Genomic DNA, 70,006 nt, shown 5'->3' on the forward strand with positions numbered 1-70,006 from the left:
AGAGACATGTGACGTGGGATTTATTATCTCCGCCAAGAGAGGCCAAGTTGCTGAGGCTAAATTTCCTCATCTGTAAAATGGGAATAATAAGAAGCCGAAACCGGCTTGGCTCAGTGGATAGAGCTTCAGCCTGCGGACTGAAAGGTCCCGGGTTCAATTCCTGTCAAGGGCATGTACCTTGGTTGCGGGCACATCCCCAGTAGGGGGTGTGCAGGAGGCAGCTGATTGATGTTTCTAACTATCTCCCTTTCTCTCTGTAAAAAAATCAATACTATATATATTTTTTTAAATGGTACTAATACTATATACTTATTTTTAAATGGGGCCTGGTTGCTCTGGGGATTCCACGTGACGTTTGTGAAGCGCTTCCTTAGAACCGGCCCGGGCACATAGTAGGTGCCCAGGACACGTTCTTTATTGGTGAGGGGCGGGGCAGTTTGGCCCGAGTCTGGGGTCCTACTGTAGCCTGGGGGAGCGGGGTCCCTCTGGCAGCTGGGCGGGAGGGGCGTGGCCAACACTCAGGGGCGTGGCCTAGGCTTCAAGGGCAGGCCAATGGGGCGCCGAGGGGCGTGGCCCTGACCGGCATGGGCGTGGCCTTGCGTGGGTGGGCGGGGCCAGGCCGCGGTGGGAGCCTCCGGGAAAGAAGATGCTCGGTCCAGCAGCCGCCGCCAGCCCTGCCGCCGCCGCTGCCACCCGTGCCCGCCGACCCCCGCGTCCCCACTAGCGGCTGCCTCCGCCTCCCAGCTCCGGCCCCCCGCCCCGAGCAGGGCCTGGGGGGCTCGGCCCTCCTCCCGGGGTAGCAAAGAGAAGGCAGTCCCATCCCTCCAGTGGCGCTGCCGGTCCCCGGGCTGGCTCCCTGATTTCGAGAGAGACACCCCACCACCCCTGAGTTCTCTCCGGACCTCATCCCGAGGACCCCCCTCGGCCCTTCTCATACTGCTCACACCCGTTCTTCTCGTCTCTGTCAGCCCCCCCACCCCTGCCCCCCAGAACCAGCTCCCTCCCTCCTTCCCTCGCTGGGGTTCCCCCTCCCCCACCCCGCCGCCGCCGCCCCCTCCTCCTCCCACATCCCCTTCCCTCCCCCTCCCCTCCTCTCCCCTCTGCCCCCCCCCCCACCATGAGGATGATGGCCGCCGGCGCGGTGCACGGCCTCTTCACGGCCTCCGCGGCCCCGCAGCCGCCGCCGCCCCCGCCGCCGCCGCCGCAGCCCCAGCCTCCCCAGCAGCCGTCGCCGCCGCCACAGCAGCCGCCGCCGCCGCCGCCGCCGCAGCCGCAGCCGCAGCAGCAGCCGCCGCCCCAGGCCCCCCCCATGGAGCCCGAGGCCCCGGATTCCCGCAAGAGGCCCCTCGAAACGCCCCCCGAGGTGGTCTGCACCAAGCGCAGCAACACGGGAGGTGAGAGGGGGCCGCGCTGGGGCCGGGGGTGGGGAGCGCGCCGCCGGGGCCTCGCCTGTCTCCATCCTCCTCTCTCTCCCCGGCTGGCAGGTGCAAGGGCTCCGGGGAGGGGAGAGGCGCCCCTCCCTTGGACCCGGAACCGAGAGGGGAGCTGGGGAGAGTCCGGACCCCCTCCCTTTCTGGCCGCGGCCCGGGGCCGGGAGCTTTGTCTGCGCGACCAGAGGAGTTGGGGGGGGGGGGGAGGGAAAGGGGATGGCAAGTGTCCTTGGGGGCGGGGGCGCCGAGGATGGGGGCGCGGGTCCCTCCGAGCCGGCGCCCGTGTCCTTGAGGGGTGTGCGATGTGACCCTGCGGGGCAGGGGTGCTCCCGGCCGGCGCGGAGGGGGAGGGGAAGGAGGCCAGGAGGCCTGTGGGCTCGGAGCTTTCCCGTCTCCTCCCCGGGGATGTCCTGAGCCGGGGCTGTCCTGGAGGGAGGAGGCATGTGCGGGCCAGGGCGGCGGGGCCGTGTGTGGGCACCGCCGGGTGGGTGTGTTGGTGAGAGGGAGGCACAAGGGTGGGTGTGTAGAGCTGGGTGGGTGGGGGAATGCGTTGTGGCTGGGACAGGTGTGCGTGTGTGTGTTCATGTGTGCGTGTGGGCCCTGTCAGGCCTGACTGTGGCCTTAGAGATCACGGATGAGGCAGGAGGAAGAGGGTGTGTGTGTGTGTGTGTGTGTGTGTGTGTGTGTGTGTAAGAGAGAGGGCGGACGAGAGGGGCCGGGATCCATGTTCGAGACCCTGGTGTGTGCAGCAAGGAAAAGTGTGTGCATGTCGCCCCAAAAGTGGCAGTGGCACAGGCATGAGGGTGTGTGTGTGTGTGTGTGTGTGTGTGACAGGCCAGCGGGTGTGTGGGGGACGCTGAATGGGCCGGCCCTGGGTGCGAGCCAGGAGAGGCCGTGTGTGCGGAGCAGGGGGAGGCAGTTGAGTGTGTGACACGGGCGTGCCCGGGGTGGGGTGGGCCCCGGAGAAGCTGGTGAGGGTGTGTGACAAGGAAACGGTGTGGGTGTGACTCCGGAGAGGCCGCGGCTGGGTGTGAGGCGTGGAGGTGTGCAACCATGACATCAGAGGGGGGGTGTGCCACGAGCGGAGGTGGGTGCCTGACGAGGCGGAGGCTGGGGCTCCGTGGGTGAGCCGGGAGCAGGGAGCGTGTGCATAGGACACCCAAGGGGGATGGGGAGGGGAGGGTGTGTGGGGGACACCGGCGTGTGTATATCTGTCACCAGAGGAGAGGGGGGTGTGTGTGTGTGTGTGACACCGGGGAGGTGGGGATGAGGGTGTGTGGCTGTCACGGGAGTGCGTGTGTGACACCACAGACGAGGGGCCGTCCCAGCGTGCGACCTGAGGAGGGATGTGTACGGGAGCATAAAAGACAGACACGCTGGGAGCGCTAGGTGTGTGTGTCTCAGGAGCAGGCGGTTTGTTGGGGGTCCCCTGAGCCCAGCCCGTTAGCCCCGGAAGGAGGGAGACCCCAGAGCAGACAGGCCCCTCCTGGCGGTCACCTTGGCCAAAATCTCTGCTTCCTCCAGACGGGAGCGGGATGGCCTCGGGCAGAGCATCCGCGGGCCAGGCGACCTCCGGCGTCCTCCCCCCAGACTGACACACTGAGCCTCTTCCTTCTATCCCTGCGCTCCCCCCGCCCTGTCCAGGTGGGACAGGCATCGGGACCCCCTGGCCGCCCGTGAGGGCGTCCAGCAGGAATTGGAGGAAAGGGAAGTGGGGGAGGGGTTGGGAGTGAGTTTCCTGTCCTTCTTCCTGCTCCCCCACCCCCAGCACACACATGAATGCGGCCCCTCCGACTTCCTTCCCTCCTTCCTGTCCCATGGCCATTCCCCGTGGCTGGGAGGGTCAGGGACCCAGGTGGCCCCGGAGCCCAGCCCCGCCCCCGCCGATGGGGAGGGGGAATCCCATTCTCCTCTTAAAGGGGCTGAGATGCTCTAAGCTAGCGCCTTCCTCCGAGGAGCACAACCTCTCCGCCAGAGCCGGCCAGGCCCAAGCCCTTGGCACCCTGCTCTGAGTCAGACTCTGAGACGGGGATTAATCTCCCAGCGAATTCCTCCAGGGAGGTGATCTGAGCGGCTCTTTCGGATGAGGAGCAATGAGGCGTGGGATAACGAAGCCACGGCTCTGTCCCGCAGCATCCGTGGTGGAGCAGGGGTCTGCTCAGCCCCGGGGCCGGGGCCCAGAGCTCACGTGCTTACGCTCGGCAGCAGGGAAACTAGGGTGAGCCCTCAGGGACCGCCGCTCCAGGCTCTCGCCTCTCCTCCCCTCCCACGGGCCCAGGGGGAAACTGAGGCCCAGCCATGCACAGGGGCAGCCCCTCCATTGAGAGAAGCGCTCGGGGGGGCAGGGATGGGCAGGGGTCCGAGACTTCCATCTCAGAAGGGAGGGCTCTTTCTGATACTTTCATGACCGTGGGGCGTTGGTCAACATCCCTTTTCGGAGCCTTGGTGCTTGCTACCACCATCTGCCAAATCGGGAATAACCGTGACCACAACGATAATACTAATAAAAGCTGCCAGTGTAATTTCGTAATGCCTTACATGCAGCATTTCATTCATTTCATTCTTCCAGTGTCTAGAATGTAACATTAATAATAATAATAATAATAATAATAATAAATTACAATGATGGCTAGCGCTGATGGTGTACAGTGTGCCAAGAATAACTATGGAAAGCATTTGGTGCCGACCAGTCACTGGTTATTCTATTATGTTATCCATTCTGTTATGTTATCCGTCTTACAAAGTGCGGCCCAGAGAGGTTAGGTCACTTGCCCGAGGTCAGTCAGCTGATCGGAGGCAGAGCCGTGATTCGAACTCAGGGAGCTGCCTCCGTGGTGTGGGTGGACCCTGTAGGGAACCTGGTCTTCGGGTGAGGATTGGGGGGGGGCACGGCAAGTTGTGGCCGCCCGGGCAGACCGAGTTCCTGCCCACCGCACCTGCCCGGTTCTCGGGGGCTGGTAGAGGAGATGGTGGCTGTTACACTGGCTTCTGGCAGAGGCAATGGGAGGGAGATGAAGCTCTAAGGACAGGAGGCATTCGGTGAAAAGGAGGATGGGAACTCCAGTGAGGGGGGGGGGTGTGGAAATGACCCCAGTCTGAGGGCCAGTAACAAAGAGCGCCCCCCTTGAGTACAGACGATAACTCTGAAGGTCCCATAGAATGGCCCCCGTACTTCTGGCTGTGTCCCCACCTCTGTCACCCCCACGTATGAACAGAAACGCACACCTCCCCACTCCCCCCAAATGTAGCTTACTCCACCCCTTACTCTTGCTCCCAGCATTCCTCGCTCTTTAACGCAAAGACCGTGGCGCCAGGGTTAAGGGCACTCGAGCAGCACGTTGTTTTGCTGCCCTGAGTCTCAGTCTCCTCATCTGGAAAGCGGGAACTGTCAGTCCTCCCTCTGCCTCTCCAGGCTGCTGTGTGGGTCACATGAAGTTGCGTGTGTAAAGCACATAGCACAAGGCCTGGCAGATGGCAAGCACGCAATAAGCAATAGCTCTCATTTATCATTTTTTTAATATATATATTTTATTGATTTTGTACAGAGAGGAAGGGAGAGGGATAGAGAGCTAGAAACATTGATGAGAGAGAGTCATTGATCAGCTGCCTCTTGCGCACCCCCTACTGGGGATGTGCCCGCACCCAATGTACATGCCCTTGACCGGAATCGAACCCGGGTCCCTTCAGCCCCCAAGCCAATGCTCTATCCATTGAGCCAAACCGGTTTCGGCTCTCATTTATTATTATTATTATTATTATTGCTATTGCTATTATTGTTGTTGTTGTCATGAGAACGTCAGAGTCCTGTTTCGCCCCTCCGCGGTGAATCCCCCCCCAGGGAGCCACACACACACACACACACACACACACACCCGCTCTCACTCAGAGACCGTGTCACCGCACACAGTCAGCATCACGCTCCCGCGTGCAGCCCTCCCGAGGCATGCGCCAGGAGTGTTACACTTCTCACACGAGCGGGCCACACCGTCATTCACAGAGAGGCCTCCCAGGCCTCCCCCCGCCCCCCCAGTCCCTCCCCCCGGCCTCAGCGGCCCCCTCCGGCATCCTCACACGCCCCTCTGACAAGGTCAGCATCACAGGTCCGCCCGCCTCCGCATTCCTCCACGGACAGGGGCACCCCAGGCAGGAGCGGGTGCGTGAGAGCAGCGCCCGCCGTGGCTTCCCCAGACACCTGTCCCAGGAAGCGGCGCCACCACAGCATGCACCCCTCAGCCCCGCCTTGGCATGGTGGCCTCCCCTTCAGATCAGACCCACCTTTGAGGGTCCGCTCTCTGACAGTGCTCCGTCCCAGCACCCCAGCTCTTTGGGGCAGGTAAACATTATTGCTCTTTTCTTTTTTAATATATTTTATTGATTGGTTTTTATTTTATTTTATTTTATTTTTTTTTACAGAGAGGTAGGGAGAGGGATAGAGAGCTAGAAACATCGGTGAGAGAGAAACTTCGATCAGCTGCCTCCTGCACACCCCCTACTGGGGATGTGCCCGCAACCAAGGTACATGCCCTTGACCGGAATCAAACCCGGGACCCTTCAGTCCGCAGGCCTGACGCTCTGTCCACTGAGCCAAACCGGCTAGAGCGGCAAACATTATTTAGAGGGGCAGAGGGGTTTGGCTGCTCTTTTCAGAAACACTCCTGGAAGAGAGGGAGGCACTGAGGAGGGGCGGAGACCAGAGACTCATAAAGACTGGGAGAGGAGCACTCACAGGTTTGGCTCAGTGGATAGAGCATCGGCCTGCGGACTGAAAGGTCCCAGGTTCCATTCCGGTCAAGGGCATGTACCTTGGTTGCGGGCACATCCCCAGTGGGGGGGGGGGGGTGCAGGAGACAGCTGGTCGATGTGTCTCTCTCATCGATGTTTCTCTCTATCCTTCTCCCTTCCTCTCTGTAAAAAAATCAATAAAATATATATTAAAAAAAAAAAAAAAAAAAAAAAGACTAGGAGAGGAAAGACAGCCCCTTCCCAAGGTGGAAATTCTTGCACCTGTAGCCGGAGGACACAGATTAATCAGGAGTGCCAAAGCTGGCATCGCGTCAGTCCCTGGCATGAGCAGAAGGAGCTACCTGAACCCAAGGAAAGACCTGAGAGGGGGGTGGAAAGTTCTGGGCTCTTGATTCGGCTTCGGTAGAAGGAAGAGCTTTTTTCACAGGCAGCGTCCCGAGCATTCAAAGAGGCTGGGATGTGTGAGGCTTGGGGGCTCCCGGTTCAGCAGAGGTCACGTGCCCCTCGCCTTGCTGCAAGGCAGGCTGGGAAATAGAGGCCTGGCTTCTTCCCAGGGGAAGTGGGACTCGCCCATGCAGACTCAGAGAGGACCCGCCTGGTGGCCAGGATGGGGACGCTGGGACCCAGAGTTCTGAGCCTGAACAGGCGGGAGGTCTCCGCTGCTGAGACTGGCTGGGGAGGGGGCTCCAAATTCCCGCTAGTCGGATACAGCAACCACACAGTACCCCAAGATGGTTTAAGGGGTCCCGGGAGAGACTTTTTTTTTTTTTTACACCATTGTATGCTTATATGAATGCACTTTGTGGGGGAGACACAACATACATGGTAAAAGTGATTGGATGTAAAGTAAAAGGGCTGCTTGTCTTGTTTCATGCTATATCCTAAAACAAGGCCTGGCCCCGGCCGGGTGGCTCAGTGGGTTGGGCGTTGTCCCATGCACCAAAGGGTTGTGGGTTCGATTCCCGGTCAGAGCACATATTTAGGTTATGGGCTTGATCCTCGCATAGGGGAGGCAGCCAATTGATGTTTCTCTCTCACATCGATGTTTCTCTCTCTCTCTCTCTCCTTCTCTCCCTTCTTCTCTCTCTGAAGATCAATAGGAACATATATTCAGGTGAGGATTTAGAGGGGGGGAAAACACACCATTGTGCAATAAGGCCTGGCACACGTGGGTGCCCAGGAAGGATTTGTTGGCGGAAGCGAGGGGAGAGGGCGAGAAGGAGGAGGGACATGGTGGTGCAGGGGGTGGCAGAAGGCCACACTGAGAAGGTGGCATGAGGGCGGAGAGGGTTTCAGAGGGCTGAGGGGGGAGTGGGAGCAGGGTCTCGGTCTGCCCGTGAGAAGACATTTCTCCTCCAGGAAGCAGGAAAAGCCAGGGCAGCCCCTAGGGTAGGGGTGTCGAACTCAATCAGAGAAGGGGCCAAAATCTAAAATCCAGCCTAAGTCGCGGGCCGAATGGTTTACTGAACAGTCATAAACTGTCATTGTGATGGAAACGCAGCGGAGTGCAGTGATGACAGCGCGGTGCGGGCCACATTGCAAGGCCTGGCGGGACGGATTTGGCCCGCAGGCCTTGTGTTTGACACATGTGCCCTAGGGGGTAAGTGATGGAGGAAGAGGGGTCTCCCCGCCTTTTCATATTTCCCAACAAAACCCCAAATCTTACAGGCTCATCTCCCCACTTAGAGAACACACTTCCATGTGTCAGACACTGGGGTAAGAACTTACCCTCATGGAGCAGGTAATAATAATAATAATAATAATAGAAATTATTGCCCTGGCTGGGTGGCTCAGTGCGTTGGAGCCTCACCCATACACCCAAAAGGTTGCGGGTTCGATTCCCAGTCGGGGCACCTACAGGGAGCAACCAATAGATGGTCCTCTCTCACCTCGATGTTTCTCTCTTTCTCTCTCCACTCTCTCTAAAAATCAATAAGAATATATCCTCAGGTGAGGATTACAAAAACCGTATAATGATGACGACCGCTAACATTTTTCAAGGGCTCCATGTGCCTGAAACCATCCTCAGTACTTCACAGTTTACCATGTTCTCACGGACAACGGCCCTGCGAGGTAGCGCTATCATGTCCCCATTTCACAGATGAGAAAACTGAGGGCCCCAGGGCACACGGGCCAGCAGTGACAACCTTCACGCTTCGCCTGGGGCTGTCTCCGCCGTTTCCCATGGGAATTCCCACAAAACCTGGGAAGTGTGAGAAAGGGCACCGGGAAGTGTGAGAAAGGGCACCGGAAATGGGGCGGGGACCAGTTCTCTTCAGAGCAGATGATTATCTTCTCTCTTCACGAGGGACGCTGGCTGGAGGGCAGGTGGGGAATGGGAGTCAGAGAACTGAGGCCTAGTGAGAGGGGCAGGGTCTCCCAGTCACGGAACCCTCTTGCTGAGCCGTCCAGGAGACAGAGCACCAGCCCCCACTCTCTGAGCCAGGTGTAGGGGCGGGGCCACCTCTGGAGCCCAGGGAAGAAAGTGAATGGGGGAGAGGGAAGGGCCAAGGTGATTGATGGGAAGGCCCCCTGGGGGGGGCTAATTACATAATAGGCTTAATGGTCTGATCGGGCACATGTAAGAGGATTGCCTTGGGCTCAGGGAAACCCCTTCATTCTGGACGCCCTCCCCGGGCAGGCACAGCCACAGTCAGCCCCTCCCCTCAGACCCCCACCGTAGCACATCGGGGGACCCAGAACCTCCCATCTTAGGGGACCAGGTCCAGACCTTACTCCCAGTAGCTGAGGAGGGGGCTTCACATTTCTGATCGTCCCTAGATGCTTTAGATAGTTTAAGGGGTCCTGGGAGAGTTGTCTGTTTGTTTCTTTGTTTTGGGGTTTGTGTGTGTGTGTGTGTGTGTCTGTGTGTGTGTGTGTGTTTTAACCATTGTATGCTTCTATGAATGCGCTTTGTGGGGAAGACACAACATACATGTTAAAAGTGACTGGATGTAAAGTAAAGGGACTGCTTGTCTTGTTTCATGCTCTATCCCCAGGACCTAAAACAAGGCCTGGGCCTGGCCGGGTGGCTCAGTGGGTTGGGCGTTGTTGTCCCATGCACCGAAGGGCTGTGGGTTCTCCTTATCTGCTCTGAACGTTGGGATGTTGGAGTTTCATGGGAGAACATGGACGATAGGTTTCCTTTGCTTTAACAGAAACAGTTGAAAACCACTGGGAGGTGTTTTACAGCCTTAAGCTCTGGAGGCAGAAACGCCCCCACCCCCCGTCGCTGCCCCCAGTGTTTATTGCATGCCCACTGCTGCTGGGCACCGGTGTGTCCCTGGCACATGGCCCCGTGGGCTTCTGGGACACATCGCTCCGAATACATCCCCTCCGCAGCCTGTAAGGAAAGCTTCCAAGGACAAGAGGCACTTGCGTGGGGATCCGAAGGACCGAAGGCATTCACGGGGGCAGGGGACTGGCAGGCAGAGAGGATGTGCAAAGGCCCTGAGGCGGGGCGGAGGAAGACATGCTGGAGGAACTCAGAAAGGAAAGTGTGCCTCGTGCCCACAGAGAGAGACCGGGACCTTAAGCTGGCAGGGTGGGCGAGCCCCATCGCCAAGGGACTTGGGTGGAGGAGGCTCCAGCATGCGTACCCCGGGGGCTGAGGGGCCACCATTGGGTTAGAAGGTAGCGAGGCGAGCCACCTGCCGTGAGGCAGCGTGAACCGAATGCTTTACCCGTGACCACGAAGGAGGGCACAGACGCCCTCGGCTCCGCCTTGGCACCTTGGGTCTGAGACCGACTGTCCTTGATCGCCTTGGCCTTTGGCCACGGGCAGTGGAGGGTGTCAAACGAGGGAGGGCCCGGGACGAAGCGGAGTCGCATTTGAATCTCAGCCCAGCAGCTCGCTGCCTCGGCGCCCTTGGGCTGGTGACCCGGAGCGGGCGCCTTTCCCTGTCCGAGTCCCCCTGTGCCTCAGTTTCCTCTTCTGTAAAAACGGAGCTCGTCCGCCCGCCTCCCTGGCAGGCTGCGAGGAACGGACCAGATCCCTCAGCACGGTTCCAGGGCCACAGGGAGTGCGGAGAGCAGCTCTGGATCCACCTCCTCCCTCCGCCTCCCGCTGCTCCCCCCAGTCAGACTGCCATCGCCTCCGCCCAGACCTTCGCAGTCCCCGCTCACTGGGCTCCCCGCTCTCCACCCTGGCTTCTCTCAGTCTGCTCCCCTCCTGGGGATCTTGCAACCTAAGTCAGACCGCATCCCCCCTCTGCTCAGAGCCCTCCGGGGCTGCCACCTTCTTTGGAGTAAACACCAAAGACCTCACTGGGGGCTATGAGCCTGAGCACCCCACCCCCACCCCTCCGAGCCCTCATGTCCTCCCACTCTGCTCTCTCCCTCAGCCCAGCCACCGGCCACCGCACCCCCTGAAGCACCCCAGGCACAGCCCCACTCCGGGGCCTTGGTACCTGCTGTCTCTCAATAGCCACAGGCTGGGGACAGGATGGTTGGTTCAGAGCAAGGACCCTGGGGCCAGCCTGGCTTCCAATCCCAGCCCTGCCACCTGTGCCAACTGGGCGCTTCCTTTACCTCTGTTTCTCATCTGTAGAATGGGTGTGTGTGTGTGTGTGTGTGTGCACACGCGTGTGTGTGTTATGTGTGTTATGTGTGTGTGTTATGTGTGTGTGTTATGTGTGTGTTATATGTGTTATGTGTGTGTGTGTTATATGTGCGTATGTGTGGTGTGTGTGTGTGTGTGTTATGGGGGGGGTGTTGTCAGTCCTCACCAGAGGGTATTTTATCATTGACTTTTAGAGAGAGTGGAAGAGTGGGAGGGAGGGGGGAGAGAGAGAGACATCAATTGGTTGCCTCCCACACACACCCCGACTGACCAACGGGGCTGGGATCAGGGATCAAACCTGCAACCCCGATGCTTGCCCTGGACTGGGAATCGAACCCGCAACCCTTCAGCACGTGGGCCAACGCTCTAACCCAGTGGTTCCCAACCTTTCTCATGCCGGGACCCTTTCATTCAGTTCCTCATGTTGTGAGTCGAGACCCACAGGTTGAGAACCGCTGCTGTAGAGCCTGAGACCGTCGGAAAACACAGATATTTACACGACGGTTCATTGACAGTAGCAAAATTACAGTTATGAAGTAGCAACGAAAACAATGTTATGGCCGAAACCGGTTTGGCTCAGTGGATAGAGCGTCTGCCTGCGAACTGAAAGGTCCCAGGTTCGATTCCAGTCAAGGGCATGAACACTGGTTGTGGGCACATCCCCAGTGGGGAGGGTGCAGGAGGCAGCTGGTCGATGTTTCTCTCTCATCAACGTTTCTAGCTCTCTGTCCCTTTCCCTTCCTCTCTGTGGAAAATCAATAAAATATATTTTAAAAAGAAAATAATGTCATGGTTGGGGGTCACCACAACATGAGGAACTGTATGAAAGGGTCGCGGCGTTAGGAAGGTTGAGAACCACTGCTCTAACCACTTAGCAACACTGGCCAAAACGAGAATGGCCTGAGAACAAGATGTGAGGGATAGCCAGCAGAGCCAGGGAGACGGAGAGGGGTTACAAGCACAAGTTCCTTTACTTTTCACACTGATGCGGTGGGACAGTACTTGTGAAAAGTAAAGGAACTTGTGCTTGTAAGTACTTGGGAGAGAGTCTAGCCCATAGTAGGTGCTGCGGAGTGTTCGATAGAGAAAGCCACATTCTCGGGAGGGCTTTCCTGGCTAGCGGATCTGACAGTGCGGCCCCTACATGCCCCGTTCTTTTCTTGCCTCTTTAAAAAAAAACAAAGAAAAAAAAAATATATATATATATAATTGATTTTTTACAGAGAGGAAGAGAGAGGGACAGAGAGTTAGAAACATCGATGAGAATCATTGATCAGCTGCCTCTTGCTCATCCCCTACTGGGGATGTGCTCGCAACCAAGGTACATGCCCTTGACCGGAATCGAACCCGGGACCCTTCAGTCCCCAGGCCGACGCTCTATCCACTGAGCCAAACCGGCTTCGGCTTCTTGCCTCCTTTTGTTTTCCCAGCACCTAGCACAGTCTGACAGCCATGCTGTCTGTCCCCACTCTAGATCAATGTAGCTGTGCGTGCTCTTGGCTTAACCACTAGAACTCCTTCGGCCCCGTTTTCCGCGCGAAATCAGGGAGTTGGCTTTTTTCATGGCTGTTTCGCCAGCACCGTGCTAAGCACATAGCAGGTGCCCAGTAACTATTGGTGAGTGAGTGAATGAATGAGTGAATGAGTGAATGACCATTATTACCGCTTTCCTGTCTGCTGTTCTCATGGCCATTGCTCCTGGCGATCCCAGGGGTTCCCTAGCCCCCACCCCATGCTGGCACCGGAAGAAGGGGGTCCCCTCTCCAGGGGAAGACCCCTCCGCCACTCCCCTCCCCCCTGACTCTCCTCCCGCCTGTGCCCCTGCAGAGGAGGGTGAATACTTCCTGAAGGTGCTGATCCCTAGCTACGCGGCGGGCTCCATCATTGGAAAGGGCGGGCAAACCATCGTGCAGCTACAGAAGGAGACGGGAGCCACCATCAAGCTCTCCAAGTCCAAAGACTTCTACCCCGGTAAGCCCCTGCCTGCCAGGACCCTGCCCCGCGCCCCCTGTCCCTCCCACCTGGGCCCCATGAGGGCGACCAGCTGCCCCAGGGACTGTGAGAGTGGTGGGGGACCTCCCCTCCCCCTAAGTGTGTGTGGGGGGTGGGAAGGGGGGGGGGGCGGTACAGGACAGAGCCTCTCTCAGCCCCTGGGGCCAGGCCCAGAGCAGATGGGGGTGGGGGCAGGGCAAGACAATGGGCCTGCTGCATATTCATGAGTTCATTTGCATGATGTGCCCCGGCAGATGTGCCCCTTCCCACACACCTGCCCCTCTGGGTCAGTTGGAGGCACTTGTGAGGAGGGGCAGGGAGGCAGGTGTTAGGGTGCTCCTTGGGGCTTGTGGGCCAGCCATCCTTGTCACACACACACACACACACTCTGTGTCCCCTGCTCTTTCTCTTCGCATTTCTCGGTCACCCCATCCTGCCCGGATATTTTTTCACTGATTTTTAGAGAGAGCGGCACAGTGGGAGTCTCCCTGGTTTTCTGCCTGCTATGTCTCTTTGCCATCCTTTCTCCGACTTGCCCACCTTCTGTTCCCTTAGGCTCCCGTCCCACCGGCCCCTCTCCGTCTCCCTGGCTCTGCTGGCTATCCCTCACATCTTGTTCTCAGTCCCTCATCCGGTCTGTCTGTGGTCCGTCTCTGCTTCTCCCTCTCCCTCCCTCTCTCTCTTCCCATCACTTCTCCCCGTCTTTTCCTCTCCCTCCACCTCGCATGTTCTCTGCCTGTTCTTTCTCCTGCTCTCCCAACTCTGTCTGTTCAATCACCCATTCAACCAGCGTTGCATAGCACCCCTCCATGGGGTCACCCCTCCTCCTGCTCGCCCACCTCTGTCTTCATGTTTCGCTCCTTTCCCTGTGCCCCGGCTCCCTCCTGGGTGGCTCCGTTCTCGTCCTTCCCTCTCTCCAAACCCCAGGCTTCTTTCTGTCTCTCCCTCAGGTCTGTCTGCTTTCCCACAACCGCACATTTTCAACGCCCCGCCACTCTCTCTAACCCCCCTCTGTCCCTCTCTCACCCTGCACGTCTCCCTCCCAAGACCGATGCCTGAGCGGGGCACCCAGGATCCCAGGGGAGCCCCCAAAGGAGTGCACCTTTGGCCCAGCTGTTTCTAGTTCACCCTTAATCCCCTTGGGTTTTTTTTAGGTCAAACAGCAGAGATGGAGCCCAGGGTCAGGACACATTTATTCTTTCTCTCTCTCCCTCTCTCTCTCTCTCTCTCTCTCTCTCTCTCTCTCTGCCTCTCCCCCTCAGTAAGCAGCTTTGGCAAGAGGTTTAGAGAACGGTCCAGGGAGCCAGGCAAACCCCCTTTCTCTTCTCCCCTGGCCCAGTTGCCCCCAGGCCCCTCCAGTCCACAAGCGACAGACAGGACCTCTGCTTGGGACATGCGTCCGAGGACACTGTGTTTCTCGCCCCTGAATCACATTCTGAGACACGAGACACGTCATCCTCCCCTTCCCAGCTCAGGGACACGCCCCACAGACCAGGCAGCTGGGAACCCCGGAGGACGGGACAGTCATTGACTCTCCGGGGATAAACACAATCCCAACAAATGGCGTAAGCCAGCGTCTGTCCCCAGCCCTCGGACGGGCGACGGGCCTTCCTTCCTGCTCCCGATCTCAGGGCCTGTGCCAGCCCCTGACTCATACCCAGGACCCAGCCCACTCTACCCTAGTCCTGCCCCTAGGCCTTCCCAGGGCCCACGGGAACACAAGAAATAAGATGCTATTACCGGAGACACTCGGCTGTCTCCCTCTGCTTCCGGCCGACACCCTTTCAGTCATTCATTCAGCTCACGCTCTCTGAGCAGCTCCTCTCTGCACAGAGATGGGGACACAGCAATGACTGAGGTGCCCTCTCGAATCTCACAGCCCAGTGTGGGAGGCAGACCCAGCATGAAGGGTGACCCAGAGTGGTCAGGGCGAGGTAAGGAAGCCCAGAGGATGGTGAGAGCCCAGAGCAGGCACTCGGCTCAGCCTGGGGAAGTCAGGGAGGGCTTCCTGGAGGAGGAGCCCAGAACAATAAGTAAAAGAGAGAGGGGGAAAGAGCCGTGGAGTGTTCCAGGAAGATGAAATAGCGGGTTCCAAGGCTTGGGGGAGGGCGGCTCATGCAGAGAGAGCAGGAGAGGAGTGGAAAGGGTCTGCCAGGCCTAGCAGGTGCACACATAAACACGTACACTGCACTTGTGTGTCCACTCTAAAACCTCCTGGGAGAGGCAGAACACAAGAGGGGTCCCTCTGGGGGACAGGAAAACCCCAAACCCCAGATGCCATCCTTTCGGGTCACCCATAGAGACACGGAGACCCAGAGACAGCCAGGTCCCTGCCCGAAGCCACACAGGCTCCTGCCCACGCCCCCAGACACCCTCGCGATTCTCAGCTCCTTCTGAATCTAAACGGCCATCTGAAGCCCAGGCCCCCATCCCAGAAGGAAAACACACACACACGCTTTTTAAATTTTGATTTATAAGACATTTGCACCAAGGGGCAAACCCCTAAGTGACTACTTCATACATTCACACATACCCTTTTTTTACTGTCAAAAATACAAAAGCAGCCCCGGCCTGTGTTGCTCAGTGGTTAGAACATCAGCCCGTGCCCCAAAGGCTCCCGGGTTTGATTCCCAGTCAAGGGCACGTACTTGGGTTGCAGGTTTGCTCCCCACCCTGGATTCGGAGGCAACCAATCGATACGTCTCTCTCACATAGATGCTTCTGTCTCTCCTCTCTCTTCCCCCCACCTCTCTCTCACTCACTCACTCACTCTTTCTTCCCCTCCCTCCCTTCCACTCTGTCTGAAAAGCAATGGAAAAAATATCCTCAGGAAAAGATTAACAACAAAAAAGAAGCAAAACTGCAATCCTGTTATGCCTCCCTTCCCTCCTTCCCCCCAACCCCACCCCACTACACACACACACACACACACACACACACACACACACATATTTCACACACTGCAAATTTAGTACATGTGGCTCAGACTGTACCCTGGCCGGGTTTCTCAATGGTTAGAGCTTTGGCCTGTGGACTGTAGGGGCCTGGGCTCAATTCCCGGTAAAGGGCACATCCCTCGGTTGCAAGTTCCACCATGCAGGGGTGTGGGGAGAGGGTGGGGGGCAGCCCGATCGATGTGTCTCTCTCACATCGATGTTTCTCTCTCTTTTTCTCTGCCCCCCTCCTCCTCCCTCCCTTCCACTCTCTCTAGAAATCAATGGAAAAAGTATCCTCAGGTGAGGATTAAAAAAAAAAAAAAAAAAAAAATCAGACTCTGAGCCAGACACCTGGGTTCACAACCCTGATCTTTCCCTGCTGGCTGAGTGAACGTGGACAAACCCCCAGGCTCCTCTGTGCCTCAGTGTCCTTAGCAGTAAGTCAGGAATAATAACGTCGCCTGTCTTATATATCCGAGTGAACAAGTATATAGAAAGTGCTTAGCGCGGCGCCCGGTGCTGGGTGTTATGTAAGCACCAGCTGTTATTATTGGACAGTCTCTCCGAGTTTCACCGAGCCCCGTAACAGCCCCGTGGACCAGGGTTAAGAACCACAATGGGGGGGGGGGGGGGCGGGGATCACAGACTCTCTGAGCTGGACAGAACCCCTGCAGGGAGGGAGAACCTGTCCACTTCATCCAGGCTCTCCCTGGGGCCACCCCGAATCCCCCCAGTCCCCACCCTGACCCACACCCTTTCCTATTTACACCCAGACGGAGGCAGCCTGCACGCTGACTCACCCTTGGCTCAGACCAAGCCATTGTTCTGGGGTGGGGGGGGAGTCGGAGTGAGGAACAGCGGCCCCAAGGAGATGGAGGATGTCAGCGACACAAGGGACCCAAGACGGGGACACCCACACACAGCGAGGCTGGCCTTGCGAGGCGGAGAGAGGGCAAGCGAGGGGTCAGAGCGGTGGCCCCAGCGTGCTGCGTGAGAACGCCCCCAGGACACGGGACACGCACTCCCGTGTCCCAGACAGGCAGTCACGTGAAGCCTGGCACACACGCAAGACTTTTTACAGAAGCAGGGAGCTCACTGGTCCTGCAGACGGTGTCCCGCCAGAGAGAGATACACACACAGCTCACCCAGGCACTCCCATCCTCAGACCAGGCAGTTCAGTGTACAGTCTTCTCTGGCTGTAATACATACGCTCGACACACACACACAAGCACATCAGTCCTCCACCCAGTCTTAGGTCCTGACACCTGTGTCTGCCTGTACGTCTCTTTCTTAGATTTGGAGATAGACATCAGTCACAGTCTTGTCTATGTCCCGCACACACGCTCACAGACATATACATTCGTACCACGTAACCACCATTCAAATAGTTTTTTGGACATCTAGGGTGTCTAGCTGTCTCCTTCCCTTACACACCTGTACACACATATGGGCAAACACACATACTGTCATACAGTTAAAGTGATACACATCCATTGTATAGCCTCAGTGTTGCTTCGTGAGATTCTTTGTTTCTTTCACATTCACAGGATTCTTAACCTTGAACATCACAGCGACACCCACCGTCTTTCCCACATGCAAGAGTACACACAAACTTCTTTCCTGGAATCACTCTGCCATGTGATTCTATCTCATCTCTCCTGCTCTTTCTCTCATACACACACACACACACACAGAGAGATAAAGATCATTTAGCCAGTCCTGCCTCCAGGTGAACACACGCATGTGTGCACACTCACACACACACACACACACACTATGATGCCTGGGTCAGAACCAGAGCCAACATGTGCAGAATTTCCAGCAAAGACACCCAGTCAGTCCCCCGTTGCCTGCTCTCCCAGGAGTTGCCTTTGACCCCCTCTGCCCTCCCCTGCGTCCACACCCGTGCCCTCCCCCTCCCCTCAGCCCTCCATCTGGTGGGTCCAGGCAGGCACTTAAGTCCTCTCTCTTCTGCCTCCCCATCCCCCAACCCTTCCCCATCCTCTCTCCAAAAGCCCAGAGGCCCTCGCTGCAGGCTTTCAGGGGTTGCCATGGCAACAGGACCTCATCCCTCGTCCCCCTGGGGGTGGGCTGAGGACCCGGCCAGCCAGACCGATAAGGGGGTTCCAGTTACTGTGGCAACCGTTGCAGGCCTGAGCTCTCCCGCTCATGGAAGGGGGGGAGTGAGTGAATGGTTGCCAAAGCAACCAGGAGCCAGCAAGGACTGGGAAGAGGCAGCTGAGCCCTGTCTCCCCTGCCCAGGGCCGCTGTGGGCATCGCCAGGCACTTAAGCATCATTCTTCCACCCCCTGGGGTTGTTTTAGGGGAGGGCAGTGAAAGGCAGGTTATAAAACAGGGATTCCACTTGCTCTCCCAGCTACCCACGATGGCCTGAGCTTGCCCATGCCAGCTTGCCCTGGCTTCCCAAACGTGACCACACCTTCTCAGGGCCTCAGTTTTTCTCTTGCCATTAAAATGGGGCCTGTTGTCTCTTCCTTGCTCAACAGGAACCACAGAGCGAGTATGCCTGGTTCAGGGCACAGCAGAGGCCTTGAATGCTGTGCACAGCTTTATTGCCGAGAAGGTCCGAGAAATCCCACAAGCGATGACCAAACCTGAGGTGGTCAACATCCTTCAACCCCAAACCACAATGAACCCCGACAGAGCCAAGCAGGTCAGCAGGGGCAGACGGGTTTTTTCTGTGAAGCTGGTGAGGCTCGGCAAATGACACGTCCTCCCACCCCTGGATTATTAGGGGGGTTCAGAGGGTTACTGTTGATAAAATGTTTGGCAAATACCTACACAGCAGTATCACTTAGCAAGTACCCCTAATTGCATTATTATTATTATTATTATTATTATTATTATTAATTATTATTAGGGAGTCCACCTGGGGACTCCAGTCTTGCTGACTGAGGGAGAGGGTAAAGGTCTAGGAGAATTTGGCCCACAGCCCCCGACTGACCCCCTCCTCCTCCCTGGGACCTTCTCCATCCCCTCCCGCCCTCCATCTCATCCCATTGTCTCTCCCAGCAACCTGCCCCCCACTTCCTGTTCTCGCCGGAAGTAACCTCCGCGACAGCCCCCCGCTCCACATCCCGGGGAGTGTAGCCTCTCACGCTCCCTCTCTCTCTCTCTGTCTCTCCATGAATTACCACTGTATGGGTGCAGCCACCATTTTGGAGAAAGGGTGTTTCGTTAGCAGGAGCGGGGCGCGCCCCTCCTCTCCCACAGAGCCATCTCTGGGAAAGACGGAAGGAGGAGGGCCGCGCCTCTCCGCTCGCCGTCTCCCTCACGGGGCCGCGGCGGCCGGGGGGGCGTGGCCAGGGAGCGGACCAATGGCGGCCCAGGCCGCTCCGGTTGCCATGACGACGGTGCGGCAGGTGGGCTGCTGCGGAGACTCCGGGGCGGCGGACCCAGGCGGAGGGGAGCGCGGGGCGAGCTGCGCGCTCCCCCGTTTTCTCTCCCGGCTCCCGCTCCCACAGCCCCTCCTCACGAGGTGTAAGAGGGGCGAGAAGCCCTGGGCGGCGGACAGGCCACTTGGGAGGGGTCCTGCATGTCCGCCTAGAAACAAATGGGGGGCCTTGAGGAAAAAAAAAAAACACCTGGAATTCTTGGTCATTCTTGTTGCTCTGGGTCGGGAGGAACCGCGGACCAAGTTTCCCCCACGTTGGTGGGGGAAACGGTGGTGGGAAAGCCTCGGAAGAATGCTGCCCGGCAAGCAGCAGGTTGTCCCCAAAAAAAGGACTGGGGCTGGGAGCGCGGCCGCTGTCCTTGGTGCTGAATCCGCTCCTCCGCGCCCTTCGCCCTGCCGGCCTCTGCCACCAGCAGTGTGCCCACAGTGTACAGGCAAGCGAGGGTATTGCCTCTTCCCTCCACCTTGGTCGCTGCCACAAGGGACCCCGGGTCCACCAAGAGTTTGTCCATGTTGCAGGGGAAACAGGGTCAGCACCATGTGTGCCTGAGCCTCCCACCCCCACCCCCTCATCCACAGGAACTCCGAAGCAGCGGAGTCGGAGGTGGATAGGACCAGAATTTTTCCCTCTGCCTGATTACTCCAGGATTCCACAGAATGAGAGGGATCAAGCCCTGGAGTCATACGTTGATCTGCATCTTACTCTAATGCTTCTTACCTGTGTGACCTTGAGCAAGTGACTTGATTTCTCCACATACCTCATTTCATCATCTATAAAATGGGCTTTATTATGGCCCCTGCTTAAGGTGGTAGTTTGTGTTCACCGGTGTGGGAAATCAGCGTGTATGCCTAATGCCGAGATCGCCAATCTGTGGCTCTTCAGGCCCTTGAGTGTGGCTCTTCCACAAAATGCCACGGCCTGGGCGAGTCTATGTTGAAGAAGTGGCATTAGAAGAAGTTTTAAGTTTTAAAAATGTGGCTCTCAAAAGAAATTTCAATCGTTGTACTGTTGATATGTGGCTCTGTTGACGAGTTTGCCGACCACTGGCTTAATGCATAGAAAGTTCTCAAAAAAAAAATGTTATTACGGGATTTTTTTTTAGCCAGGAGACAGGTCAGGCCGTTCCCTTTTTCCCTGGACTTGCTGTATTACTCTGAGTCTTCTTCCTTTCTATAAGCCTCAGTTTCCCTTTCGTTACAGTGTGGAAGCTGACCAAACCAGGGATTATATACTGAAATGCCTCCAGGACTCAGAAAGGGAACGTGAAGGATTGAGGACCAAGGCTTCATGGCAGAGATATAATCCCACCCGTTAAGGGGGCAGCTGCTGCTCAGCTACACTTGATGCTTGCCCTTTGGGGATATGGACATAGGGTTGCCACATCTTCCACATTTTTCAAAAGAAGCCAGAAATCCTTGAAATCGGCTGATTTTTAAAGAACAGCTTCGATTTTAAATACTGTGTGGCGCCCTAGCTGGTTTGGCTCAGTGGACAGAGCGCTGGCCTGTGGACTGAAGGCTCCCAATTTTATTCCAGTCAAGGGCACATGCCTGGTTGCTTGGCTCAATCCCCAGTAGGGGGCGTGCAGGAGGCAGCCAATCAATGATTCTCTCTCATCATTGATGTTTCTATCTCCCTCCCCCTCTTCCTTTCTCTCTAAAGTCAATAAAAATATTTTTTTTTAACAAAACACTTTGTGGCTACAGGCTGGTTATGGCCTAAGGAACAACAGTGTGCCACCAGTTTGCTAAACCGGTGATGCTCAGCCCTGGCTAGAATCTGAATTATCTAGGGAGCTTACAATATGTACTCCAGGGTCCCCACCTTGACCCAGAATTTCTGGGGCTAAGGCCTTGGAATCTGAATGTGGACTCTGGCCTGGGATCAGATCCTAGCTCTATTGTTCACTATCTGAACCTGTAACCTTGAGTAGGTTACTGACCCTCTCTGTGCCTTTATTTTCCACTCCGTAGAAAGTGATAATAATAGTACATCCCTTGTTGGGTTACTGCCAGGATTAAGTAAGTTACTGTATGAGAGTTTAGAAAAGTGTGTGGCACATGGTAAGCTGCTGCTGCTACCATGGTCATTACTGTTAGTTTAAAATCTCCAGACTTGCAAATCATGGGACAGATGGTCTCTGAGGACCTTCTGGCTCTCAAATGCCTACAATTCAGTGGCTCTATGATTCCAGAATTCTACGCATCTATTATTCTAAGATTCTACGGTTCTAACATCCTGAGACTCCGGGGTTCCATGGAGCTGTCCCTGGGACTCCCTCTAAGATGCAGTGGCTCTCCGTTCTGGGGTTAGTGTGAAGGCAGCCACTGTTTTCTGAGGCTTCCTGTAAGCTGGGCACCAGGCGGGCGCTTTAGTCGTTGAACATCCCCAGTCACTGTGCGTAGCTGTGACCATGTCAGAGTGGGAGATGAGGAAACGGAAGCACAGGGAGGTGAAGCCATTTGCTTTCACCTTTTCTTGGCGATCAGTGTTGGGGAGAAATTATTTCATCCTTCCCCCATTGCTCTGAAATGCTTTGTCACACAGGAGGCACCTCTTTGCTGTCAGATCTGGTTTTGTACTCTCTTTGTTCTATCCCTTTCACTTGTCAGGCTTCTTATTTTCTAATGACTTTTTTTTTTAAATAACAGTTGTACTGAGATATAATTCACATACAGTAAAGTTCACCGTTTTTAAGTATATAATTCAGTGGGTTTAGTATATTCACAAAAGTGTGCATTGATCACCACTACCTAATTCCAAAAAAAAACTTCACCACCTCAGAGAGCTCTATAACCATTAACAGTCACCCTCCATCCCCCCTAACCCCCCTCCCAGCCCCTTCCCAACACTGATTATTTTGGTGTCTAGAGATTTGCCAGCTCTGGATATTTTATATAAATTAAATTATATTTATGTGGGGTTTTGTGCCTAGCTTCTATTTTCAAGATTCATCCATATTGTAGCACAAGCATTTCAAACTCAAAGGCTAACTCGGGCCAAATAAACAAGGTTTAAGTTTATGTGGGCCGCAAAAACACAAAAGCTTCAATTTTCATAGAAATGTAGGTCTATTTCATTAGAGACATGTTGAATACAAAGGGCTGAAATAAATGAGTCATGTTAACATAAAATAATAGAACATTTTAATAAAAATTAATATTTTTTCTTGAACATTAATTTACCAGACACTGAATAACCACACAAATTAATAAGCGTAACACAAATAGACCTACCTATTTTTCTTGTTCTCCAAAAGCAAAATGTTTCCTGATGCACACACCAAACAAGTCAGTCCAAGACTAATGACGTGATAATCGGCTGCTAAAATATTCACTGCTAGTATTAGTGAGAGAAATGGTGCGGCTGCACATAAGACAGATAAGGGAAATGAATGCAATACGATTATAGTAATTAGTCATTAGCAAACATTGTAGTTAGTTATTGGTAATTATGTATAAAAGGATATTGTAAAAATTAAGTTACGAAAATTTTATTAAAACATTTCTTATTTACCATTATATTGGCTGGTCCGCATGCGGAGTTTGACATGCTTGTTGTAACACATATCAAAACTTCATTTCTTGTTATGGCCAAATCATATTTCATTGTATGAATATATCACATTTTTGAATCCTCCCCTGATGATATGTCTATTGATTTGAGAGAGAGAGAGGGAGAGAGAAACATTGATCTGTTGCCTCCTGTACACTCCCCAACCAGGGATGGAACCCACAATCTAGGTATGTGCCCTGACGAGAATTGAAACCACAACCTTTTGGTGTAGAGGATCCACGCTTCAACTAATGGAGCCACCTGGCTGGGACTGAACATACCACATTTTTTCTATTCATCAATTGACAGAAATTTGGATTGGTCCTACTTTTTAGCTACTATAAATAATGCTGTTAGTGAACATGAGTGTGAACATATGTTTTCAGTTCTCTTGGGTATATACCTAGAGATGAAATTGCTGGGTCATAGGATAAAATCTGTTTAACCTTTTGAAAAAATTGCCAGACTGTTTTCCAAAGTGGCTGAAACACATGTGAGATTTAAATTCAAGTCTGTCTAGGAGGTAACAATGACAACAATCATTTTTTTTTTTTTGGTACCTACTATGGGCGCATACTAACTGCACACTCACATGGCACCTTAGCTTGACACATACCCGTGTTTCCCCGAAAATAAGACATCCTCCAAAAATAAGACCTAGCACATGGAAAGATAAGACATCCCCTGAAAATAAGACCTACCTAGCGCAACTTTGGGAGAAAAAATTAATATAAGACGCTGTCTTATTTTCGGGGAAACAGGGAAGTATGTGCTCAACAAATGTTGCTTGTTTGAATGAATGTATGATGACATGCCCACAGGGGCCAAGCAGAAACATGACTAAGGGGAGATAGCCAGGTGTATTCTTGCAGTGGCAGGCTCTGTGAGTTACCTGAAGGGCAGCCATACTAAGTTCTGGCTAATTGTGACCATGCTTGAATTTCAAGTTCGTCATTTTATAATGATCTCAGTAGGGCCTCACAATAATCCTACAGAAGAGGTCTGAATATCCCCATTTTACAGATGAGAACACTGAGTCTCAAAGAGATTAAATCCCTTGCTCAGCATCAGTGATGGAACCAAGATTTGAACCTGAGTAGGTGTCTCCAGAGTCTAAGGCAGCTTTTCAGTGATGTGTGTACACAGACTACAAACTGGTGGCCTGGCTACTACACAGTGATCCTTAGACATTTTCAAAAGGTTGCCAACCTTTAAAAACTTGGATGCTCCACAGATGATAAATCAGAATGTCAAGTTAATCTTAGAAAACTTAGATGGGCCTGATTAGTCCCTTTTGATCTGGAATCCTAAGGTAGTTTTGAAGGTAGAACTAGCGGCATTGCTGATTGGATGTTGAGTATGAGGGAAATAGAGGGCACCTAGTCTTGGGTCTGAGTAATGGAAGGATGCATTCTCCATGAACAGGAATGAGGAACATGATGGCAGAAACACATTTGAGGAGAAAGATGAGAAGTTCCAATTTGGACTTGAAGTTTGGGGTGTCCATTCTACGTCATACTGAAGCTGTGAGGTTAACAGCTGAATCTGTGTCCTGACATGTCCATGCTGGGGCATAAAATAGGCGAATAAACCGGTTTTGATAATTGGTTGGTCAGGGAAGGCCTCTCTGAGGAGGTGCATTTGTGCAAAGACCTGAATGAGGAGAGAGGTGAGCCTCTTTTCCCACAACCCAGGGAAAGAGCTCCAGATGAGGGAACAGCAGGTGCAGAGGCCCTGAGTCTGGACTGAGCTTGGCAAGTTAGAGGAACAGCAGGAAGTCTGATGTGTCTGCGGTGGAGTCAGCAAGGGGGAGGGAAGGAAGAGGTGAAGTCAGAGAGATAGATCAACAGGGAATAGAGCCAGTGGAGTAGTGAGCAGTTCTCAGCTTTGTCAGACCCAATAACCTCTTTCTCCTACAAATACTTCCTATGCCCACTTACTCTCTGAAATTATGTAGAAAATGCGTATGTGAAACATAACTAGATATGTAAATTTTTTAGTATTTTTATTGACTTTTTTAGACAGGAAGGGAAAGAGAGAGAAACATCGATTTGTTGTTCCACTTATTTATGCGTTTGTTGATTGGTTCTTGTATGTGGGTAACCTTGATGTATCCGGACGACACTCCAACCAACTGAACTACCAGGCCATGGCTAGATCTATAAGATTTTTAAAAATATATTTTTATTGATTCCAGAGAGAAAGGGAGAGAGAGGGATAGAAACAATAATGAGAGAGAATCACTGATGGCCACCTCCTGTGCGCCCCCAACGGGGGATAGAGCCCACAACCCGGGTAATTGAACTGTGATCTCAACCACTGAATCACACTGGTCGGGCTGTAAGGTTTTTACAGTAAAGCACAGTTCAGTGGTTTTATGATATGGAGTTGTGCATCCATCACCATGACCGATTTGAGAACATTTCATTTCCTCAAAAAGAAATCTTGATCCCCTTAGCTGTCACCCCTTAATCTGCAGCTCACACCCCGCCCACCAGCTCTAAGCCACCACTAATCTACTTTCTTTCCTATAGATTTGCCTTTTCTGAACATTCACATAAATAGAATCATACACTATATGGTCTTTTGTGCCTGGCTTCGTTCACGTAGCATGTGTTCTGGTTTCATCCAGGTTGTGGCATATATCAGTACTTTGTTCCTTGAAATTGATTGTCAAGTAATAGTCTGTTGTACGGGTGAACGTTTTCTTTTCCCATTAGACTTTCTAACTAAAGAAGAAATGAAAACCCTAAGCCGGCTTGGCTCAGTGGATAGAGTGTCTGCCTGCGGACAAATGGGTCTGGGGTTCGATTCCAGTCAAGGGCACATGCCCAGGTTGTGGGCTCCATCCCCAGTAGGGGGCATGCAGGAGGCAGCCAATGAATGATTCTCATCATTGATGTTTCCATCTCTCTCTCTCTCTCTCTCCCTCTCCCTTCCTCTCTGAAATCAATTTTTAAAAAACTTTTTTAAAAAAGAATGAAAGTAAGGTGATTTGTCATAAAATCGGATTAATTTTAATCTGTAGATGCTCAGCCAGGACCACAGCAGAGAAGATGATGAAAGGAAGCTGCTCACACCTAACACCACCTGAGTGAGACAGCAACCAACGCAGTGACCCAGAGGGTGGCTTTGGAAACATAAATGACACAAGTGTCATTACCGCTGATGTCACAGTTTCCTAAACGGATCAAAGACGCTTGGTCTCGTTCAGAACCAAACAAAGTACAATCTTCTTTTCGTTTACGAAGCGTTGCATTCCTGGACATTTCAGTAGACCTTAAAACCATGCAAAAAACAACAAATAAATCAATACTTGGCCCTTTACATGTATCTATTGTGTTGTTCAGAGATTCTAAACAGACTTTTCACAGCATTACTGTCTGGGGGAGATTCAAAGGTCACCGAGGATCTGGGATGACTATTCCTTTTGAGGAGCTGCCTCGTAGGTTGTGGGTACAAACACCCATGGCCTTGCCCACTGAGTGCCCATATCTGCCCCTCGTCATTGCAACAAGCAAAACTGCTCCCACAGCCCTGGCGGCTTGGCTCAGTGGATAGAGCGTCAGCCTGCAGACTGAAGGGTCCCAGGTTTGATTCCGGCCAAGGGCACATACCTGGGTTGCGGGTGCAATCCCCAGTAGTGGATGTGCAGAAGGCAGACGATCAATGATTCTCTCTCATCATTGATGGTTCTCTCTCTTTCCCTTTTTTCCTTCCTCTCTGAAATCAATAAAGAAATATATTTTTGACCATAATCAATAAAGTAAATAAATTAATTATATTAAAAAAAACCTGAACTTAAGATGAGGAGACCTGGGTTCTCCTTCTGACTTGAAATCTTTTAAAATTAAAAAGAAAAGAAAAGAAAAGAAATATATATTTTTTAAAACTGCTCCCGCAAATACCCCCAGGGTCTGGCTTGGGGGTAGAGAGAGGAGAGGTAGAGGTGAGAGAGAGCTTCAGGGGCTAGCATGCACTTAGGGGGTGCTAGCATGATAAGCATGCAGTTAGGGGGCACCCCTAAGAAGGGCGAGTTCTGAGGGGGCGTGGGAAGGGTTGGAAAGGAGACATGAGTTGTGAAATAGCCCCACTGGCATTCAGATTGGTCCATTGGATGGATGGGCTGCTTAGCCACCGAGGGAAGAGACCGCCATGTCCAAGTGGCCTGTTCTCTCCCTGCCTCCTCAGGCGTGCGGTTCTGCCATCTTCATGTTACTGATAAGACACCTGTGTTAGATTGCTAGGGCTGCCGTCGCAAAGCACCACAGACCCCATGGCTTAAACAACAGAAATTCATTTTCTTCCAGTCCCAGAGGCCAGGAGCCCAAGTCCAAGGTGTCCGCGTGTCTGGTTTCCGTTGAGGCCTCTCTCCTCTGCCTGTGGCTGGCTGTCTTCTTTCCGTGGTCTTCGCACGGTCTTTCCTCTGTGTGTGTGTGTGTCCTAACCTCCTCCTCTTATCAGGACGCCTGTCATATTGGATCAGTACCCCCAGGACCCTGCTTAGCCTGAATCCCCTTTTTATTTTTATTTTTTATTTATCTATTTTTTAAAATATTTTATTTTTTAATATATATAATTGATTCTTTTACAGAGAGGAAGAGAGAGGGATAGAGAGTTAGAAACATCGATGAGAGAGAATCATTGATCAGCTGCCTCTTGCACACCCCCTACTGGGGATGTGCCCTCAACCAAGATACATGCCCTTGACCAGAATCGAACCCGGGACCTTTCAGTCTGCAGGCCGACGCTCTATCCACTGAGCCAAACCGGTTTTGGCGTGAATCCCCTTTTTAAAGCCCTATCTCCAAATACACTTGAGGTAGTGAGGGTGAGAACTGGCACATATGAATTGGGGGGAGGGAAGGACCATGAGACCCATAACAACAGCAAAGAGGTTAAGCAGGTGACCATGTCTTAGGCTGGGAGGCACAGTGCACTCCTTCACTATCTGGGTGACCTGGGACCAGGCCCTTCCCCTCTTAGGCCTCAAGTGGCCCCTCTGTAAAGTGAGACTGATGATGCCTTTTCTGGGGCTCAGGAGACTTTTTATTATTATTATTATTGATGTCAGAGAGGAAGGGGGAAGGGGAGAGAGATTGAAACCTCAGTGATGAGAGAGAATCATGGATCGGCTGCCTCTTGCACGTCCCCTACTGGGGATCAAGCCCACACCCGGACATGTGCCCTGACCAGAATCAAACCCGAGACCCTTCTTCAGTCCGCAGGCCGACGCTCTAACCACTGAGCCACACCGGCTGGGGCTCAGGAGACTCTGAGTGATGGAGAAGGGCGTGGGCACCGTGGCAGGCTTGGAGCGGAGTCCTGGGGGCCCCCACGGGGTCAGCCACGAAGCCTTTCCAGGTGCTGGATGGGAAGGAGGGCCCAGCGGACCTAGGGCCTGGGACAGGCTGGCCGAGAGGCTGCCGAGGGGACTTGGGTCACCAGCTCTTTTTTTTAACTGACTAACAGGGACACATTCCGACATATTTCCTCTGACTTCCAGAGAGAGTGGAAGGGAGGAGAAGGAGAAAGAGAGAAGGAGCACATGGATTAGTTGCCTCCCACACGCACCCTTACCGGAACTGGGATGGAACCTGCAACCCAGTACAAGCCCCTGACCAACAATCAAACCCTCCACCCTGCGGTCCACAGGCCGGCGCTCTATCCACTGAGCCACACTGGCCAAGGCCCAGTATTTTTTTTTAATATATTTTATTGATTTTTTACAGAGAGGAAGAGAGAGGAATAGAGAGCTAGAAACATCAATGAGAGAGAATCATCGATCAGCTGCCTCCTGCATACCCCCTACTGGGGATGTGCCCGCAACCAAGGTACATGCCCTTGACCGGAATCACACCCGGGACCTTTCAGTCCGCAGGCCGATGCTCTATCCACTAAGCCAAACCGGTCCCGACTTTTTTTTTTTTTTTTTTTTTAACAACCAGTAGGACCTACCGGTGCCTATCAAGGGGGCCTGATCCGGGACCTTGAGCGCGGAGATGGGAATGACATCCCTGTTCCCCGTTCCGGCTCCCGTGACCACCCTAACGCTCCTCCCGCTCGCCCCACGCAGGCCAAGCTGATCGTCCCCAACAGCACGGCGGGCCTGATCATCGGCAAGGGCGGCGCCACCGTGAAAGCCGTGATGGAACAGTCGGGGGCCTGGGTGCAGCTGTCCCAGAAGCCGGAGGGCATCAACCTGCAGGAGCGCGTGGTGACGGTCAGCGGCGAGCCCGAGCAGGTGCACAAGGCGGTGAGCGCCATCGTGCAGAAGGTACAGGAGGACCCCCAGAGCAGCAGCTGCCTCAACATCAGCTACGCCAACGTGGCCGGCCCCGTGGCCAACTCCAACCCCACCGGCTCGCCGTACGCCAGCCCCGCCGACGTGCTGCCAGCCGCGGCCGCTGCCTCCGCCGCGGCCGCCGCCTCCGGCCTGCTGGGCCCCGCGGGGCTGGCCAGCGTGGGCGCCTTCCCCGCCGCCCTGCCCGCCTTCTCGGGCACGGACCTGCTGGCCATCAGCACCGCCCTTAACACGCTGGCCAGCTACGGCTACAACACCAACTCCCTCGGCCTGGGCCTCAACTCGGCCGCCGCCTCCGGGGTCCTGGCCGCAGTGGCCGCCGGTGCCAACCCCGCCGCGGCCGCCGCTGCCAACCTCCTGGCCTCCTACGCGGGGGAGGCCGGGGCCGGGCCGGCCGGAGGGGCCGCCCCGCCGCCGCCCCCGCCGCCCGGAGCCTTGGGGTCCTTCGCGTTGGCCGCGGCCGCCAACGGCTACCTTGGGGCCGGGGCGGGCGGTGGGGCGGGCGCCGCGGGTGGCCCCCTGGTGGCCGCCGCCGCGGCCGCAGGGGCGGCCGGGGGCTTCCTGACGGCAGAGAAGCTGGCGGCCGAGAGCGCCAAGGAGCTGGTGGAGATCGCGGTGCCTGAGAACCTGGTGGGAGCCATCCTGGGCAAGGGGGGCAAGACGTTGGTGGAGTACCAGGAGCTGACAGGTGCCCGCATCCAGATCTCTAAGAAGGGCGAGTTCCTGCCCGGCACACGGAACCGGCGGGTCACCATCACGGGCAGCCCCGCGGCCACGCAAGCCGCTCAATACCTCATCAGCCAGCGGGTCACCTACGAGCAGGGAGTGAGGGCCTCAAACCCCCAGAAGGTGGGATGAGGCCTGTGGTGTGTGCTCCCACCCTCCTCCCGATGCCGCCTCCTCCTCCTCCTCCTCCTCCTCCTCCTCCTCCTCCTCCTCCTCCCCAACTCTTGGCCTCAGCTCCGGGTGGTCCCGCTCCTCCTGGGATTGGGGCTGGGGTTGGGGTTGGTCTGACGGCACCCCCCTTCCTTCTGGTAGTTCGTAGGCAGGATTGAGAGATGGCTGGGGATGGAGCCCAAAGCTCCTTCCCTGGCCCTGAACGGACCCCTTCCTTCCTTCCTTCCTTCCTTCCTTCCTTCCTTCCTTCCTTCCTTCCTTCCTTCCTTCCTTCCTTCCTTCCTTCCTACGCTTGGCTGGGCCTGACTCTCCTCCCCCAGGGCCCAGGTCTGTGTGATATCTGTATATATTGCATTTTGTTGATTTTAATAGAAAACAAAGCGTTATTTTCTCTTTCTTTCCCTCCTTTTTTTTTTTTCCCCCCCTGGTTAAGGATTTTCTTTCTCTCCCCTTTTATCTGTTTTTGTTTCCCTACGGGCGGGGGGTGGGGGGGCGAGCCTCTGGGTGACCCAGCAAGAAGGGCCTCCCCCAAAACATCAGCCACCTCCGTCGTGGGAGGAGAGGTAGCTGAAATGGGGCATTTGCAGCGGGAACCCCCCAAGTTCTCAGCTACTCTCCCCCCTCTGCAGTCACCCCTCCTCGGCGGGGCTTTTAACTCTTTGTTGTCAGATGGTATTGGGGGGGCGGGCAGGGGGCTGTGCTGCTGGGAATGAGGCCGGCTCTCGGCAAGACCCCTGTGAAAGGCTGGAGCAACTGCCTGTGGCATCTCCTGTGGCTTTTCCTAAAGTAATAGGAACCCGTGGTGACGCCACTGAGTCAAATACTTTCGGGGGCACTTCTGGAATTTTTTGTGATGTCATAGGAAGTAGTTCCCCAAAGGTCACTTCCTGTGATGATAGGAAAGATAGGTACTTCCTACGGCATCTCTTGAAGGTTGCTTTAATGACATCACGGGGGGGGCATGTATTTCCTGTGGTGTTTCCACGGCACTTCCTGTGATGTCATTGGGACGAAGCATGCACTTCCTGTAGTGGGCCATGGCCAGTTAGTTACGGACCCTCCTTCTCCCCACCCTTGCTCCTCGTTGGTGGGTCTTGGCCTGGGGGTCTTCCTGGGAGGAGAATAATGGGGTGGGACTTGGATCTGATCGGACGGACTCCAAGGGAAAAGACCCAGCCCTGTCGGGGTCACCTCCGTGCAAACACCCCCGTTTGTGAACTCACCTGGCAGGGAGCTAGTGAAAGCCACTGTCAGAGACCCCCATCCCTACCCCCCACCTTGTGTGTGCATGCCTGTGTCTGCGTGGCTTTGTCTCATGGAGTCTGGTGAGCCCAGTGTGCGGGGGTTCGGTCAGGCCGGCGTGGCCCGCTGTGAAGGTCAGTGAGCCGTGGCTGGGGCCCTGGGCCAGAATGCTCCGTGCGGCCTAATGGATTAGGTTGGCTTGTGGTCTCCGGCGAGCGGGAGCACTCCGGTGGTATCTGATGAGTCAGAATGTTTTGGTGCTCTCGCTGCGGGCTCTGAGGAGCTAGAATGTTCTGATGGCGTCTGCCAAGCCAGGCGGCCCTGAGCGTTGGTTTGGGAGCGGCCCCCTGGGCTCGGCGGCTGTGGTCAGACGGAAGGCCTTGTTGGCAGGCTGAGGTTTCAGGGCCTGACAACCCTGTAGACTTAGGATAGCTGAGACCCACTTCTACCCCCCTCCGCCTCCCCCCATGCCCTCGGAGGCCACCTCCGCTTCCTCCAACCCAAAGCAGGGCCCCCAGGGCCCTGGTGCCATCATCAGCATCTCTGGGGGAGGGGCGCCCCATGCCCACCCTCTCCCCCATTTGCCCCTCCTAGGTCTTCCAGACCCTCCGCTTCTCCTCGGCTTTGGGGGAATCCGGCCTCCTCGTCTCTCTCCTCCTGCCAAAAAAAAAAAAAAAAAGGAGGGAAGAAAAGCCAGAGACAATTCCCCACCCCCCCTAAAGCCTAAAGCCGGGGTGATTGCTGCCCCTCGCTAGAGAGCCACCCCCAAATCAAAATGTGAAAAACCCCTAGAAAGCAATAGCCTTCAAGGTACCTTGCACTGAATTTCCCACCCTGAGGGGAGGCTGTAGCGTGGGCACTGGGGTTACTATGCCCTCTCCATCTCCAGGGTGGAGGGAGGGCAGGCCCCCATCTCCCCACCCCCTACCTCCTGTCGCTGCTGCCCCCGCCCACCCCTAATCTCCAGACTGAAGCCAGATGGAGATCTGAGTGCCAAAACAATCCTTGATGTCACTTTGTACATATCTTCTGCAATTGGGGGGAGGGGGGTGCTCCTGAGATTGGAGGTGGGGCTGGCCCCGGGGGCCATGGCTCCCCGCCTCCTGTCAGAAAGACCTTACAGTATTTCACAGTAATCCACCCACGTGTGGGTATTGCAGTATCTAACTGGAATATTCCCCCCTCCCCGCTCCTACAATTCCCGTCCCCAGGCCCCCAGGAGGAGGGAGGAGCCAGGGAGAGGTCAAGTAAGGTCTGGGCGCGGGGAGGTGGGGTTTGAAAGTTGCTCATTTGCATATCGTTTGCATCCTCAGCCGCCCGCCCTCTGCTTGTCGGACGTTGTTTTCTGTGCCCGTTTCTGGGGGTCCAGTATCCTTTCACACAGTCACGTCTCTGGAGGCTGGGCCTCCTGGCAAGTGTGTCCTTTGGGATATCTGTGTGACAATCCCCCTCCCGAGTCCCAGGGTTATCTGGAAGGTAGCTTACTAGCTCAGTGAGCTAGCTGACTCGCCTTGCTGGAGCGCGGAGAGCCGCCCGCCTTCCTCCATGCCGCCCTGGGACATCCCCCCGACCCCCGTCCTGTCCGCATCTCCTGAAGGCCCCTTCTGCAAGCTGGCCTCGCTCTGTTGTGCCGCGGTTTGTTCAGAGGGGACGCAGACGTGGAGTCAGGAACGAGAATCATTGACCAACCCATCGCCTCTTTCCTTCCCTCTCTGCCTGTCGGCCAGTCCGCTCTCAGAGACGCCGAGTGGCTTTCCTGCACCCCGCTCCTCAGCACCCATCTGGTGCTTACTACATGTCTGCTGCATTGAATTGTCTCCCTCCTCCTTCCCATGTGCCCCCCAACTCCCAGCGCACACCCCCTCCCCCAGCGTTTCCCTCTCTCGCTCGCTCTCTGACTCCCTGTGGCTTTCCACTTCCTCTCCCTGTGGTTCCCAGTGTCATCTGTCTGGTCTCTATCTTTTGTCCGTGTCTGTGCCCCTTCTCCACTCCACTCTCTCAAACACCCCGCCAACCCCACCCCACACCCCACCCCCAGTTTCCCCACTGATTTAAAAAAAAAAAGAAAAAAAGTGCCAAACCTAGGAACTGAGCCGCTCTGGGGGGAGGGAACCTCAGACAGGGGGCAGGACGCGGGACCCTGTATCCCCGAGGAGGCCCCTAAGAGGCATTGAAAAAGTCCACGGACACTTTGCTCAATTGGGTCCCCCTTCCTCGCCCCTCCCACCCTGAGTTTTTCTTAGAATCTTTGTAAGAAAAGAAAAAAAAAGGAAAAAAAATCTCCCTTCCGCGAATAATCCCTAACCTTTGGATTCCCCCAAATTCCACCAGCCAGGGAGAACCCCACTTGCCTCCTTGGGGCTAAGCTGTAGAAATTTGGGGGAGAGAGGAGACAAACTCGGCCCCTCCTCCGCCGGCCCCGCGGATGGTGCCAACTGGATGCCAGAGAAGGACCTCAAGCACTTAGGAGAAGGGGTTCCATGTGCCAAATTCGCCTCTGAGCCAGCCTGCCCCGGCCACCTGCCCCGCCCCAGCCCCTGGCCAGCTCTCCGTGGGCACAGGGCTCCGCTGCAATAATCCTTAGGGACGAGAAGGCGGCGGTCCTGCCGTCTCTGTCTGCCTGGACACCGGCCTGGACTTCCTTGTAGGTGAGGACATGCATCGCAGTTGGAATCTGAGTGTCCATTTCTGGACGGTGGAGGACCTCTGCTTGGGACACCCAGGGAACCACTTTTATCCCGGTGGTGGTTTTTCTCCCCTGCGTAACCCCCAAGCCCCTCAGTACCCCACCCCTTGATCTGTTTCTCCTCCCTGGCCCTGCATCCCTCACCCCCCCTCACTGCATCTCTGAGCTGGCAGCCTGCTGTTTGGAAAGTGAGAGGATCCCCCTGCATGGATGTATTTATTGCTCTTTCGAGACCAGGATGAGCGAAGAGGGAGAGTGCGCGCGCTGGGAAAAAGGTTAGTTAGTTATCCAGGAGCCGCGGGGAGGCTGGCCACCGCCCCGCGGGGTGCCCAGCGGCCTGGCACCCCCTCCATCCAGCCTGAGCTGGATGTCACGGAGGGGAGACCCGGATCGCGATGCCCAAGTCGCCTTGCTATCGCGATCCCTCTCGGCCTCCGGACGCCACTGGGGGGACATCCTCCCCCCCCCCCCCCGCCCCCGTGGCGCCTGGCCAGGTGCGCGTAAGGCCGGTCTCTGGTCTCTGCGCTGGGTGCGGGGAGGCAAATGGGGACGTCTGTAGGGGGGGGGGGGGGCGGCTGCTGGTGTTTAACCCCTTCTGAGCCAGTCCAGGATACTCCTGTCTCCCAGAGATCATTAGGGGGACCGCCTAATCCCCCTCCCCTCCCCTCTCTGTCTCCCCCTCCACCCCCCTCCCAAAACCACCAACCTCTCATTTCCTAAGTGACTCCATCACCACCGGCCACCACCGGGACCTGCGGCCTCATTGCTCCAGCCACGCCCCACTCGACAGTCAGACTTCGCTCATCGAACTTTTTAATTAACCCTCTCTGTGTCCATCCCACGGAAAACTGTGTGTCCGGCGGGGGGGAGGGGGGAGGCGAGGGACCGCAGCTACCTCCCCTCCATCTCCTCCCACCGCCCATGCCTCCCCACCCGCACCCCATCCCCATCCCTCCCCCATCCCCCCCCCCCAGGGTCCTCCCCGCGCTGGGGGTAGAGACCCGTTCCTCAATCTGCCTGGCTTTGTCCCTTTGCCGAGGCCGGGGGCGGTGGCAGGGGCGTGGCCCCCCAGCGGAGGGCTCACTCTGGCCCCACCCCTCTCTGCGCCCCCTCCCCACTCCCCACCCCTTCATTGTAAATAACTCACTTTTGTACTGGGTTTGAGCCAGGGGACGTGGGGAGTCATTTTCTTTCTTTTTCTTTTCTTTTTTTTTTTCCTTTGTGTTGGCATCTCAGGCCACTGGAGGCATGACCCACAGCCCGGGGTGGTTTGGGAGAACCCCAAGGGGTGTCCCCTCCCTCCTTTGCGCCCAATCCTAAGAGCTTCAAGATGACCAGTATTAGCCCCAGAGGGAGACGGGCTGCCCAGAACCTCTGGCAGGGAGAAGCGGAACAGCTCAGTTTCCCCATCTGTGAAACGGGCTGGTCCTCCAGCTTCCCTGAGGAGCCTCGGGGAGATAGCGGTGAGGGGTCCGAGGAGTCAGAGGACAGACAGGGCAGGAGACGCAGCGGGGTGGGGAGAGGGCTGGAGAACTGATTGCTAAAGCCTCATCAGAACCTCCAGCTGTTCTCCCCCCCTGGGCCTGGTGGGCTAGAGGATCTTGAAGGACCCTTGAAGGTCCCCCAGCCCCAATGCCATTCCTTGGGCCCAGACCATCCGCATGTGGCCATGCCTCCAGTGCCTCCATTCAACCCCCTCTAACCGGTTCCTTCCATCCTCTGCAACAGAGACGCCGCCACCTCCCACCACCTCCAGAAGCTCCTGGCTGGGGCCCACTGCCTCTCCTCCCCCTCCCCCCATCACCATGCCTGGGCCACGCCCACCCCACCCCCCCACCCACCCAGTGTCCGTGTGTGACCTAGTGCACCATGTATTAGCTTCCATGGCCCCCACCCCGGCCCCCACCCCACCCACTCCCCCCCACCCCCTTCCCTCGGCGACTTCACCTTTTTTTGCCGCGATAAACGCCATCTCAGCATCTGTGTCTAATGTTGTCTTTTTTGCTTGACATCACACACTCCTTCTTAACCCATCCCCTTCCCCTTCCCTCCTCCCCACACCTCCACCCACCCTCATCCTGAATTCTTTCCCCCCTCTCCCCCAGGGCTCTGGGCACCTAGGGGAGGCGGGCGGGGGGACCCTGAGGAAGGGGAAGGAGGGGAGGGGCTGATGTTCTCTCTGGACTGGAGGAGCACCCGGAGCGGGTGTGTCTGAGGGGGGGGCGGGTGCTCCAGGCCTCAGTGTCCAATCAGGAGGGTGGACACCTCCACCATGGCACCTCCTCAGCACCACAACCCCACAGACACGCCCCCGGAGCACGCATTCCCACACACAGCATTCATCGCGCATGCACAGCCCCAAGTAGCGCCAGGATAGCCTAGAGTCGAGGCGTGGGAGCCCGTGGAGATCCGGGTTCGAATCCCAGCGCTGCCTCTGTCCCTCCGTCTCCCCATCTGCAAACTGGAGGGTTTTTTTAAATTGTTATTTCTAGGCTAGGATTTCACTACACCACTCGCTTAAAAGATATATGTGCACCTTTGACGGGTCAGGCCCTGCCCTAGGTGCTGGGGGGGGAAAGCCATTAACAACAGGTCCCCACACACCTCTCTGCCTGTTCTCCTGGAACCCGGAAATTCTTCCTCTGCACCGAACCTGGCACCAGCATCAACGCAGAGGCTGCCAGCCACCGCCCGCCGGCCGACCTGTCTGGGGCACCTATTCTTGTTTGGGCCAAAGAGCGTTTGTGTGAATTCAATCCTAGCATGTCCTCCTGGGGAGACTTCCGGAAATGTGGCTTCCCAGCCCCTCTTGAGAAACGGGATGTGGGATCTTTGGGTGGAGGTAACGGGGTGAGAGGGACCGTCACTGCCCATCCCCCCCCCCCCCCCCCGGCAGGGGGCCGTGTCCCACACCTGGCCGCTGTGCTGTTTCACGCTAATCTGCGCACATGCGTGGAGGCGGCAGGTGATGAGGTGGCCAGCGGGAGGAAGGACAGAGCTGGAGATGGAGAGACAAGAGGCACGTCTAGGGAGAGGCCAGGCGCGCTGGTGCTGATGCAACCAGGGCACCTCCCTTCTTTCTGGATCTCGGTCTCCACCTCTGGAAATCACCCGGCAGAAGCAGTCCTTGCCTTCTGGAATATTCCGGAAGGATTCCACGAGCGAATCGCCTGAGACGGAGGAGAGGCTCAGCAGAGAGTGGTCCCTGGAGAGAACCCCCTCGGCTGAAAAAGACTGACAACAGGATTCTAGAGAATGACGAACCAAGAGAGGGGGCAGGAGGCAGAAGGAGACAGGCGAGGGCCGTGGTCGGCAAACTGCGGCTCGCGAGCCACATGCGGCTCTTTGGCCCCCTTGAGAGCGTTTCTTCCACAAAACACCACGGCCTGAGTGAGTCTATTTTGAAGAAGTGGCATCAGAAGAAGTTGAAGTTCAAAAACATGTGGCTCTCAGGAGAAATTTCCGTCGTCGTCCTGTTGATGTTTGGCTCTGTTGACGAATGAGTTTGCCGACCACGGGGCTCAAGCAATGGAAGAGACAGCGATGGGGATCAAGGCAAGGGTAGACGTAGAAAGGCATCCCTGCCACTTGGGGTATGTGTTCTCATTTGTTCACTCACTCATTCTTTCATTCAACAGGCGTTTCAACATGGAGCACCTGCCATGTTCTCAGCAGCCGCCGTGGCTCGCCACTGGCCTTGTGCTAACCGCCTGTGAGCCATATCCCCAACTCTTAGCACACAGCAGGTGCTCAAAAATCTACCATGCCCCTGGTCCTGACCTGTGACCATCAAGTATTTGTTTAGAAATATCACCAAGCCGGGCCATTTTCAGGGGAGAGCAGAGGAATTTTCCACCAGGAAGCCAGGAACTTGGAAGGGATTTGGAGGAGAGGGTGGAGTTTCGTCTCTGTTCTGCGGTGTGTGACTTTTGGGAAACTCTCATGGCCCCTCTGGCCCAGGAGTTGGGAAGGAAAGGACATGAGGCTGGGATGCAGGTGAGTAATGGCGGGTTCCTAACTAAGGAAATCAACGCCTCCATACCTCCTCTTGGGGGCAGGGGTGGGGGTGGGGTGGAGAATTGCAGAGGTGCGAGTCCTCAAGGAGAAGAGAGATGAAGAAAGAAGACAGAAGAGGCTCCTGGAGGAGAAAGATGGCCCTAAAGACGGGGCTGGGCTGGGAGGAGGGAGGGGGGAGGGGACCTAGTGGGGGGTCTCAGGGGCTTAGGGAAGGCTCTCTGACCTTGGGGCAAGGTCATTAAGAAAACAGAGAAGGTGAAGCTGGACTGGCAGAGGGAAAGACAAGAGCAAACAAAACAGGCAGAGAGAGAAAAGTGATGGAGAGGGAATGCCAGATTTAACAAAAATATAGTATGTCTGGTGAGATTTGAATTGAAGTTGTTTTTTTTTTAATGAGTAATGTATTTGTTAATCCTTACCTAAAGATATGTCTTACTGATTTTAGAGAGAGGGGAAGGGAGAAAGAGAGAGAAACATCCATGTATGAGAGAAACATGGGTGGGCTGCCTCCAGTATGTGAACCTGAAACCTAGGCATGTTGCCTGACCAGGAATCAAACCAGCAACCTTTCCGTGCATGAGATGACGCTCCAACCAACTAAGCCACACCGACCAGGGCAATCATTCCTCCTTTTTTTAACCAAGTTTTTATTGATTTCAGAGAGAGGGAGAGGGAGATAGAAACATCAAGGATGAGAGAGAATCATTGATTGGCTGCCTCCTGCCTGCCCCCTACTGGGCATTGAGCCTGCAACCCCGGGCATGTGCCCTGACTGGGAATCCAACTGTGAAGTCAAAATTCAACCACTCTACCACACACACACACCAAGCTAGGGCAGTGATCTCTTAAATCTAAGATTGTCCCATACAATCTTGGGGCCAAACTTACATTAAAACATCTAAAATTGAAATATAACTAGTTACCCTGCATTTTATCTGGCAACCCTTGATGGAGAACAAAGATCAGAGGGGCAATCATCAAGCCAGGAGAACTCATCAGAGGAGCCAGGTCATCCAGACCCACTATCTGAAATCCTAAACCCGGCGTGTCTGGGCACTGCCCCTCTCTCTGCCCCTGGGTCTCCCCTCTCTCTGCCTCAGTCTTCCCCGCTCCATCCCTAAGCACCTCTCTTCCACTCTGTCTCCTATTCTTGGAGGCCCTGACGCTGTGCCCTCCACTCCTCTCAGGTCCTCCGTCTTCCTCCACCCTCAGGAGTCTGCCGCAGACATCAAACATGGTTGGGTCAACCAGGTCATCCAGTGGCGGCTGGGACTTCAGGGACAAGGCCCGTTGGGCATGTGACAGAGTGGTTGGGGGTGCACTCAGGGACAGGACCCCCCTCAGTCAGGCTGTGGAAGCTTGGGGCTCCGAAAAAGTCATTTTGCCAGAACATTCCATCAGCAGCAAGGCCTTGCTGATTCCAATGAGTCCTGGCCCTCTCCAATGTCCCCCCACCCTCTTGCCTCCAACTGCTTTGAGTCCAGTCTCTAAAGGGTCCCATTCCAACACGGCTGCTCCGGCAACCTGCCCCTCTCTCTGTCGCTGTTTCTGCCCCCTGCCCTTGCCTCTGCTGGCGCTCTCTGCCTCGGTTTACCTTCAGTACTTCTCTGAGTGTCCGTTTCACATCTTCCTTCTCCCATCACTTTTGTTGTGATTTTTTTCCAATTTCATCCCACTGTATATCTTAGCTGGTTGGGTCTCTCCTGTGTCTGCTGGGGGTGGGGTCTCCGTGTGCCTCTGGGAATCGCTATCTCTTTCTCTCTGTCTATGTGCCCGTTATTACTCAGTGGCAGCCAACAGGATCCAGAGGGGCCAGGGAAAGGAGAAAGGGACGTATTAGGGGACACAGTTCCGGTCAGGAGACACAGAGCCTCTAGGGCACTCCCCAATCCACTGCCCAGAAATGCTGCTCGCTCCCCTGCTCCATCAGGAAGCCAGAGCAGGTACCGCGACCACACCTGCCCACACCGGCTCGCTGGAACCCTTGGTGGCAGGCCTAGCAATTTCCCGTCTCCCAGCTCAGCTTAATTAGAAATCCAAGCTTCCCGCGAAGGCACCTGATTGGTGGAACCTAAATCTCTCTCTGTCTGTCCCTCCCCCCAACCACAAGGCATTCTGGGAAGTGTAGTTTTACCTTACTTGCCAAGCCAGCAGTCAGTGCAAGCAGGAGAGTTAGATAGCTGTGAAGTGGAATAAAATATTGTGGGGGGGTCCATTTTCTCCCCGTTATTGCACACACACTCTCACTTCCATTTGTTTCTTTAAAAAAAAAAAATTTATACAGTTGACATTCAATTGTATAGACGCAATTTTCAATTACAGTTGGCATTCCATATCACATTCATTTCGGGTGTATGTACAGCATATGGGTTAGACGTTCACATAACTTATAAAGAGATCTCCCCTTAAGACTAGCAGCCACCTGGCACCATACACAGTTATTACAATATTATTGTCCACACTAGAGGCCCAGTGCACGGAATTTGTGCACTGGTGGGGGCGTGTCCCTCAGCCCAGCCTGAACCCTCTCCAATCTGGGACCCCTTGGAGGATGTCCTACTGCTGGTTTAGGCCTGATCCGTGTGGATTGGGTCTGAACCAGCAGTCGGACATCCCTGTCACAATCCAGGACTGCTGGCTCCCAACTGCTCACCTGCCTGCCTGCCAGCCTGATCACCCCCTAACCACTCTCCTGTTAGCCTGATCAATGCCTAACTGCCCCCCCTGCTGACCCGAACTGCCCTCCCCTGCAGGCCTGGTCCCTCCCCTGCTGACCTGATTGCCCACAATTGCCCTCCCCTGCCAACCATCTTGTGCTGGCCACTTGTGTCCACATGGGGGTGGCCATCTTGTGTGTTGGAGTGATGATCAATTTGCATATTACCTCTTTATTATATAGGATTATTGATTTCAGAGAATGGAGAGGGAGAGACAGAAACATCAGTGATGAGAATCATGGATCGGTTGCCTCCTGTAATATGCAAATTGACCATCACTCTGCTACACCCACAAGCCACACCCATCAGTCAATCAAGAGTGAGTATGCAAATTAACTCAACCAAGATGGCTGCTGCCACAAAGAGAGAAGGAGGGAGACTTGGGTTTCCCTGGCGATGGAGGAAGCCAAGCTTTCTGCACACCGTTGCCAGCTCAGGCCTCCACTCAAGGCTACAAAGTTTCAATTGTAGAAGATAAATAAATCCCAGATCCCAGGGCCTTCGCTTGGGTGGCAGGGGGGCATGGCCGGCCTGCAAACCACCACAAGCCCCTCACTCAGGCCATCCCACGCCCTAAGGGAACCCCACCCTGATCCAGGACACCCTTCAGGCAAACCAGCTGGCCCACCCATGCAGACCTCTATCCTATCTAATAGAAGAGTATTATGCAGATAGACCATCACTCCAGCACACAAGATGGCTGCACCCATGTGGTCAAAGATCCTGCCCCCATGTGGACACAGGAAGACCACCACAAGATGTCAGCAGGAGAGGGCAGTTGGGAGGGACCAGGCCTGCAAGGGAGGGCAATTAGGGGTGATCAAGCCTGCAGGGGAGGGCAGTTAATGTCGACCAGGCCAGCAGAGGAAGGAAGTTGGGGGCAAACAGGCTGGCAGGGGAGCAGTTAGAAATCAATCAGGCTGGCAGGGGAGTGGTTAGGGGTTGGTCAGGCTGGCAGGCAGAATCGGTTAGGGACAATCAGGAAGGCAGAGAGGCGAGCAATTGGGAGTCCGCAGTCCTGGATTGTGAGAGGGGATGTCTTACTGCCCATTTAAGCCCAATCCCGCTGGAATCAGGCCTAAATGTGCAGTCAGACATCCTTCGAGGGGTCCCAGATTGGAGAGGGTGCAGGCTGGGCTGAGGGACCCCCCCCTCCCATCTATGAATTTTATGCACCGGGCCTCTAGTGTAGGATAAGGGTAAAAACTAGGCACAGAGCTAAGACTCTGCTTGTAGGTAGAATCAGTCAAGGCAAGGCTTATGGCTGAGTTCAAGGCTTCGTTTGGATCTAGGACTGGATTAGAGTTATGTCTGGGGTCAAGGTCAAGGTGAATCTGTGGTCAGGACCAAGGTTAAGGTTTAAGATTGTAGCATTTCATGACCATCAGATTTATAGTTAAGGGCCAGGGTCAGGTCATAAATTTAGGATTAAGTACAGGGTTGAGGTTCAAAACAAATACCACTGCATTTAGGTAGATTTTTTTTTAAAGAAGCTGAAGGCTCTATGACTTGATCAAAACAAAGAAATACAGGGCTTCTGTATAAAATAAAAGGGGGGGGGGGGCGGGAGAGAATGCGGGTTGGGTTAAGGTTCTGGGTTCCTTAGGACTAAGGCAGGTTGAAGGTGGATGTGAGCTGAAGGTTTGGGAATTTTATTTTATTTATTTCTAAGGTTTGGGGATGTTAGTGTTGAGGTCTTGTCAGCTTTCTGTATGGGAATGTATGCTGGTGTGGTATTAGGTGAGGAGACACCAGCTGCTGTAACCAATAAACCCCAGAATCTCCGTGGCTTAGACTACGATGCAATATGGGTCTAAAGCAGGCAACATTCATGTGTTGGATCTACTGTCACCAGTACAAGGAGGTGGGAGGGGGACAGAAAGCCTTCCTAGCTTCTGGCAGCCCAGAAGTGACACAGGTCACCTCTGCCCATCTTCCTTTCAAAAGCCCTAGTCCCGCAGCCCTCCCCAGCCATGCCGAATGGGGCCGTGCGATGAAAAGAGAGGGAATCCATGAGAAGAAAGATGGATGAATAGTCGTTAGCCCTGGGTTGGAGGACTGAGAAGGGAGCAGGGCCAAAAGTCTAAAGAGATGACCCAGAGAGACTAAGAGAAATGCAAGGCAGAAATGGGCAGAGGCCAGAGAGAAGGAGGGGAGAACTCAGAGAGACGAAGGGACAGAAACGTGGAGAGAGAAAGGGACAGAGAGCCAGAGAGAGTGGATGGGGGAAGGAGGGGGAGAACACAAAAGATACCCAGAAGGGTGGCAAACAGAGGCCCAGAGAGAGAAAGAGAACAAACAAAACAAACAAAAGAAATTCAGAAGCCCCCTCCTACCCTCCCCAGACACCCTTCCCCTCTCTCTTTGCTTAGTGAGGGCTGGCCTGCGCGCTGGGTCCCTGAGTGATATTTACATTTTAGTAGATGAGGTGTCGTTTTCTATTTCTTTTCCTTCTTTTTTTTCTTTTTTTCCTTTTTTTCTTTTTAAGTTGTGTGTCTTAGAAGCCAGGAGAGGGAGCCTACCAATTCTGACCACTCCTCTCTAAAAACAAACAAACTGACAAGGCAGTCAAACCCTTCCCTTCTCGCTGCAGAGCTCAGAGCCTGGGGAGAAGAACCTGGAGGATGAAGGGAGCAGACTAGTGGCCTTTGCTGAGAGGTGCCTCGCATCACCGGCGCCTGCGGCTCTTGTCTCCCCCACACAAAGAGATAGTTTTGGCCCCTGGAGATATTTTGGAGAGACAGCTCACTTACAGACAAAGGGGTGGGGCTGGGCAGAGGTCTCTGGGTCCGTGGCCTTCACAGCCTCTGCCTAACCCCCTCCGGAGGCCCAGAGATTCCCGCAGCCCCAGCGCAGGATGTACCTCGCCAACGCCCCGTGGCAAGACCTTTCCAGGGCAAACACAGTCTCCAGGACCCACACCCTCCGCGCCAACAGTGACCACTCAAGGCTCAGGGCTCTGAGGGGATGGGGCGGGCGGGGAGGTGGACCCTCAGGGGCAGGGGCGGAGCTAGACTCGGTGGAAGCCGGCGAAGGCAGAGTGGATGCGCCGGAGACTTCGCGTTGGGGCCTGGAGGGGAACCCGGACCTGAAATTGACGGGGGGCGTGGCTTGATGGCGGTGATCGAAGGACTGAGGCGGGGCGGGGCGTGGTCCCAGGGCTTTGGGCGTGGCTAAGTGATAGGGAGTGGTCCCAGTGCGGTGGGCGTGGCTAATGGTAGGCGGTGCGTAGTCATAGTGATGTGGGCTTGTCTGATGGGAGGGCGTGGTTTCAGTGTTGTGGGCGGGGCTAAGGGACGCAGGCCTTCAGCGGACGCTAGGCTGCTAACTTGCTTTAGCCCTGGCATGGATGGATGGCTGGGGTAACTTGCTTTGGCACTGGCATGGAGGGCTGGGGAGAGGGCCTGGGTTCGCACTCCGCAGGTTCGGCTCCCATGGGGTTGGGGGGGGGGGGGATGTCGGAGAGAGGATGTTGGTTCGCTCTAGGGTTGGAGAGAGGATGCCAGGGGGTAATCTTGTAACTAGTCCTGGAAGCGGAAGATCCGGAAAGTATCTAGACGGCTCTTCCAACTCAGGAAAACACGGGATGGCAAACATAGTAACAACACCCGCTGGGCACGCCACGAAGCCGATGGAACGAATAGCCGGCAGCACATGCTGCGGAAGGACACATTTAGCCCAAGAGTAAAGTGACCAGATCGTCCCGCTTTTGGCAGGACAGTCCCGCTTTCTAACAATTTTTCCCGCGTCCCCCGGCGTTTTAAAAAAGTCCCAATTTTTTCAAAGAAATCTTTGGAAAGAAATTTTTGGAAAGAAAGATTTCTTTCAAAAAATCGGAACTTTTTTAAAACGCCGAGGGACACGGGACAAATTGTTAAAAATCGGGGCTGTCCCGCCAGAAGTGGGACGTCTGGTCACCTTACCCAGGAGGCCACCTCGGGTGAGCGATGGCCACACTCTGGGCTAAGCCTGGCACCTGACAGGCATCATCTCCCTGCATCCTCAAAAGGCCTACAAAGCAGAAACGTGTCTTCATTTTACAGACAGAGAACAAGAGGCACAGAGACGCTGAGTAAGCTGTCCCAGCTTGCCCCGCTAGCAAGATGTAAGCTGGGAGTTGAAGTCACACAACTTCCTGCCCCAGCCCAGGTGCTGATGGGCTGGGCCTCAAATATTCCCATGAACCCCAGGAGCAGGCACAAGTAACAAGCCACAGGAAAACAGATACACGCTCTGACTGGATGACCCAGTCCCCACGCCCACCTTGCCAGCTGTGGGACCCCCAACCCAACCCAACCCCCCACGACTGGGGTCCTCACCTGAAGCAACTGTGCAGCCCCTGCTCTGTTCAGCTGGTTGGAGCTGGAGTCAAATAACCAACCGTAAGCCCTAGCCAGTTAGCTCAGTGGATAGAGCATCAGCCTGTGGACTGAAGGGTCCTGGGTTCGATTCTGGTCCAGGGCACATGTCCTGGTTATGGGCTCAACCCTCAGTAGGAGGCATGCAGAAGGCTAGCCGATTAATGATTCTCTCTCATCACTGATGTTTCTCTCTCTCTCCCTTTCCCTACCTCTCTGAAATCAATAATATATCTATATCTATCTACAGTAGATAGATAGATAAAACATGGAGACCTCTACAGGACAAACACCCCAGATTCTTCAAAAATAAAGATAACCAACCGCCAGGCCTGAGGTCCCTAGGAAGACCTGGGTGAACTCTAGAGGGCCCTTGACCCCTGAGATAAAAATAAAATGAGTCCTGGCCTACTGGCTAAGACAGGGGGGACTGCAGGGTGCCAGCCCTGCTCTGTCACTGACCACCGTGTGGTCCCGGGAAAGGCAGTTACCCTCTCGGGTCTCACGTTCCCATCTGTATAATGGCGTCGTCAAGTCCCTTGGTCCTGGGGTTGCTGTGAAGACTGTTTTCTGACTATAGAGTACCCAGAACAGAGCCCGGCACGGACCACGTGCTCTGTAGGTGCTGGTCTTTATGGCTCGGTGTGAGTCTCCATTTCCCTGTCTGGGACACGTGGTGTGGACCAGACCAGAGAGCAGATCTTCCGTGTCAGCGAACCCCCTGCTGTCACACAGACAATTGCGAGCACTCATGCAGCTTCCGTCAGATTCACCAGTGGGTCCCCCAAAAGGTGAGAAAAGCACAGATAAAGACAGAGGTAGAGGGGTGTCCCTCTCTGCAGCCTGGACCTCGGGTCACATCGCTCTCTGCCCATAACAGCCCCTCCCCGACCCGGGCTTCCCATGTCCCATCCTCATGCTCTGCAGGCTCTAAGCTGAGCTCCGGGGGACCCGGGCTCAGTCTCACTGGCACCCCTCGCCCCGCATCCCCATCCCCAGCTTTCTCTTTGCTCACAAAACACAACAAATATAGGGGGACCTTTTTTAAAAAAATTTTTTTAATTGATTTTTTACAGAGAGGAAGGGACAGGGATAGAGTTAGAAACATCGATGAAAGAGAAACATGGATCAGCTGCCTCCTGCACACCCCCTACTGGGGATGTGCCCGCAACCAAGGTACATGCCCTTGACCGGAATCGAACCTGGGACCCCTTAATCCACAGGCTGACGCTCTATCCACTGAGCCAAACCGGTCCCGGCTTTTTTTTTTTTTTTTTTTTTTTTTTTTTTACAAAAGAAACTTTATCTTCACAGACTTGCGTGCTTGCAAAAGCTCTTTAGGTTACTGTGTATATAAATGGGGGGGAGGGGGGAGAATAACATTAGTATAACAGACCTAAACATGAACACACACACTGGCAAAACAAATGGACTTCCAATGGAACCGAATCTTAAAGCTCTTCCATCCTCCATAGGAATATTTACCTTCTGTTTTTCTGATTCTTTACAAGTGAGAACGATGAAACACGATGAATACAAAGTTTCTTACGTGAATGACACACTTTGAAAATCGCCAACACGAACCTCACCCACGCTCTCTGTTTAACTTCCCCCCTGAGGCTCAGGGGCCTTTCCCACTTGCTTTCCCCTTCTTTCCAACTCCACACATCCCTAACCGCGGTCTGTCCGCTAACATCCTCCTAAAATAGCCGCCCGGCCCGCCTCGGCCCACCCGGAGCCTCTCTATACCGAGCGCTCTGCTTTTGGAGTCTCCGCAGCAACATCACTCATTCATTCGTTTCCACAAACGTCTCTACGTTGAGTGCAGACACAGCAGCAAACAAGACAAAGGCCCTGGCTTCTAGGGCTCACACTCTGGACCCCTAACCACCTCTTCGCTGGTGTGTCGGGCTCCTCCCCCACCCCACTCCCAACTAACGTGTTTGCTCCCGAAAGCAAGACGCATTTCTGTCACATTCTCATGTGCATTTTGGAAACGTCACTCTGCTACGTAATAGGTAAAGCCAGTCCAGCAGCCCACGTGGTCCTGCACTCTCTCACCTCCCCCCTCTCTCCCCCTCAATCTACCCAAGCCACCGTGTTCCTTCCACACACCAGCCGCACCCTGACCTTGGGGCCTTCATACGGGCCGTTATTTCCTCTGTCTGGGACCCTCTTCATTCCCCACCCCCGGGACAAGGCTCTCTCTCTCTTCTCCTTTGAGATTCTTCTGAAGTGCTGCCTCCTCCAGGAGGCCTTCCCTGACCACTCTCTAGGTCCTTACGCCTTTATTTTTTTCTTTTCTTTAGCACATAGCCCTGCCTGACATATTATATTTCAATGGTCTATCTTACTTACTATCTGTCTAGAATCCCAGCTCCATAAGGGCAAGGATCTTGGTATGTTTTGTTCATCTCTGTATCTTCAGCACCTAGAACAGTGCCAGACACACGTTAGGTACCACTCAGCAAGTCTCTGCCGAATGAACGAGCAAATCTTCTTCTGTCTCCCGGTGCCCCACCGGCCCCGTCCCTCTGCCTAGCACCCGTCCGTAAACCTTAGGTGAGGAAATAAAATTAAAAGTACTGGCGAAAGCTCACTATGGACCTATTTATTCTAAGGACTTCACCTGCCTTGTCAGCTGTCACCCTCAAAACAGCCCCATCGTGCTCTCCCGGTTTGGCTCAGTGGATAGAGCGTCAGACCTGCGGACTGAAGGGTCCCAGGTTTGATTCTGGTCAAGGGCGCATGCCTGGGCTGTGGGCTCAATCCCCAGTAGGGGGCATGCAGGAGGCAGCCAATCAGTAATTCTCTCTCATCATCGATGTTTCTCTCTCCCTCACCTTTCCTTTCTGAAATTTTATATATATAATTTCAAAGAGGAAATATATAATATAATATAATATAATATAATATAATATAATATAATAAATATATCCAGAGCCCCATCGCAGGAGGTCTGCAATGTTCTCTCTTTCTGTGAAAAGGAAGAAACAGAAGCCCAGAGAGGTGGTGCCACTTGCTCAAAGCCACACAGCTGAGCATGGCCGGGCCGAGGCAGTACCCAGGCCCCAACCACCTCGCTAAGGATCACATGATTCTCGCTTTCTGTCTTCTGTCTCTGTTCCCCTCTCCTGGGGCCTGCCTCCTCCCAGCACTGCAGATGTGCGTGTCCCTCCTTGCTCTCTGCACACCTGAATCTGCCTCCAGGCTAACCGGATGACCCCAGTGACAGAGGTCACCTCGCCGGCCCCGCTTCCTGTTCTGTAACACGGGGCTAGCCACTGGTCGGGGTTGTTGTGAGGGTGTCATGGGATTGCACAGGCAGCACCCAATACAGAGAGGCTGCGAGGGCAATGACCTTGAGCTCCTTGGTCCTGGTGGACGGCCCGGTGTCTCTCGTTAAGCTGGTCGCATCTCCCCTGCCTTGGTCTCTCTCTGCACAAATGCCTCCCCCGGGCCCTCTGGGAGTCCTTGTCCCCTGGGTGTGTTTCTCTCCCGCTCTGTCTCCACGTTTCTCTCTCCTGCCCCTGCCCAGCCCTCTCACGGAGCCGAGAGCTATTTTCTTTTCTTTTCTTTTCTTTTCTTTTCTTTTTTTAATATATATTTTATTGATTTTTTACAGAGAGGAAGGGAGAGAGAGAGTCAGAAACGTCGATGAGAGAGAAGCATCGATCAGCTGCCTCCTGCACACCTACTGGGGATGTGCCCACAACCAAGGAACATGCCCTTGACCGGAATCGAACCTGGGACCTTTCAGCCCATGGGCTGATGCTCCATCCATTGAGCCAAACCGGTTTTGGCCTGAGAGCTGTTTTCTGCCGGGCACCAGGCGGTCTGTGCATCCCCCAGTAAACAGGCGGCTGTGCAGTCTGGCCAGCGGAGCCGCTGTGGGGGCAGACTGGTGCTCAGGTAAACAGCCAGGCTGATGAGTTTCTCATCAGTATCGCCTCGGGCTTCGCCTCGGTGCACAGGGCAGGCGCACCTCAGAAGACGGCTGTCTGAAGGGACCCAGCAAAACACCCTCCTGGAGGGCATCCCCCTTCAGACCGGGGAGGGGTGCCATGGCCTCCGTCATAGGATCCTAGAGAGAACAAACAACAACAACTGGGGGAAAGGTGGTCATAAAAGACTCCGGCAAGCAACGGAATCTAAGTCAGCAGGTGTGATCGACAAGGGAAGTTGCGGGGGCACAGAACCCTCACCCCTTCTTTTCTTTTCTTTTCTAAATATATTTTTATTGATTTTATTTTTGAGAGGAAGGTAGAGGGATAGAGAGTTAGAAACATTGACGAGAGAGAGACATTGACCAGCTGCCTCCAGCACACCCCCTACTGAGGATGTGCCCGCAACCAAGGTACATGCCCTTGACCGGAATCGAACCTGGGACCTTTCAGTCCGCAGACCGACGCTCTATCCACTGAGCCAAACCGGTTTCGGCCCCTCATCCCTCCTTAGTCGTTCCTGGCGTCCAGCAGATGCCACAGTGGCTGAGACGGGCCGCTGGGCCCTCTGTGCCAGCTCTGCCCCACCCAGGGGCTCGGAGGTCTCCGCCGTGGTTCTGTGGAAAGCACTGGGGAGACAGATCTCCCTGCCAGGCTTGGTTCCTCCCTCCAGGAAGCTCGCTCTTCCACACGCAGACCCCTCTCCTCTGCCTTCAGAACGCGCCCGGGTGTCCAGCAGGTCTCCTCCGTGCTTCCTGTGAGGATCTGTGGCTCGCATACCCCATCCCTCCTGATGTCCCTCCTCATTCTGCCCCCGTGCCTGGCAGCACCCTCTGCGCTCCCCTGCTTTCTGTGAACCCCGTTGGCAGGCTCTCTCAAAGGGCAGAGGACAGCCAGGTCTGGGTCCGACGGCCCTGGGCTCGGCTCCAGCCTCACACTCGCTGTCCGTAACCTTAGCCAAGCTCTTCAGCCTCTCCGAGCCTCCCGTTGCTCATCTGTAAAACGGGACTGTTCACAGACCCTGCTTCACATTTTTAAAAATATGTTATTGATTTTTTTTTTTTTTTACAGAGGAGAGAGGGATAGAGAGTCAGAAACACCGACGAGAGAGAATCATTGATCAGCTGCCTCCTGCACACCCCCCACTGGGGATGTGCCCGCAACCAAGGCACATGCCCTTGACCGGAATCGAACCTGGGACCCTTCAGTACGCAGGCTGAAGTTCTATCCACTGAGCCAAACCATTTTTGGCCACACATATTTTTTTTTAAGAAATTAAGTAAGCTGGGAAGCAATATCACAAGAAGACCTTTCCTGTGACATTCACAAATTCCTGCCTTTGTCACTTCCCAACTATAAGCCCGTCCTCAGAGGCAATGCACCTGCTCAGTCAGCATTTACTAAGCTCTTTCTAAGGCAGGACAGGTACAGTGTCTGCCATCACAGAGTTCTCACACGTTGCTCAGCCTTTGGTCCCTGAGCACACAGAGACAAGGTGAGCGGACAGGGACAGTCCGCTGCCCCTATTCAGTCAATAGAAACCTAAAACCTATTTCTCAACAGTGCCTTCCCTGCTACTACCCTTCTAGTGGCTCCCTATTTGTCTGAAGGCAAATACCGACAGCTGGCCTTGGCCTACATCCTGCTGGTTCTGAACACCACGAGGCCTGACACCCACTTTATATAACATTTCAAGATGCCCCTTTGGTATTCTCAACTCACAGGTACTACAGCCACCACCACCGATTTTATTTTCAAAACTCCTTATCGGGTCCTAAGTGAACTAACTACGATGGAGAACTTTATAATAAACTAGAGGCCCGGTGCACGGAATTCATGCACTGGAGGTGGGGGGGGGGTCCCTCAGCCCCATCTGTGACCCCTCGCTCCTGCCTGCCTGCCTGTTCTCTGCTCCTTGCCGCTCGGCTCACCGCTCCTTAGCCTCCACAGAGGCAGAAGAGGCTCCCGCCACCGCCTCTGTGAGTCTGGCTTCTGGCTGAGTGGCGCTCCCACCAGGGGCAGCTCCTGCACTGAGCGTCAGCCCCCCCCCCCCCCCCCGGCCTTCAGTGCGCATCATAGCGACCGATTGTTCCACTGTTCAATGGATTTGCAATTAGGGTTTTGTTACATAGGATTAATAATCTATTTTTGTATACAAATGCTCAGGCATGGCTGTTCTAAAAGAAAAAAAAAAAATCTCATCAACCCCGGCCAATGTGACTCGGTTGAGTGCCATCCTGTGCACTGAAAGGTCACCAGTTCGATTCCCTGGTCAGGTCACATGTCCAGGTGGGGGGCTCAATCCCCAGTCAAGATTCATGCTGGAGGCAGCCAATCCATGCTTCTCTTTATCTATCTATCCCTCTCTCCCTCCATGTTTTTTTTTTTTCTTTCTCTCTTTTCCTCTCTCTCTCTCTCAAAAAAAAAAAAAATCTCATCAGGCCAATACTAGCATCTAGTGCCAACCCACCACGAATGAGATCAGAATAAACTGTGTGCTGTTTGGACAGTTACCACCATCAGCATTGCCTGGGGTAACGTGGCTTCTAGCAATAGGGAGTACATCCAGATAGAATTCCCGGCAAAACTAAGCACAGGCGGCGGGACACAATGTGCTCAGTTAGTTGAATTCCAGGAAAAGTCAGTGCATCTTACGCACTCGGTGTTTGTAGGTAAAACGCAGCTCTTCATACTGGGGAATGGGGGGGGGGGGGGGGCGCCAGGGGGACCCTGGGAAACTCAGTGAGCTAGGAAAAGGTCTGGTTCATGTGCACCGTCAGACACCTGGCAGCCCGGGACCCGGTCCACGAAAGCCAGACACACCTCCAGCCACTGAGACAAGCTCAAAATGTCCCTACCGCCCTAACCGGTGTGGCTCTGTGGCTGGAGCGCTGGCCTGCGGACTGAAAGGTCCCAGGTTCTATTCCAGTGAAGGGCATGTGCCCTGCTTGTGGGCACATCAACCCGCAGTGGGGGTGTGCAGGAGGCAGCTGATCGATGTTTCTCTTTACCCCTCTCCCTTCCTCTCTGTAAAAAAATCAATAATATATATATATATTTTTTTTTTTAAATGTTCCCACCATTTCCAAAACCCCTCCAGAGGAGGAGCCGCAGTCTCATGGTCCCTGCACAGCAAGCGAGCTTCCTCCTGGGATCCCCACTCTGTTCTGGCCACCTCTGCCCCCTGCGGTCCCCAAACTTCAGGCCTCCACCCCTCTTTCTAGAACACATGTGTCAAACACAAGGCCCGCGGGCCAAATCCGTCCCGCCAGGCCTTGCAATGTGGCCCGCACCGCGCTGTCATCACTGCACTCCGCTGCGTTTCCATCACAGTGACAGTTTATGACTGTTCAGTAAACCATTCGGCCCGCGATTTAGGCTGGATTTTAGATTTTGGCCCCTTCTCTGATTGAGTTCGACACCCCTATTCTAGAAGGTCCTTTGTGGTTTCAGCTTTCAGGTCGCCTCCCGCCCCTAGCCCAGCCTCTCTCGGAGCAGGTGGTTATGCCTCATGTGTCCTCCCTCGCTGGCTGTTCCCAGGATGGACTGGCTGCTCATGAAACAGGCACAAGGTGGCCATGGTGACTGCTGAGCTTCCGGTGCCAACGCAGGGGGCCTCACGGACGGTGTTGGGTTGTCACGGTGACCGCTTCTAAGATCAAGCCCCAGTGTTTCTGGACCCAGACCTGGTGCGGATCCCAACTCTGTCATTTCCCTGCTGTGTGGCCTTGGGTACATAAACCTCCCTGAGGTGCACAGCCTTCCCTGTAAATTGGAAACGATAGGGCCTCCCTCCTTGAGTGGTTATGAGGTTCAAATCATGTTTACAGATCATGTTTATAAAACAACTGGTGGCCCTGGTGCACGAATTTGTGCACATTGAAAGGAATTTAATCAGAAGAAATATTTTACCATCGCTATTCACCCGTTCTCTATCATAGAAGTGTCAACCAAATTCACAATTGACAATGACAGGTTGAAACACATGCTTGCGAGAGCTTTATATGTATCGTATCATGCCTGCTTGAGTCAACTTAGCCTTTTATAGAGAGAGAATAAACTTGCTTAATTAGACCTGCTTTCTGATTTGGCTAAACTTTTTCCAGCCCAGTGAAACACCCCAACTTCTCTTTCAGGTAATTGTCAGGAACACAGCAGTAAATATCAACATGAAGCAGATTATTATTGCAGATCACGCAGGGAGAACAAAAGGCAAAATACTTAGCTGCAGCAGTGTTTGACTATATTTGGTGCAGTGAGAAAAACCTGAAGTCATTTTCAAGGTCCACCATTTCTTACTTCTTTTCAGTCGCGTCAACTTTCTGAGCTTTCTAAATCTTCGTTTTCTGGCTAATGAAAATAGGATTCCCATCTACCTACTCCAGGACTTCAGTGAGGATCAAATGAGATGAGGCACGGAAAACGCTTCACATACATTTGGTTACAGTGTGAAACGTTTGCACTCAGCTAAAAAGCAAGTCTATTCCTGGGCTGAAGAAACTCCAAGGATGCTAGTTGCTAGGGAGAGGAAGCCGGGCGTTGCTATGTAATGTCATTACCCGGCACTCACAGCCACTGTTTCCGGGCTTGGCTGGGCTGTGGGCCACATTTTGCACCATGGGGTCTTGGCAACATTGGCTGAAATTTGGTGGGGTGTGTCTCCAGGATGGTGGCAGGACCTGTTTCCCAAGTGGGGGAAGCCAAGTGTTGCTTTATAGGCCCCAGGTCCGCAGTGCCATTTATCTGCAAATGGCCAGTGTGAGTCACGGCAGCTCCTGCATTGCGCATCTGCACCCTAGTGGTCAGCGTGCGTCATAGCGACTGATTGGACGGTTGGACACTTAGCATATTAGCCTTTTATTTTTTTTTATTTTTTTAAAATATATTTTTATTGATTTTGTACAGAGAGGAAGGGAGAGGGATAGAGAGCTAGAAACATCTATGAGAGAGACCCATTGACCAGCCGCCTCCTGCACACCCCCCACCGGGGATATGCCCGCAACCAAGGTACATGCCCTTGACCGGAATCGAATCCGGGACCCCTCAGTCCCCAAGCTGACGCTCTATCCACTGAGCCAAACCAGTTTTGGCAGCATATTAGCCTTTTATATAGAGAGATTATAGATAGATAGATAGATAGATAGATAGATAGATAGATAGATGTAGATGAGCCCCTTTTGGTCCTACAGTGGCAAAGCTGAGCCAGCAGCACCCACCCTCTTTGTATCTGCACCTACACTCCATCTGTGCCCTCTGCACGGCCCGCTGGGCAACCAAGACAGACCGGGCGTCTCCTTTGCCAAGGACTTCTGGCCTGAGGCATCGCAGTGGCCCCCGATGGAGCCGGTCCAGCTGCCGCTCAGGCACAGCACCAGCAAGCAGATCGCAGCGGACAAGCAGAACCGGGGCATCGGGGACTGCACCGCGCATCCCCAGGGAGCAGGGCGCGCTTCCTCCCGGAGGGGCAGCCTGGCCAGCGTCACCTGCTGCCGCCCCACGCGAGCCCTGAACTTCGCCTCCCAGGGGAGGTGCGAGCAGGTCTTCCTGGGGGCGTGGACGAGCACACGCAGTCCTGGAGGAAGTCTGCTGGCCACCTGGCCTCCAGCGGTGCCACGAGAGCCACCTCCCTCTGCTCACCCACCCCCTGGATTTCACCAGAACCCACCTGGCAGCCGACATGGGGAAACTTAGAACTGAGTGGAGTTCAAGGGCCTGGTAACCGTCTGGTGAGAATCATCAGGCTTCCTCGTTGGTGCAGGGCATTAGCTCCCCGGCTGCCTACCTGGGCTTGGACAACACGGCCAGAGGAATGGCCCCGGGGCCCAAGGTCACCCATATGGTGAGCTGGATGACGGCGACGGCCATGGCGGGCCTGGTCTCCTGCCCCTTCAACACCCTGCCGAGGCGATGATGGAGCAGTGGGGGCGCAAAGGGGCGGGCAGCATGTGCAGGGGGACCGTGGGTGGCTGGCAGGACATCTTCAAGGACAAGGGGGCAAGGCCTTCTCAAGGGTGCCTGGCCCAACACCCTCAGGGGCCTGGGCAGAGCCTTTTTTTAAAATATATTTTTATTTTTTAAATGTCTATTTTATTGATTTTCCACAGAGAGAAAGGGAGAGGGATAGAGAGCTGGAAACGTCAATGAGAGAGAAACATCAACCAGCTGCCTCCTGCACACCCCCCACTGGGGATGTGCCCACAACCAAGGTACATGCCCTTGACCGGAATCGAACCTGGGACCTTTCAGTCTGCAGACCGACGCTCTATCCACTGACTAAGCCAAACCGGTTTCGGCTATAAAATATATTTTTATTGATTTTTTTTACAGAGTGGAAGGGAGAAGGATAGGGAGTCAGAAACATCGATGGGAGAGAAACATCGACCAGCTGCCTCCTGCACACCCCCTACTGGGGATGTGCCCACAACCAAGGTACATGCCCCTGACCGGAATCGAACCTGGGATCCTTGAGTCCGTAGGCCAACACTCCATCCACTGAGCCACACTGGTTAGGGTAGGACAGAGCCTTTTGCTGGTGCGGTGCGATGAGCTGAATAAAGCCGCCGAGGTGTGCCCCTTGCCTAGACGGGGGGACCCGGAGAGCCACACAGACTACGTCACTGCTACAGACATTGATCTTCCAGAATCTCCAGTGTTCTTGCCCAGCAGGATCATGGGTGGAGCACTGGGGAGGCTCTAGAACCGGTTCCTGGTGATGAGGACCACTGGCACCCCGATTCCAAGCATCGATGGGGGGGACCCTGTCGTCCTGCAGGGTCACATGCACGGCTGCTCCACCACACAGGCCTAGGGCCCACGTGCTCACGGGCGGGTCGTGTTTACAGTTAAAGGAAATCAGCCTGCACCCTAGCTGGTGTGGCTCAGTGGATAGAGCGTCGGCCTGCGGACTGAAGGGTCCCAGGTTTGATTCCGGTCAAGGGCATGTGCCTGGGGTGCAGGCTCCATCCCCAATAGGGGATGTGCAGAGGTAGGGCCAATCAATGATCATTGATGTTTCTATCTCTCTTTCTCCCTTCCTCTTAAAATCAATAAAAACGTTAAAAAAAAAAAAAAAAAAAAAAAAAAAAAAACACAAACTGGACATGGTTGTGACATTTAAAAATTAAAAATAAAAAGGAAATCAGCCCGGCCAGCGTGGCTCAGTGACCTATGAACCAGGAGGTCATGGTTTGATTCCTCGTCAGGGCACTTGCCCAGGTCCCAGACTCGTTCCCCAAGGGGGCATGCAGGAGGCAGCCGATCAATGAGTATCTCTCCTCATTGATGTTTCTGTCTCTCTCCCTCTTCCTTCCTCTCTGAAATCAATAAAAATATTTTTAACAATAAAGGAAATCCTATCACCCATTTGTATAATACTTAAGCACTATCCTCAATGCACAGCTAAATATTTGCGACTAAGTTCTATGTCAGGTATAATCTGCTGCAAACAAGTAAAACCAGGCACAGAGAATAAAATAAAAAACACACACAAGGAAAAAAAAAACACTGAACAGCTGAGACCGGTTTGGCTCAGTGGATAGAGTGTCGGCCTGCGGATTGAAAGGTCCCGGGTTCGATTCCGATCAAGGGCATGTACCTAGGTTGAGGGCACATCCCCAGTAGGGGGTGTGCAGGAGGCAGCTGATCGATGATTCTCTCTCATCGGTGTTTCTAACTCTCTATACCTCTCTCTTCCTCTCTGTAAGAAATCAATAAAATATATATTAAAAAATAAATAAAAAACACTGAACAGCAGTGTGCCGTCAATAAACAGTTATTGAGTAAGCGGCTCCCAGTTCAGGACGTAAGACGTGAGGTTGTCATTTATTTAAGAAAGGCTGAGGAGCACTTGCTTCGGAATCCCCTCAGCCTGGGCCAGAGCCCAGCTCTGTCCGAGCCCCAGAGATTCCCTCTCTGAGCTTCCAATATTTTCCGTCAAATGGGATCTCAGCCTTAACCGGTTTGGCTCGGGGAATAGAGTGTCAGCCTGTGGACTGAAAGGTCCCAGGTTCGATTCCCGTCAGGGGCATGTACCTTGGTTGCGGGCACATCCCCAGTAGGGGGTGTGCTGGAGGCAGATGATCGGTGTTTCCTAACTCTCTAACCCTCTCCCTCCCTCTCTGTAAAAAATAAATGAAATATACTTTTTTTTAAATGGGGTCATTGGCCGAAACCTGTTTGGCTCAGTGGTAGAGCGTCGGTCTGCCGACTCAAAGGTCCCAGGTTCGATTCCCGTCAAGGGCATGTACCTTGGTTGTGGGTACATCCCCAGTAGGGGGTGTGCAGGGGGCAGCTGATCGGTGTTTCTCTCTCATCGATGTTTCTAACTCTATCTCTCTCCCTTCCTCTCTGTAAAAAATCAATAAAATGTACTTTTCTTGAAATAAAGTAAATAAATAAAAATGGGGTCATCGCTGTGCCTCCCACGTGGAGCCGTGGTGAGGGTCCCACCAGATCGTGTAGGTAACGGTACGTAGGTAACGGTGCCTCGGTGCCCAGCGCAGAGTCGGGGGCGGTGCTGTTTGTAGGGGCGGCTCTGGAGCTCACAGAGGAGGCGGGCCCAGCCCTGGAATACGCGAGGAGCGGGTGAGGGAGGTGTGCTTCACCGCATGGACAGGGGGCCAAGGCCTGGGGAGGGGAAGGGCGTTCCCCGAGGTCACAGAGCAGCCTGGAGGCAGAGCGAGGACCAGAGACAAGGCCAAGGACTGACCCCCCTTCCCCATCTCCGTGGGGGGTCGGTCCGACAGGAGGCATGGGCAGGGAGGGAGTGGGCCCTTTAAATCCTAAGCTCCACCTTTGCTGAGAAGGGTCTTTGGGGGAGTATAAAAGGGGGTGCAGTCCTCCTCTGCTCCAGAATACCACCCAGGATCAGCTCCCGGCACCGGCCCCCGGCCCGGCCCCCATCCAGCGGCCAGGCACCGCCGTCTGCCCTGGTGCCATGCAGCTGCCGCCCTTCGACATGTGGAAGGACTACTTCAACCTGAGCCAGGTGGTGCTGGCCCTGATCCGGAGCCGGGGGCAGAGGCCCGAGCCCCCCCCGGATGGGAGGGAGCCGAGACCCGAGCCCCCGCCGGGGCCTGGACAGGAGCCGGGCCGGGGAGGAGGGCCGGGGGCCGTTGGGGGGCCCGCCACCCTGTGCAACTTCTGCAAGCACAACGGGGAGTCCCGCCACGTGTACGCCTCGCACCAGCTGAAGACGCCGGAGGGTGAGGTGGTGTGCCCCATCCTGCGGCACTACGTGTGCCCGCTGTGCGGGGCCACGGGCGGCCAGGCCCACACGCTCAAGTACTGCCCGCTCAACGGCGGCCAGCAGTCCCTGTACCGCCGTAGCGGGCGCAACTCGGCCGGCCGCAAGGTCAAGCGCTGAGGGCCGTGGGGTGCCCGCCCCCCTGCACCGCTCAGCGTCCTGGTTAAGTGCCCTGGACCCTCCCCAGACTCACCCCATCCTTTGGAACCGCGGGTCCCCAGAACTCCAGCCCGGACGGATCCTGAGACAGCGGTGGCTGCTGGGGACCCAGGAGGCCCGCCCGGGCCCTGGGACAACGGCTCAGCCTTTGGGGTTCGCAGGACCTCTGCCCCCTGGACCACACGGCCCCGTGGCTCCTTTGGGGCCACATGGATCTTTGGTGACACCAGCTCTGCCTCCTCTGACTGCGCAGCCCCAGCCCTGGGCTCCATCCACTCCCTGTGGGATTCTTGGGTCCTGGGACCCACAGGCCCCCGCTGGGCCGTCCCAGGCCGGCGGTCGGAATGTGCAGACGGAACAAGCCTGGCTCGGACCTGCAGCCCAAGAGCTCCGCCGAGGTGGGACTGGGACTTGTGTGACTGGAGACCAGCCTCGCCCACCTTCCTCTCCGGCACCTGCAGACCCCGGTGCATCGTGAACCACAGCCCGCCAGCCGCCCGCCAGCCCCTCCGTCAGGAGCCGGGGAGGGAGGGGGTGCACTGCAGGACCCCATGTCCTGCAGGCTTGTCTGGGGGTGGAGAATCTGGAGGTGAGCTGACACCCTCCAACTCCCCTCTGATTCCCCCACCCCCACCCCAGGCTGTTGGCTGTTCACTTGTTTTACTGCTTTCCTGGGTTCCTGCCCTCACCCCCACCTCACCGAGGCGTCCTCTGCCCCAGCCAGCGGGCTCAGGGCCCAGACTGCGTGGGCCGTGAGGGGGGCGGGGAGACTGCGTGGGCCGGGCGTGCGCCTCTCCGCCGCCCCCGCCCCCACCCCCACCCCCGAATCACCGTTTGCTGAAAGGTCGGGGGCGGGTTTTTTTCTGTGTGTGTGTGTGTGTGTGTTTTCCCCCCTCCCGGTTGGAACAGTTAAGTCAACAACGTGCCCGGCTGGGAATGGCAGTTCCCTAGCGTTTGTTTTAAGGGGCGAGTCGGAGCCCCGGTCCGATTTTAAGTTGTTTTGGGGCAAGGCGGGGCCCCTGTGTTGCCCTCCGGTAAATAAAGGTTGTCTTTGCAATCGCCGTGTCTGTTTGCGTCTTCTCGCCACACACACACACACACACACACACACCCCGCTCAGCCGCCCCCAGGCCCCGCTGTTGGGAGAGAGGGCTCGCCTGTGCCCCGCCCCTGGGAAGCGGGAGGGGAGCGGAGCGGGAGGGGCCCCGAGTCCTCTCCGGATGTGCCCCCACCATGTCCCCCGCACAGGTCACCTGCGGACCGGCCCTGCAGTCCCAGCTTCTGCCAGGGTCCCCGGTTCATCCTCCTGCCTCTTTTCCAGGGTCCCCGTCCTGCCTGCTGGACCACAGGTCTTCAAGGACCAACTGGATGGTAATTCTTAAGCTTTGGGTACCAGGCCCCCTTGTAGAGGTGATGGAAAAGCATGGCCCCCGCCGAAACCGGTGTGGCTCAATGGACACAGCGCCGGCCTGCGGACTCAAGGGTCCCGGGTTCGATTCCGGTCAAGGGCATGTACCTTGGTTGCGGGCACATCCCCGGTGAGGGGTGTGCAGGAGGCAGCTGGTCGATGTTTCTCTCTCATTGATGTTTCTAACTCTATCTCTTTCCCTTCCTCTCTGTAAAAAAATCAACAAAATATAGATCCTGGTCTAGGCACTGGTGGGCACAGCGGTGAGCAGAGCAGGCCAGACGCCCGCCCTCAGGGTGCTGACACTCCGGTGGGGACGGGAGGTGCCTGACAATCAGTAAATACATGGCAGGGGTGGAGGAGAGAAGGCAGGTGAAGGGATGGAGCGTGAAGGAGAGGCTGTTGTACCCGCGGTGGTCAGGAAAGGCGTCTCGGTGGAGGTGACATTTGAGCCGAGTCCAAATGAAATGAGAAAAGCAGAGACTATGGCCCTGGCCGGTTTGGCTCAGTGGACAGAGCGTTGGCCTGTGGACTGAAGGGTCCCAGGTTCCACTCAGGGTCAAGGGCATGTACCTTGGTTGTGGGCACATCCCTAGTGGGGGCGTGCAGGAGGCGCAGACTCTCCGGGAGCCACAGCGCCCGGCTGCCTCCCTGGACAGCCAGGGAAGGGACATGCCTATGGACACAGGGGGCAGCCCGGGCCCGGGTGGGGATGTGGGGTCAGTTAGGATGTGGGGAGTATAAGGTGCTATGGGGTGAACGTTGTCCTCCCCCAGAGATACGTCCTGTCCCTCATGCATCAGAACGTGGCCTCACTCGGAGATGCCGGGAGCTAAGATGAGGTCATACTGGAATAGAGTGTGCCCCCGAACCCCCAAACCCACCATGACCAGTGTCCTTAGGAGCAGGGCAGCGAGGCGCACAGAGGGAAGACAGACGGAGATGGAGGGACGCTGCCTCAGCCGGGGAAGGCGCAGGGCTGCCGGAGGCTGGAAGGGGCGGATCCTTCGTGGCCCTGGCCCTGCCTCAGCCGAATTTCCAGCTCTGGCCTCCGGAACTGGGAGAAATAACGCATTTCTGCATTTCTGTTGCTTGCTTCAGCCACCCAGTGTGCGGTGTTGTTACGGCAGCCCTTGGAATAAAGACCATGGGCGCCTCAGGAGTCTGGGCCGAGGGAAGGATTTGAGTCTATTTTTTTTTTAAATATATATTTTATTGATTTTTTTACCGAGAGGAAGGGAGAGGGATAGAGAGTTAGAAACATCGATGAAAGAGAGAGAAAAACATTGATCAGCTGCCTCCTGCACACCCCTACCAGGGATGTATCCACAAGCAATGTACATGCCCTTGACCAGAATCGAACCTGGGACCTTTCACTCTGAAGACCGACTCTATCCACTGAGCCAAACCGGTTTTGGCAGGGTTTGAGACTAAATCCGGCCTGGAGCTCAATGAGGAGGCTGAGTAGGGAGCCAGGGAGCCAGGGCAGAGGGAAGTGCATGGAGTGGGCAGGTGTCAGTGAGCGGAGACAGGATGCAGGGGGGCTGCTCAGACTCCAGCACCGCCCCCGTCCCCCTCGGGCCCTACCGGGAACCAGAGACTAGGGAGCCCGGGGGATGGAGAGCAGCTGGCAGCATCCGGCACTCAGGGCAGGCAGACCAGGGACAGAACGGGCCTGGAGGGCAACCACAGGCTTCTGCTGCTGGGCCTCCTGGGCCCGCCCTGTGAGTTCTAGAGCAGAACAGACAGAGACAGGCTGGACATCGTGTAGAGAAGCAAGTGCTTAAGAGTGAACTCCTCCCTCCTCCCTCCAGCACCCTTAAGGATAAGAAGAGGGAGGGGCAGTTCTCCGCCCACATAAAGCCATGGAAGGAAAATTAGGTCCATAACTCTATCTGGTGTGGCTCAGTGGATAGAGCAGCGGACTGAAGGGTCCCAGGTTTGATTCCAGTCACGGGCACACGCCCAGGTTGTGGGCTGGATCCCCAGCGTGGGGCGTGCAGGAGGCAGCCGATCTATGATTCTCTCTCATCATTAATGTTTCTATCTTCCTTTCTCTGCTTTTCTGAAATCAATAAAAAATATATATATATTTTAAAAGGAAAAAAAAAAAAGAAAAATAGGTCCATGAAAGACGGCCCTAGAATCCCTCAGAGTCCCACTGTGCCCGGAAGTGTACACACAGAATGTGGAATTCCTGAGCCTCCCCTCCCCCTCAGGGCCGGTGCCCACCACCTCGTGGGACTCAGGAATTGAATGTGTGCCCCTGCCAGGGCCCAGGGGTCCTGGGTGCTGTGACCGTAGGTTAGAGCTGATGCCAGGCCGGCCAGAGCCGGGGCCACGCTGGAGAATTTTGTGCCGATGGGAACAGGCAGCTCCCCTAGCTGAGGTCCTTGTTTTGATCTGTGTTGGCCATGCTGCGGGTCTCTTTTAGCTTTGATTTCTGTTTCTTTGTGTCTTTCACTCTGTCCCTTTCCAATCCTTCCTTCCTGCCCACTGCCCCCTCCACCTCCCCGGCAGTCATTCTGACAAATGCAAGCCTTTCCCGCAGACTCGCTCTCATCACAGACGGCTGCCTGAGCAATGCCCAGGTGGATGCCTCATCGCGTCCAAAAGGGAAATCACACGCCCAGAGGAAATCCTGTCGGCTCTCCCCTCAAAACACTGGCCACACCCCGATTCTGATCATGCCACCCGGCCCCCAGTTCCTCTCTCTAGGACTGTGGTCGTCACCTCCTCACTGGTCCCCCCCACCCCACACACCCGCTTCTGTTCTCCACCTCCTGGACTCTAGGACCTGGAGTACACATTCCACCCCCAACAAAAGCGATCCCACTGAAACCCAGGTCAGTTCACAGGCCCTCTATGGTCTGTCTCCCAGAGTAAAAGCCAGCATCCTCCCCAGGGCCCCTCTCTGAACCTCTCTCACTGTTCCACAAATGCTTCCACAACATACCTGCCGCCAAAACCGGTTTGGCTCAGTGGATAGAGCGTCGGTCTACGGACTGAAAGGTCCCAGGTTCAATTCCGGTCAGGGGCATGTACCTTGGTTGCGGGCACATCCCCAGTAGGGGGTGTGCAAGAGGCAGCTGGTCGATGTTTCTCATTGATGTTTCTAACTCTCTATCCCTCTCCCTTCCTCTCTGTAAAAAATCAATCAAATATCATTTTTTTTTAAAAAACATACCGCCGAAACCGGTTTTGCTCAGTGGATAGAGCGTCGGCTTGGGGACTGAACGGTCCCGGGTTCGATTCCGGTCAGGGGCATGTACCTTGGTTGCGGGCACATCCCCAGTAGGGGGTGTGCAAGAGGCAGCTGATCAATGACTCTCTCTCATCAATGTTTCTAACTTGCTATCTCTCTCCCTTCCTCTCTGTACAAAATCAATAAAATAAATTTTTTTAAAAAAAGAACATACCTGCCTCAGGGCCTTGGCACATATCCTGCCCCTACTTGGGTCATTCTTGACCCAGATGCCCACTGGTAGTGGCTTGCCCCCCCACCTCCTGCAATTCTTTGGTCAAATATCACCTCCTCTATGAGGCCTCCCATCCTCACACTGCTGTTCCCTCTTTTTTTTTTTTTTAATCTCCCTTTAAGAGGAAGAGAGAGGGGTAGAACATGCTATGTGGTTTAATTACTGATTCTGTCTGTGGTTGCGATGGTCAGTTTGATGTGTCACCTTGGTGAGGCTGCTGTCCCCAGCTATTCAAACACTAACCCCAGTGCTGCAACGCAGGTATCTTATGGATACAGTTAAAGCCAATACTTGGTAAACTTTACATTTTTTATTTTTTATTTTTATTTTTTAAAAATATATTTTATTGATTTTTGTACAGAGAGAAAGGGAGAGAGATAGAGAGTCAAAATCATCGATGAGAGAGAGTCATCCATCAGCCGCCTCCTGCACACCCCCCACCGGGGATATGCCCGCAACCAAGGCACATGCCCTTGACCGGAATCAAACCCGGGACCCTTCAGTCCCCAAGCCGACGCTCTATCCATTGAGCCAAACCGGTCCTGGCTAACTTTATATTTTTAAAAAATATATTTTTATTGATTTCAGAGAGGGAGAGATAGGAACATCAATGATGAGAGACAATCATTGATCAGTTGCGTCTTGCATGGCTCCTAATAGCAATTGAGCCCACAACCCAGGCATATACCCTTGACTGGAATCGAACCCGGGACCCTTCAGTCCAGAGGCTGAGCTCTGTCCACTTAGCCACACCAGCTAGGGCCTTGGTTGACTCGAAGTAAGGGAGATTATCGTAGACCAGTGTTTCCCAAACTTTTGACATATGTGTACCTCTTCTATAATTTTCGTAACGCTGAGTACCCCTTGTCCTCATGAGAACGTAGAATTAGGCGCAGCTAAGCACGGTGCAGTGCATATCCCCACCAAACTCCAGTGCAACGAGTACCCCCACCAAACTCTTCTCGTACCCCTGGGGGTACGCGGACCACGCTTTGGGAAACACTGTCCTAGATAATCTGGGTGGGCCTAGTTTAATAGTTTGAAAAGTCTAAAGAACAGATTTCCTCTCCTAGATCGAGTTCCTTTCACTTTTAAAAAATATACATATATTTTATTGACTTTTTTACAGAGAGGAAGGGAGAGGGATAGAGAGTCAGAAACATCAGAGAGAAACATCGATCAGCTGCCTCTTGCACACCCCCTACTGGGGATGTGCCGGCAACCAAGGTACATGCCCTTGACAGGAATCGAACCTGGGACCCTTCAGTCTGCAGGCCGACGCTCTATCCACTGAGCCAAACCAGTTTCGGCTCCTTTCACTTCTTATTGCAACCCACAATGAGGAGTTTTACATCATGGTCTAACACACACAGGTGCGTACGCACACTCCTCTGAAACCCAGGTTCACAAGAGTGATCTTAGTAATAATAACAAAACAATTATTCCACACCAGGCCCCGCTCAAAGGCTTTCTCCATACGGACCCAGTTAACATTCCTAACACTCCAATGAGGGGGACCCCAGGCTATCCCCATTGTACAGACAGGAAAGCCAAGGGCAGGCAGGTTAAGGAACCTGGCTGAGGTTACATAACAAGTAAGGGGGGGAATTGGAAGCCAGACTGCCTGACTCTAAAACCGAGCAATTTCCACTCTCCTAGGATGTGGCTTCAAAACCTCTGAAAATACACAACTGAAGGGAAAAGTCCTCAGAGCAACGCTTACCTGACTCTTCACAATGCACTCCGCTCATTTCCTGCTCTGCTTTAGTGTGTTCGTTTGCCTGCGACCCACTGACTGTCTTTCTGGGTCACTCATGAGTCGGGACCCACAGTTAGTCAGGAAAACGTGCCTTAGGACATTTTCCCCAGTTCATCCCCACTGCAGGGGCCTTGCCCTTTGACCTCCTGCATTCTGTTCAACACCCCACACCTCTGCCAGGGGCTCCCTGGCTCCAGCCTTCCCGCCAGCATCCAGGCCTGGTTTAGACCCACATCCTCCCTCAGCCCACACTTTCCCGGCGCCAAGCAGCATCCTGGGTGCCTCGCTGGGACGCCCCGCGGATCCCTTTCCGAGGGCGGCCACAGCTAACAGGGTGCTTCAAGCAGCAGAAACGGCGCTGGCCGGGTGGCTGGGTTGGTTAGACTAGAGTGGGTTAAGGCGCATACCTAGGCTGTGTGGAAGGCAACTGATCAGTGTCTCTCTCTCTCTCTCTCTCTCTCTCTCTCTCTCTCTCTCTCTCTCTCTCTTTCTCTCTCTCTCTGATCAACAAAAACGTATCCTCAGATGGGAATTAAAAACATTAACAGAGCCTGGCTGGCGTGGCTCAGCAATTGAGTGTCCCTAGGAACCAAGAGGTCCCGTTTCGATTCCCGGTCAGGGCACATGCCCAGGTTGCAGGCTCCATCCCCAGTGCAGGGCGTGTAGGAGGCAGCCTATCAATGATTCTTTCTCATCATTTTTTTAAAATATATTTTATTGATTTTTTATAGAGAGAAAGAGAGAGGGATAGAGACTCAGAAACATCGATGAGAGAGAAACATCCATCAGCTGCCTCTTGCACACCTCCTACAGGGGATGTGCCCACAACCAAGTACATGCCCTTGACCAGAATCAAACCTGGGACCTTTCAGTCCATAGGCCGACGCTCTATCCACTGAGCCAAACCGGTTTCGGCTCTTTCTCATCATTGATGTTTCTCTTTCTCTCTCCCTCTCCCTTCCTCTCTGAAAGCAATAAAAATATATTTTTTTAAAAAATTAACAGAAATGCACACTCTCGCAGCTCTGGAGGCCAGAAATCTGAAATGGAGCTGTTGGCTGGGTCACACTTGCCCACCCCCACCCCCAAAGATTCTAGGGAGGGTCCTTCCTCATCTCTTCCAGCTTCTGAAGGCCCCAGGCCTTCCCTGGCCTCCGGCAGCATCACTCCCACCTCCGTCCAGCCTCTGCGTCTCTCTCCTCTCCTTATCAGGACTCCAGGATGCCCTCATTTTAACGAATTACGTCTCCAGTAATCTATTTCCAAATAAGATTACATTCTGAAGTACTGAGGGGTAGGATTTCAATATCTCTCTTTTTTGGAGGGCTGGGGGGGAGGTAATAAAACTTAATGAATGTCACCTACTAAACATACTCAGCATGTCTTGCTGCCTTTTTTTATTTATTTATTTTTTTATTGATTTTTTACAGAGAGGAAGGGAGAAGGATAGAGAGCTAGAAACATCGAAGAGAGAGAAACATCCAGCAGCTTCCTCCTGCACACTCCCCACTGGGGATGTGCCTGCAACCAAGGTACATGCCCTTGACCGGAATCAAACCCGGGACCCTTCAGTCTGAAAGCTGACACTCTATCCACTGAGCCAAGCCAGTTAGGGCTCACCATGTCTTAACTGGCCCTATATCCCCAACTGGGACCTGGGCCAGAGAACTGGGTGTCCCCTACATCTCCCTGCTCCCCAGCCTGACAGGCTCTGCACTCTTTACATTCTGTCTCCCAGATGCCTTCCAATTAATTTCTCCCTTTCCCACATCTCTGCTCTGGTCCAGTAGCCCCTCCCCTTCCGGGCCCCTGCTCTAGACTTCTCCCTGGACTCTCCATTCACCCTGCACACAGCGGCCAGGGGGCCTTCCTAAAGCACACGTGAGACCCCTGCTTCCTGGCTCAGAGCCCACGGCCTCTACATGGCCCAGAAGATCCTGCCTGGGCTGTCCTGTCTGCTGGACCCGGTCCCCTCATGGGGCACATGTGGGACCTCATATAAACCCAGCCCTGGTGACAGTCAGCTTGCCACCCGGTCTGCACCTGCACCCACTCGGAAAAATACAGCCAGAGAGAAACACACAGCCACAGCGACTCATCTCGTTTCAGTTTACTATCCAGGAACCTCAGGCGATTGGTTCTGTCTGCCTACCTCTCCCTGGCCACTCACTCACTACCGCATGTTCTCCCCCTCTCTCTCCATCCTCAACACCTCCCTTCACCTGGAAACTGCTTCCTAATTTACCAAGACAACAAGGAAGGAGGAGAGAATGTTCACCTTTCCTGACACCACATGCTGCCACCGGCCTGCTTCCGTGCCCATACGCTCCCTCCCCCCTCACTGTGGCAGAACAGCGCATGGGCCCTGGAACCCACCCACCGTGCTTACTCAAGGACAGGGCTCCAGCAATTCTCCCCTTCCCCCTCAGCAGCGTCCATCTCCCCTCTTCTAGATCTTTCTATTGGCACGTGACCTAGTGTTACACCTACCATCTGAAATACACCTTCCGGGATCCCATACCCCCTTCAGAAACCACCGCATTGCCCTAGCCGACTTGGCTCAGTGGATAGAGCATCAGCCTGCGGACTGAAGGGTCCCAGGTTTGATTCCGGCCAAGAGCACATGCCTGATTGCAGGCTTGATCCCCAGTAGGGGGTGTGCAGGAGGCAGCCAATCAATGATTCTCTCTCATCATTGATGTTTCTATCTCTCTCTCCTTCCTTCCTCTCTGAAATCAATATATATATATATATATATATATATATATATATATATATATATATATATATATATTTTAAGAGCCCTGAACGGTTTGGCTCAGTGGATAGAGCATCAGCCTGCAGACTCAAGGGTTCCAGGTTCGATTCCGGTCAAGAGCATATACCTTGGTTGCAGGCACATCCTCAGTAGGGAGTGTGCAAGAGGCAGCTAATCAATGTTTCTCATCGTTGTTTCTAACTCTCTATTCCTCTCCCTTCCTCTCTGTAAAAAAATCAATAAAATATATTTTAAAAAAAGAAAAAAGAAACCACCGCATTTTTGTGTTGCAAAGAATCACCTGTGCCGACTCTCTCCAAAGCCTCTCTGAACTCACCCAGACAAGCTACAGCCCCTCACTCCCACCCATGGCTCCTTTATAGATGACTGGTGACTTCCATCTTGCTAGCTCAAGAGGTCAGTTCTCAGTCTGCATCAGACTTGGCTTCTAGCAAGCATTTGGCACCCACCACCCTCCCCTCCTCCTTCACTGGGCCTCCAGGGCATCCCACAGCCAGGTGCTCCTCTGACTCCCTGGTAGCTCCTCCCCAGCCTGGGCTTCTTTTCTACCTACAATGGTCCCTGGTTGGCCTCTCCCAGCCTTAGGGACTTACAGGGCATTTATTCACTGACAACGCCTAAATTTCTATCTCAGGATTGAAGCTCTTCCCCTGAAGTCCAGACTCAAATATCCAGCTGACTACCTGCCATTTGTTTTGGAGAGACTAATGGACACCGCAAGTTTAGGCAAACTTGAACTCCAGATCCTCTTTTTGAATATATTTTATTGATTTTTTACAGAGAGGAAGGAAGAGGGATAGAGAGTTAGAAACATTGATGAGAGAGAGACATTGATCAGCTGCCTCCTGCACACCCCCCACTGGGGATGTGCCCGCAACCAAGGTGCATGCCCCTGACTGAAATCGAACCTATGACCTTTCAGTCTGCAGACCGACATTCTATCCACTGAGCCAAACCGGTTAGGGCGAACTCCTGATCCTCTTGCAGCTCTGCCCACCATTGCTTCTGGTGGCTGCATCCTTCCTGTTACTCAGGCCAAAGACACTGGAGTCACCCTGCACTTCTGTCGTTCTCTCACTTCCATGGGCAATCCACTTCACCTCGCCTTCCCTGCTACCACCTGGGTTGGAGCCACCATCTCCTGAACCAGGGCAGTGGCCTCCTCGCTGGGCTCCCAGCTTCCATCCTGGTTCCCTGAAGGCAGGTCCCCAGAGGAATCTTACTGAGTCCTTCCCCAGTGCAGGCCCCGCCCCTGGCTCTCACCTCATGGAGGGTAAAGGCCTAAGTGCCAGCACGGACCCACAAGACCCTGCGCCATCTGGCTCCCCACCCTGCCCACCCCTGACTCCCTCCATCCCCATCGGCTTCCTAGATGCTCCTGTAACACCAGGCAAGTCATAACCCTGGCTGCACTTGCTCTCTCACCTGCTTCACCTCTCTACTTAAATGTCGCCAAAACTGGTTTGGCTCAGTGGATAGAGCGTGGGCCTTCTGACTGAAAGGTCCCGGGTTCAATTCCGGTCAAGGGCACATACCTTGGTTGAGGGCACATCCCCAGTAGGGGGTGTGCAAGAGGCAGCTGATCGATGTTTCTAACTCTCTACCCTCTCTCTTCCTCTCTGTAAAAAATCAATAAAACATATTTAAAAAAAATAAAAATAAATGTCACCTCTCTAATTTATTTTTTAAATACATTTTTTTTTTATTTTTTACAGAGAAGGAGGGAGAGGGATAGAAAGAAACATCGATCAGCTGCCCCCTGCACACTCCCCACTGGGTATGTGTCCGCAACCAAGGTACATGCCCTTGACCAGAACCGAACCTGGGGACCCTTGAATCTGCAGGCTGATGCTCTATCCACTGAGCCAAACCGGTTAGGGTTCACCTCTCTCTTTAAATGTCACCTCTCTACTTAAATGAGGCCTCCCTTAGACTCCCCAAGCCCTTTCCCTTCCATTCTCTTCATAATATTTATCGCCTTCTCACTTATACGCCTATTTATTTTGCCAATGGTCTTATTCTCCCACGTAAAAAGTGAGCACCATGAAGGTATAGGTTTCTGTCTTCTGTATTCCCTGCACCTGGAACTGTGTAGACGTTCAATAAACATTTGTTGAATAGATGAAGCACTGCTGGTTGAATGACCTTGAAGTCTCCTGCGGACTACTAAATTACAAATGTTTCATCCTGCCTTCCAGCTCACCCAACTGTCTTCTAGATTAGTTCCTGCTTCCCTGCATTTGCTTTTTAAAGTCATACCCGCGCCAGGATCGCCCTCCCTACGGAGGAGGCTCTCCCTCCGTCTCCCTCCCTTGCCTCATGAAGGAAACGTGTGGATAGGGGAGCCCCCCAGGCATGGATGGAAGCTTTATGCGTTGCC

The 70,006-nt window shown here is 54.4% G+C and overlaps 2 protein-coding genes across 2 annotated transcripts; both read left to right on the forward strand.

Annotated features, from left to right (window-relative positions):
- Positions 1–1,041: 1,041 nt before the first annotated feature.
- On the forward strand, positions 1,042–30,146 carry NOVA2 (NOVA alternative splicing regulator 2). Its single transcript, XM_036416447.2, has 4 exons — positions 1,042–1,394; positions 12,562–12,705; positions 18,170–18,336; positions 28,710–30,146. The coding sequence occupies exons 1-4, from the start codon at positions 1,118–1,120 to the stop codon at positions 29,793–29,795; spliced, it is 1,674 nt and encodes a 557-aa protein (XP_036272340.2). The 5' UTR covers positions 1,042–1,117; the 3' UTR covers positions 29,796–30,146.
- Positions 30,147–57,733: 27,587 nt separating this feature from the next.
- Positions 57,734–58,162, forward strand: NANOS2 (nanos C2HC-type zinc finger 2). Its single transcript, XM_036416479.1, has one exon. The coding sequence runs from the start codon at positions 57,734–57,736 to the stop codon at positions 58,160–58,162; it is 429 nt and encodes a 142-aa protein (XP_036272372.1).
- Positions 58,163–70,006: the final 11,844 nt, after the last annotated feature.

The sequence above is a fragment of the Pipistrellus kuhlii genome, unplaced genomic scaffold (assembly GCF_014108245.1).
Source record: "Pipistrellus kuhlii isolate mPipKuh1 unplaced genomic scaffold, mPipKuh1.p scaffold_m20_p_55, whole genome shotgun sequence".
Classification (NCBI taxonomy): Eukaryota; Metazoa; Chordata; class Mammalia; order Chiroptera; family Vespertilionidae; genus Pipistrellus; species Pipistrellus kuhlii.

Bases quoted from the DNA above. Each gene is read 5' to 3' on its own strand.
- NOVA2 (XM_036416447.2), top strand. From the start codon at position 1,118: ATGAGGATGATGGCCGCCGGCGCGGTGCACGGCCTCTTCACGGCCTCC. The intron at 12,706-18,169 runs GTAAGCCCCTGC...CTTGCTCAACAG, and splicing joins GTCCAAAGACTTCTACCCCG to GAACCACAGAGCGAGTATGC. The intron at 18,337-28,709 runs GTCAGCAGGGGC...CGCCCCACGCAG, and splicing joins ACCCCGACAGAGCCAAGCAG to GCCAAGCTGATCGTCCCCAA.
- NANOS2 (XM_036416479.1), top strand. From the start codon at position 57,734: ATGCAGCTGCCGCCCTTCGACATGTGGAAGGACTACTTCAACCTGAGC.